At 38.9% G+C, this 72,089-nt stretch overlaps 1 protein-coding gene across 4 annotated transcripts; it reads left to right on the forward strand.

Annotated features, from left to right (window-relative positions):
* Window positions 1-1,746: 1,746 nt before the first annotated feature.
* On the forward strand, window positions 1,747-47,616 carry drd2a (dopamine receptor D2a). Of its 4 annotated transcripts, XM_039792530.1 has the most exons (10): window positions 1,747-2,121; window positions 2,234-2,329; window positions 4,760-4,905; window positions 30,223-30,533; window positions 38,634-38,743; window positions 42,037-42,173; window positions 44,121-44,329; window positions 45,248-45,334; window positions 45,629-46,019; window positions 46,605-47,616. In XM_039792530.1, the coding sequence occupies exons 3-10, from the start codon at window positions 4,896-4,898 to the stop codon at window positions 46,799-46,801; spliced, it is 1,452 nt and encodes a 483-aa protein (XP_039648464.1). In that variant the 5' UTR covers window positions 1,747-2,121; window positions 2,234-2,329; window positions 4,760-4,895; the 3' UTR covers window positions 46,802-47,616. The 4 variants fall into 4 exon arrangements, with proteins under 4 accessions (XP_039648464.1, XP_039648466.1, XP_039648463.1 ...); XM_039792532.1 differs by lacking the exon at window positions 4,760-4,905; XM_039792529.1 differs by lacking the exon at window positions 2,234-2,329.
* The last annotated feature ends 24,473 nt before the right edge of the window (window positions 47,617-72,089 follow it).

Below are 72,089 nucleotides of genomic sequence, written 5' to 3' on the forward strand. Positions count from 1 at the left end.
AGTAAAATCTATTAAATGGCATATTGAATGTTACATTGTTATCTACAAAGTAATGACAGCCATCAGATTACTGGAGCGGAGATAAACTGCACCTTTTCCCTTTTGTATGTAGTGGAGAACATGTATGGAATATACAATATAACATTCTCAAATAAAGTGCTTGAGTACAGTACTTGAGTAATGTATTTACTTTAGATTTCTGCCAGTAATCCTGGATGCATTAATATCATCAGCAATGTTTTTCCTACAGTGCCTACAGCCTTTGATCTCTATCTGAATACTGTAAAAAAAAAAAAAAATAACTGGCCAGCTAATCTCACTCAGAGGCCCTGAGTGATCACCCTCTTTTTGTCTTCTGGTAATGGTTGTATTGATTATACACTGTGTTGTGTTACCATATATTGGCCAGGTTGTGCATTAACAAAAAACCTTATTTAAGTCTCACCTGTGTGAAGGTGTACAGCGAGGCAATGGAAAACCACTGGACAATTTTAACAAATGTTGATCACACTGCCAGGAATTGATATCATAAAACCATCCATGCGTTCCTTGAAAATAATTACTTACACTCTACAGTATTACAGTTACACAACACAAATAACTTTAGCTCTAAAATAATGAGATTTGGAATGAGGATCATCACTGTAACCACACTGCTTTCCAGGAGGATGCAGACACAACCAACACCATGGGTTACAGAGAGAAAACCCAAACAACATGAGAAATGTGCGCAGCGCTTGAAAATGCCTTAGTGCTATTTCTGACATACTTCATACAAAAAACAATTTATGTGTCACATGTTGTTGTATCTGTTCCCAAACACCTGTGGTGTAGTCGAGAGCAATCATATTTATACTCACACTATCTATTTGAAGGCAACAAGGTCAGAAGTGGGTCCTAAGTTAGTAATCAAACTCCTGGTTTGTACTTGTCTTTATATGCACAGACTGGGGCAGTTTGTGTTGGATGCATCTCAAATCTACACATTGAAATAAATCTCAAGGATGTGATGAGGAATTTGTGTTACATTGTTTCTCAATGCTTATCCTCAGGGGACAGAATACTACTGGTTTTCTATCCTTCCAGCTAGTTAATTGTATTAACAAAGCAGTCCATGTGTAAACTGGCTTCTGTTTATGTGGCAGCAAGAATTAAAGCCAGCAGAGTTCTGAGATGTCAGTTATTGAATAACGACAGGGGGGTAATTCATGTTTAAAATACAGGATTTAAAAATGTTATTATTATTATTATTATTATTATTATTATTATCATCATCACTTTTCTAAGAAAGACAAATGTACAGACAGATTTGTGTTAATTAGTATTTAAGTGTATGGCTCCAAATGCAGTGTTCACCACAGTCCACTTATTTCTTTACTTTGCCACTTCACTACCATTTTCCACGACTTGCACCAATGCAAGTCTATCACATTAAATATGTGTGGTCGATCAACAGCAAACTATTTCTCTTTCGAATCCCGTCCACTCTGCCATCAGAGGATGAAATACTTTACATTCTCAGGTGTACCTTTTTCCTATCGCTTACTAATTCCTAAAAAACGTAGCTCGTGGGGATAAGTGAAGACTGCAGTTCGGAAAATATAATGCAAACTAACACAAGGTGATGTATACGATCTCCCCCATGCCGCTGACAGTAAAGGAAATATACGTACGTCCCAGGTTGTGAACAGATGTAACCCCGCCTTGATTTTGCACACTTCTTTACAGTCGCCGCGTCTCCTGCCTCCCTCAGTACCGAAGGTAACTCCGTGCGTAAAGCTCCTGGACACCAGACGGACATCGTACAATTTCAAGCTGTGCTTCACTTCTCTGAAGACCGAAACCGAATAAAATCATTCCTCGGCGTTTCAAGAAACAAACGGGAGCAGTTTTATTTTATTTTTTATAATATGTATTTTGTGGCTCTCACCAGTGCAGTTTTTCATAACAGCCTCTAGCCTACTAATGCCTCGCACCCAAGGCGCTGCACCGACTCGGTTCAATTATAAAGAGTAAACCATGTGCAAAGCAAATGAAGGAAACGAGTTAACTGTGGATGCTCTTGGATTTAACAGCTGGTGCCTGTAAAAACAAAGACTCAGTTAAACTTATGGCGTGAAGGTAAGGCAATTATTTTACTTGTGTGATTTGTACCGAACTTGGCAAAAACACAAAATAATCTATCTACGGTCAGTATAGCACTAAATAACGCCCTATTCGTGTTTTAATCCAGCAGGGATCAGTGGTCCAGTCCAGCCTACTTACTGAGAGCTTCTGGTTGATGCAAAGTGATTTATTGGCTGTGATTCCAGAGATATTAACTTTCAAGGTGAATTTGCTGTTGCCAGACAGCGCATTATTTGTTTATTTCCAAACGAACACTTTGAGTCCGTTTCTCACGGAGCGTTGTGTCGAGGACGCGCTGCCTCTGAAGAACCCAGCACTAATTACAAACTGTAACGCACAAACAGCGCTCCGTGGGTTGGAAAGGACACATTAACACAGGCACACTGCCACATTTGAAGAAATAAATTACAGCTCTCTTAGAACACTTTTTCTAGGATGGATTACAGCGGGGAGCAAATGTTTGCTTTCAGTTAAAGCCAATCCGGATCAATACTGTTTAACCGACCTGCTATACAATAAATCATCCCTATAATATAAAGCTGTGTGTGTGTGTCACACATAGGCCTACACTGTTCGTGCGCTTACGCGCTCACACTCACTCATTCAGAAAGGGCAGGTGACTGTTGTTATGGCTGCACAACCCGTCCTATATCCTATTAACCCTCGTTGAGCAGCTTTAACAAGTTAAAATTTATGAGGGGCGGTTATGTGCAGCTATCCTGTTAAACGTGTGTGGGCTAACAGTGTGGCTGTGATACTGAGTGTATACTGGCCTTTTTTTATGATTTATGTATTTGAATTGCTTGTATATAGCCTGATGTTGCTGTTTTTTTCCCCAGTTGAAATATGTAATTGGTCCCTCCACACTTTGCCCCAGATTTACGGTATTTTAGTTTTTTTTTCTTTGGGATCATTATGTTTAGTTTGCCATTTTCCAAATGCAGTAACATGTTGTGGCAGCGAATGGTGATCATGACAATGTTGATACTGACATCCAGTTATAGTCACGTTTTAATTAGTTAGCAATGACTGAAAAAAAAGGAAAAAGAAGGAAACAAAATATGGCTAAATATGACCAAACCCTTCATAATAACTGATAACTCAGGTATAAAATATAAACACTGCTTTGACATGTGGTCAGCAGCTGTGCTGTAAGTCGGCAGGTATGGATCTTTGGATAGCTGAACCCTGGTCATAACACCTGGTCTCCAAAATGGAACTATCAATTAAAAGGACACTGCCAGGTTTTATTGGACAGGGGAAAGTTGGTTATGTCAATTTGAATCCTTCTTGCTAGAGGAAAGTGAACAGCTCATTCCAAGGGAAAGCATCTTTAGTTAAATACCAAGATATCTGCTGAGACTGGATGTTGTGTGTATTCACTGTCTTTTCAGTGACAGTATGACACATTGTTCATCCATATGGATTCTACATCTTCCTGTCTCTGATCTGTCACACTTCATTGTGAGCAAAACAGCAGTGCTTGTGAAGTCCAGCTGTTTGACACAGACAGTTGCACTGAATTAAATCCCCTGGATGCTTCCAGATAACTGTCAATTTAAAAAGCGATATTTTTCTTAACACGATTTACTGGGATTAATAGAAGGAAAAGATAATACGTACAAAGACTCTGCTATTGCTTTACATTGTGAGAGATTGGCTTACATGAGGATATTTACATCAAGGTGGTTGACAGTCTTTAAGTAGATAAGGCACATTATTAACACAGTTAGGAGGTTTAAAGCCAAATCACTCGATGCAGCTGTTCAGTCAATAGTGACATTTAAATTCATCATACTGCTCCTAAGAGAGATGACATGCATTCAACAAAAAGCCAACACCATGCTGCACTTCAATTACAAACCCAAACAAATGTTGATTGTTTACAGGGTTCTTGTGCCCAAATCCAGTCAGTGAAATCACAACTTCATTTATTAAACAGACACTCTTCAGAAGAAAGCTATATATATATATATTCTTTTGGGGTGGCGGGGGGGGGGGGTAAACTCTAAAAGTTAAGTATAATTAAGTTCTACATGCCTTAATGCAAGTTAATACTTATAAATTATTGTCTTGATTACTTTGATACATAGAAGATTATTTGTGATGATTTCAGAAAAGTGAAACCATAGAACCGTCAAGGTCCACAAACACCTTCTAATCATGCATCGAGCATGGAAAACACAGTTCTTCCAGTTCCAGCAGACCCAGAATGTTAAAAAGCTGTAGATGTTTCCTGAGGTCATGTCAATGTAAGCAGTAGAAAGTAAAAAGAGGGAGCAGAGGGAACATTGTTTGGACCAGAATAAACAAAAAAGGCAAAGGAATGGACACGAGAGCCTCCGTGACCTTTGCATTTGGTTCTGTCTGAAACATAAGTGAGCTAAGATGAAATAGTTTACCTTTTCAGCAGAACCTAAAGCACTAACTGAAAATTAAAAATGGCAGTGTAAACATATTGTATATCTCAGTAATATTGCAGCTCCTCCTGTATGTCTTGCAATATGTGTGCGGCATACATGTGGCTCTGCAGCCCCATTGGGTTTTAACAGTAAATCATTTAATTGTATTGGATCTCTGTGAATGTATCTGACTGGCCTACATTCTCTCTCTCCTGAAACCCACTCCCCAGCATGTCAAATATGTCAACACTCTTGGGACCAGCACCATCACTGAAAGGATGGAGGAGCCAATTAGGTCTTAAAGCCAATGGGAGGTCCATCAGGATCTGATTAAGCTCCAGGTTACAGTTATATGCTGAGAAGGTTATGTCGGCAGGTTTGTCTCTCTGTACATTAATGGTGTGTCCATGATATATATTGATACATATGTACTGTATATAAACGGTATCGTGCATTATGTTTGAGTAATAAGTGTAACACTAAATGAGTATGTGGGCTCAGTATTTTATTGCAATGAGTTACAGAATAAACAAGACAATACTTAAACACACACAGACAAAACAAGCTTCTGGCAATTCAATAATCAGAAAATTTGAAATAGTCCATTACACTCCAGTGTCCCCAACACATTACAAATCATAATAAGGTCTGTTTCCTTCTATAAAAAAATAAATAACTGGCTGGAATGTTTGTGCTTTATAATCATATTGATTACATGTATGCAAAACATGGCCTGGATGGGTCTACTGCATAATGCTGGATTTGGGAATGGTTGTTAGAGACTCCATCTCTGTAACTACAAGGTTAATGGCCAAGAGCATATTTAATAATTGCCCGTGTGTGTATGAGAGCTAAGGGTGGGTGGTGGTGGTGCTGGAGTGGGTGTGAATGAGGGGCCCAATTTGGACAATTTTTGAAATTATTCCTGGCCTACATTCAACCACTAATCGCAATTCTAAATGTTTAACTAACTGGCTGTGAATGTCAACATATATAAAGTTGAATCATCCGCATACATTCATTCATCAGTCATTTGTGAAAATGGTGTACAGCAATGGCCCAAGACAGCTAACAGTTTTAACAACTGAGTAGCTTCTGTTGGAGCCATTTTATTGGCAACCAGCGTGTGACGCTGGGGGTGGAAAAAGTTTATTTAAATGTGGCCTAATTGGTTCAGCTGTGTTGCCCACAGCAAGGTCACAGTTTTTTGATCGTGGTTAGGTATGTGGTGAAAACGTGGTTAGGTGTATGGTGAGTAAGTGTATGATAACGTGGTAAGACTAAAAGAAGAACTATTATTTTGTTTGATTAGTTTTGTTTTTTATTTAAAATAAACAGATTTTCATATCCAACTTTAAGTTTGAACTCTTGGACAACAAGTTATTGATTGGCAATTGTTTGTTCAAAAACATGCATCTACACCGATGCCACACGTTAATTACGCTGGCAAGAACTGAGAGACGCGAAAGAGTGAAAGCGCTGGTGGAGCGGACCACGCATTGGAGAGTGTGGGCGGCTGGACACTTTGCGGACGGACATCGGGGGTCGGTGCCGGGCAGTGGACCACGCATTGCAGATGATGTATCTAAAGGAGTCCCAGTTCACAAACTTTTGAGCAAGACATGGTTGTCACATCCAGAATTCTTGTGGAAAGCAAAGGAAACATGGATGCACTGCAAGGTGGGGTCCGCTATTGATGAAGGTGATCCAAAAAGGAGGTCTCTGCAAATGCAATAAATTTACAGAAAAGCAGTGCAACCAGTCAGCTGATCGTGTATTACTCTTATTGGAAGAGACTGAAAACTGCAGTATCGTGGATATTGAAAATCAAGAAGGCTTTGCTAGAATTGAGTCGAAAAAGGAAGAAACTTCTGTTGGATACTCTCAATCAATTACATCAGTTACATTGATCTGGAAATGTCAAAAGCCAGTAACTTAATGGGACAAGATTTACTGATGACCTGTCAATGGCAGAAAATGCTATCATCCAATTCCGCAAAAGGAAAGATTTAACGATGAGATTTGTGCTTTGTTGTCTGTAAAATCTGTGAAAAAGAGTAGTCCCATCTACAAGCTCAACCCTGTTGTAGGAGACGGACTGCTGAGAGTTGGTGGAAGGCTGTCCAGGGCTGCTATGCCAGAAGAAAGCAAACACCCAATTATCCTGTCAAAAAATCGGCACATCTCCATGTTAATTCTCCGACATATCCATGAACAGATAAGGCATGGGGGGAGAAATCACATCCTCTCCAGGTTGGGGGGGAAATATTGGATCACACATGCTAATGCCACTGCGAGAAAAATCTTGTCAAGTTGTGCTTTTTGCATGGTCACAAAGGAAAAATGTTTGATCAAAAGATGGCTGAACTGCCCAAAGAGAGAACTAGTCCAGACTTACCTCCATTCACAAATGTCAGGGTGGATTACTTTGGGCCAATTGAGGTAAAGAAAGGCCGTACCAGTGTCACATGTCCACTCAGATAATGGCACAAACTTCACAGGAGCTAAAAAGAGCAATTGCAGAATTGAACAATGGGATGGTGAAGAGCTTCACATCATGGCGGTGCTTGGGAAAGCATGATCAGGCTGGTTAGAAAGGTGCTGATATCTGTTTAACACCAACAAACTTTAACTGATGAAGCCTTGGTCACTGTCTTATGTGAAGCTGAAGCAATCTTAAACAATCAACCCTTTACCGACCTGACGCCAAACCATCTTCTTACATTGAAAAAGAAACCAAGTTTGCCTCCGGGACTGTTTGATCAAAAGGACCAGTATGTAAGAAGACGATGGAAACAGGCACAGTACATTTCAGATTTATTCTGGAAAAGATGGGCAAAGGAGTATCTTGCTTCGCTACAGGAAAGGCAAAAGTGGAACAAAACAAAAGTAATATTAAAGTAAAAATAAAAGTAATAGTCTAAACTGAGGGAAATAAAAGATACAAAAGAGACAGACTTTCAAAAATCGTTAATAATATAGACAGCAGGAGCACTTAAAGAGATTTGAGTAGACATCAGATATTAAGATAGCTTTCTTATTGGATACCAACTTAAGAGACTCAAAGTACATGTCAAATTCAACCTCCAACACCTGCTTTTCGATGATGTTCACATCGCGTAATTACGTCACTTCATAACGTTCCCATGGCAACAGGGGAAAATGGCTGCTCTTGTGTGATGTACGCATAAAAATTAAAACTTTCTGCTAAGATATATGTGACTTTTGGTGCAACGAAAATCGCGGGGATTATGAAATCATGCAAGCACCGCATATTTTGCGTGGAAATCGGCAATTTATGCAGCGAAAGTGCGGCATATTTGAAAAAATGCGGCCCCTGCATGAATATGCAGACTTTGGCTGATTATGCATTGAATTATGCGATCACATAATCGCGTTTTTCTGGAGGGACTGATTTGTAGAAAATGAATTGTCAGCATAAAAAATTGACATGCTAAGGAGACTCTAAAAAAAAGGGAATTTTGTTTAAGGTAGCCTAATTTTGCAGTTTTGAAAATGTTTCATTTATGTTTTATATGGCTCCATGTGTGTGTGTGTGTGTGTGTGTGTGTGTGTGTGTGTGTGTGTGTGTGTGTTTAATTTTCTTGTATAGCCATATACAATTAGGGGCCAGTTGTGTTGGAGCCATTTCATTGGCAACCAGCGTGTGACGCTGGGGGTGGAAAAAGTTTATTTAAATGTGGCCTAATTGGTTCAGCTGTGTTGCGCACAGCAAGGTCACAGTTTTTTGACCGTGGTTAGGTGTATGGTGAAAACATGGTTAAGTGTATGATAACGTGATAAGACTAAAAGAACTATTATTTTGTTTGATTAGTTTTGTTTATTTAAAATGAACAGATTGTCATATCTAACTTTAAGTTTGAACTCTTGGACAACAAGTTATTGATTGATCGCATCTACACCAATGCCACGTGTTAAAGAAACAAATGTGTGCCAACCGCTTCCAATAAAACACATTTGGTTCTGTTAGTTAAATAATTGAGCAGAGCCATAACATTCTATTTTTTTCATTATTAACTTGTCATCAATGACATCAAATGCTGCTGTAAAATTAAGGCAGACAGCACCCACCTATTTTCTTTTCTTCAATTTTTTCTCTGCCAATCAGCAGTCATTTGGTGAGGTGTACATACTCTGTATTATTTGCCTTTACAGTGCAATTTGAATATCACTAACACCTTCGCAAATTCATCACACATTGCACATGCAAATATGCAAAGTTGCTAAAGTGACTGCCTTGCCATTAAAAGCAGACCAAAAATAACGTATGAACATCTAACGCTCTGCTAGATAGAGATGCATCATCACATAGGCAAGTTTTTATTTGAAAAATATCCCATTGCTCTTGGTCTCTTGAGAGATGAGCGAGCAACAGGCAGTCAAAATTCAGGGTGTGCAGAAAAAACAGGGAACCTTTCCATGACTCTCTATCTCACTGATCCGCTGTGGAGCTAGACACACACACAATATATCCCCTGAGAGGTGTGAAAGTGCTTTAGCTACAGTTAGGCTACCTTGTCAGAGGATAGCAGGCACCCTCTTGTACAACCACATATGTGTGCATGAATGCACATGCACATTCCATACAGACACACAATAAATGTTGTTGGACAAAGAATATCCTAATTGGTCGTGGCTCCTGTACAGCTTGATAACATACCACAGCTAAATGGCTTAAAAACTGCTTACAGTCCCACAGGGGATCTGGACCAACAGGGTGACACAATGTGCAGTGATTGACAGGGTGACTATTAGAACAAAGGGGAAGCAATGAGGATTAATAGCATAAGTAGAAAGAAAGAACAGGATTTCCTTTGGAGAAATGAAATATGTAGTGTAATGTGTTTGGTGTGAATACCCTGAAACAGGAATGTGTGGTCCATTCAAGTGTCTCCCTGTAGAATTTTAACTAGAAGCAGTAGTTCCAGATCATTCTAACTCCAGCAGATGGTGCCTGACACACAGACCCTCAAGGTGTGAAAAGAAAAATCATTTACACCGCTTACTTACAAGGTCTTCTTTTGGTTCTGAACCTCAGCCTTCAAAAGGCCAAAAATTAAAAAGTGAAAGTGAGATGAAGTGGGGTGATGTGTCAGATTCAATCCTGGCATGAGACGACTCACTTAGGCTACCATCTAACCAATTTTTTTCAAGTACGAAGCTGGGATTGTACTAAACAGCCTTTCAGTGCCAGCTTCCTTGAAATTTTCCTCAAGAGTCTGGGAGTCTTTTGTTTGGTGAACAAAACAAGCATGCATCCTCCAGTCTGTATGACATTTTGGTCTTAGCTTTGATACATTATTGTCCGAATACTTTATCAGCAACTGCTAATCTCTGAAAAAAACCCTGTGCCTCCCTTCTAGCCCTGCCCCTGCTTGATATGTTCCTCAAGAATATGTAAGCCGCAAAACAAGTGGTTGCAATACAAATGTTTTTACAGTATATCTTCTATTTTTGTTTGTGGTAGTTGCCAATTTTGTACTGATTAATTCATGGACATTTTTCTATCAACTTGTACGGAGCTCGGAGCAGCCAAGATGCAACAGCTTTTTCCCCTGGGCCATACGTTCACTGAACAAACAATAACCCTGTGCAATAATATCCATTTCCCACCCCAACCCATCTCCCATCCCATGATCAACCACACTACCTCTGGACATTATCTCATCTGTGAACTTTCCTCCTATGCTGAAACCTGCTGCTATCTTATACATATGTGTGCAGGAGGGTGTGTGTTGTCTGGGAGGGATGGGAGGGTGTCAGTCAATTGTCTGTATCCCAAAATACATGTGCTGTATATGTGGGTGGGTGAGTGTGTGTGGGAGCGAGAAAAGTGAAATGTGAAACGTATGTAGGGGATGGGGGGTGTTTGTTTGTTACATATTTTACATATTTTCATTAATTATTTATCTTTTTAAAAGCACTAATCTGGAGCAGCACCTTGATTTTCATTGTTTTAATACACTGTATTCATGCAATGACGTGACGAGTTTTGCGTCATCTGGCGGATCTCGGCAGACCTCCGTGCACTGCGGCCATGAAGGGAAGCTACACAACTTTCATCTAAACACACTGCCCACACTGCCATGACACAGAGCGGGATTTAAATCAGCAAAATATCTCTAACCCTCGAACCCTCTAAGGTGGCCAGTAACATGACTCTAATGGGATGCTCATGTTGCTCTGGGTCTGCAATAGGCAATTGTTTGCAAAATAAATGTTGTTATACTCAGTTGTGGACTCTTTACACTGCTACAGTATTTTTACATATAGGTCTGTATCAGCATAATGTGCCATGGACAGGTGAATAAAAAAATGGGAAATTAAATATACAGTATCTTGTTTTTCGCAGAAAGAAGTGTACTGGCAACCCTCTAATTAAGGGTTTTAGGGACAATCTCCTTCAGCAATTTAACGTGATTACAATTAGCTTATTCAATACCAATCACTTGAGCATTTTGTAGAAAGCTTCTACATAATAGGCCCTGCAAAACTACTACTTTTGAAAAGTACCTTGCTATTTAACTGGCAGCATTCATTGCTTACAATCCTTTACATGCAATCAACCACTCAAAAACAGCAAATGAATATTTCTTGCCTGAGAAATTGTGGATACAATTTCCTCTCTTGCACACCTCTTAGCGATCACACAGCAGCTTGAAAGTAAACAAGAACCCTTATTTCTTTCAAATTCCTGGTAAAAGTGACAACCACAAGACAACATTGCGGTTTCTGTTGTCACTAGCAATCCATCTGGCCATGTAACCTTTATGCAGACTCACTTGTTGCATCTCGTCCTTCTGTGGTGTTTCGGTTTTATTGTTGCAGAACTGGTGGAAGCAGCTGCTCAAAATATGATTTTAACAAGTTCCATCCTGCAAATCCCATTTTCAAATAGAAAAGGACTGACATGTTTTCGCAAGTCTTAGTAGCTTGTAGCATGCTATAACAGGCCCCTGCATTTGCATGTGCAATGTAGTGATACCGATGTAGATACTGATGAGAACTTTTGTTCATGGAAAGGAGAATATTGCAGGCTGCTATTTTTAATAACTCACTAATCACTGATATTAGTTTGGGTCATACTTCCCTTCCTTTCCCTTTAAATGCAGCCCCATATGGCCACAATTATGTAATTGAAGTAGTCAGCTTTGCTTCAAATATCTCAGCTGGCCACATTTTTCTTAAAGGACAAACAAAGCAACCAAATAATGCAACATTTTCACTTAGAGATTGTGGGGACTGAAGGCTGGGAAATTTGATCGTGTGACAGATAATCTCTAAACTCAGAAGAGGGAGAATGTGATAACAGAAAGACGCAGGTACAGGTATCACCAATGCGAAAGATCTACCTGCTACACTGCATCTCTGGTTGCACCATAGCCAACAGCACCATCCAGGTCAGTGTGGGGATATGCATGATTATAAACCGCCTGAGATGAAACAGCTCAGACATGGACCAGACAGGAAAAACCCAGTTTTTTTTTTTTACCTCGCTATTATTTTTATCAACAACATAATGTGTTGACTTTTCAACAACACAGTTGTTGCCGACAGGTACAGTGGGGGCCTACAGTAGCAATGGATTTACCAGATCATCTCTGACCTTTGTTGAGAAGGCAACGTGTGTCAGGTTGTGCAGGGACAATGTGTGGATGTTTGTGTGCAGCCTTTCCTATGTGTTATTTGGCTTGTAATGGAAAATCAGCCAGGGGTGTGTGTGTGTGGTATGTGTACTTGTGTGTGAAGTATTTGGCCTCACAAGAGACAAGACTGGTTGTTAGGTTGGAGCTTCCCTACGACCTAATGAGGTAAATGGAGGCTTGTTACCAACCTCCCTTTCCTCATCTCCTTCCAGTGGGCGAATGCTCCCCCATTTTTACCCTTATGGCTTGATTTGAGTAGGTAATGGCTGAAATCATCGCTACAATAACCTTTATGTCCAACTCTATCAATAACATTGATGCATAGGTGGAATTTGTACCCAGAGGGTTTTTGTCTTTGTGGATAATGCATTAGTGACTTTTATTCAGCCCTTTATATCCGTCTTCCTTTCTCTCAATGTGACTCGACTTGAGGCTTCCTGGATGGTCTCCAATATTTCATTTGTCCTCACCTCTTTCTGACAGCATATCCACGGTGAGAAGTCCCTTGTCAGTGGTAAAACTTGTACTCTGAATTTCCAGTGATACAGGTTATTGCATACGTCAGTCAAATAAATGACTGAGTGGTCCCTGTTGTACTTGTTTAGAAGTCAAGTCAGGAGGTTCAGCACCTTGGCACAACAAACTGCTGTCTTTTTTTTTTCTTCGTTTAAATATAGAGAAATGAATCGGATACACACTGCCTGAAAAGCTAGATGTGATTTATAATCATCGTTACAAACACTTTCTTTAAATTGTGACTCTTTTACTATTGTAGTTGTTTTATGAAGATACTAGTTTACCACTTAGAGCACAACTGATTTTGGCTGCAAGAGTGCCTTTTATGTTTATGAAATAGCAATATACAGTATATTTCTTTTGAATCATTCACCATCTTTCCATTGTTTTAATAATAATTATTTATTGCCATATCTCAGAAGGGGGCCAAATCAAACTGAGTGCACCTTTACATAAGAAGGATTTTACAACATTTCGTAATGGTAAGTGTAGAGAGAAAGGATACATAATTGGAACGCCAAGAAAATGACACTAATTGCTATACTCTGAATGAGCAGGTTTATTTTCAGCACGGTAAAAGTCATTGCAGCTACCACCTACACAGCCAGCCTGCAAAAAGCATCTTCCCAATTGTGATGAATTGCCTCTTCACTCATACAGCAGCAAAAGGGAGCTATTTTACAAAAAAGGGAATTCACAAGATAGTCATTGACTTTGCCAGCATCAATGACTTTGACCTGGCATCTAAGAGGGGCTGTAGCAGATAGGAAACTAATTAGGATGAAGGCTATCGCAGGGTAGAATCAAACACTTTGACAGTATTGAACAAGTGGTATCAACTTGAGGTTTTGCTTCCCCTTTGCATAGGCTGATACTAGGAATTAGGATACATTTTTATATTGCAAGAGCTGGAGAGCATTAGCAATACTAAATACCTTATTAGAACTGCATGTGCTCATTACCTTATTACACAAACACTTCTATGAGGAAAAACAAGGTGTAAATAGTTGACAAAATTAATTTAGAAAAGAAAATTACCCTGACATATTATCCACATAAATTTGATTATTGAATTAGTAGATACTTTCAGTTAGGATAATCGCTCTTTGAAACATATTTCACATTGTGCATTTCAAACAATGCCCAAGAACGTGAAAGGAACATTGAGAAAATAGGGCAAAACAACACTAAAGTGTATTGTAGAGCGGTAATGAAGGTACTGACGTAAATGGTGTGTTTCTGTTCTGTTGCATTCACATGCAGGATGTGTTGTTTGTGCATGTGTGTGTGTTTCTGTGTGTTTGAGGGGGTTTAACAATCAAATTTCAAGCCTCTAGAATAGCAGTGATTCAATACAAATTGATGATTAAATGGGGCTTATTGTAAGATTAACAGTGTGGTTTATAGCAAGGTTTAATAAAAATGATGACTGCATCGCTGCTGCATGATTGGATGAGATTAGCACTCAACAGCAACAAGGAACAGGCCTGATTATTATTTTTCTGCCTGATGCCAGTTCAGAGACCATTCAATATGTTATGGTAGATGTGATTGCAATTGCAAAACAGTTGCTGTGTATGAAGCAGCCTTAATAAGTTTACAGCAAAAATAATGCTGTAAAACTTTTCAACTTAAATAATGTGGGGTACAATAATAATATAGTTAAAGTAAAAGAACAATTTGTGTATTTGTGGGGGAATTATAAAGTAATTATGTTGACACTATTTTTTGATTAGGAGATGTTTACAATTACTGGGTAAAGTCATGCCTATTTTGCTCCCCCATAACTACATTATTGTACCTCCTATTTCTTCTCGGAATGAAATTCTTCACTACATCTGATCAAGAAAGAAAGTATAGCCAAACCCTATGGAAGACATGTAGTTACTGGGTACAAGACAAACACCCCCACTTTTGCTTTTTATCTGTTTTTGTTGGCCAGATGTCTGCAGAGAAAAGCCTTGTCACTACTGTGGAAGTCCTGGATAGCCCGATAATGCCTCCTGCTTTCATAGATCAGTGCTGGGGTCACCTGGGAATAAGAGGATGCGGTTGCATGTGAGACTAAGGAATTGTGGGTAGAAAGTGAGGTCAGGCTATTTAAGGATAACATCAAGGACTGGGTCAACTGCTCAAAAGTCAGAGGTCACCTATTTGGACTACGGTACTATTTAACCTGTTTGATGATGAGAGATTAATACACTGTAGTTGCCACTCTTAATCCAGCTATTTAGTAATATAAAGCCTTCACATGAATATGAAAATTCCTGCATGAACAGCTCTCAGCGTAATATCTCAGTATGCGTATTTATACCGGTTGTGCTGTGTATTTGAGAGTAACAAAAAGGCATTTTCAGTGGCCGGGTTGGATCAGTGGGTATAGCAGGCGCACGTGTACTTAGAGGTTTATGCCTTGACGCAGAGGTCCAGGGTTGGAATCCGACCTGTGACGATTTCCTGCTTGTCTTCCCCCTCTCTCTCTCCCCGTTCTCACTTAGCTGTCCTGTCAAACAAAAAAAATATACAAAAAATAAAAATAAAAAAGGGCATTTTCAAAGTTATAGAGCTTCCAGTGCACACACATTGATTAAACTCACACCAAATTCCCAAATCCTTGCCTCTATAATTGTCACATCCAGTTCCTGCTCTTAGTTTGTGTCCTGTTTTATTTTGTTAACCACTGTCTGTTTCTGTTTCATAACGTTCCCATGGCAACAGGGGGAAATGGCTACTCTTGTGTGAAGTAAACGCAACATTTTTCAACTTTCTGCTAAAATATATGTGACTTTTTTGCAACGGAAATGCGGGGATTATGAAATCATGCAAGCCCCGCATATTTTGCTCGGAAATCGGCAATTTATGCGGCGAAAGTGCGGCGTATTAGAAAAAATGCGGCCCCCGCATAAATATGCGGAATTTGGCTGATTATGCATTGATTTATGCGATCGCATAATCGCGTTTTTCTGGAGGGACTGCCTAATGTGTGTTACCTGTGTGTAATCGCCTTCCCCTGTCCCAGTGTATATATACTCACCTTGTTTCATTCATCAGTTGCCAGATTGTTGTAGTACCTTGTGTGTCTCACTCTCCAGCAGGTTTCCTAGTGTTTGTTTCCCAGTGTTTTTTGTAGACCTCTAGCTTGTATTTTTGACCACGTCTTCCAGCTGCCGATTTTGTACCTTTGCCTGGATTGTTCTCTGAACTAAAGCTCCATTACCTTTTTACTCTCTGCTCTGAGTCGTGCTTCTGGGTCTGCTGTTGTACCATGACAATAATACGGGTGTGAATACATAGATGCATTGTGATCCATCAGTTAAAGGATCAGCTGTGCCCAGTGCAGCCTCTTAACGATTTTATCCTAAAGCTTTGTGTTCGTTTCAACTTCAATCATTTTGAAGTTATCGTTGCTATGCCCAGCAAGCTTCCATTCTGGGATAGGACATATGCGGTTGTCACAATGTCCACCTCAGTTGTGTATGTTCCTGCTCATTCTGCCTCTCAGGTGCTTTTTTTCTGCCACATTTCCACTTTCCCAGACCCCTTTAGCATTATTCTTTAACTATCCACCAGATACACTCAGACTATTATCTTTTCATCCCAGATCCTCCCACTCCCATCTGCCCTGCAATCACCTGATTCCCTTCATCTAAGCTCTCCAAGTGGTGCTCACTGCGGAGCCTAAATGGGCGGGACATGCAGTACTTGTTCCAGCGTTTTTTCTCCAGTCAGTGCCATTTAGAGGAACCTATGGGTATGCTACTTTGGTTGGCACTTACTTGGTCTATTTGTTAGTTGGAAGTTTGAAGACTGAGCAGTAAGTTTGCTTTGTCTGGCTGTAGCCCTTGTGTTTGGCACTTGTGATGAGCTCTTGTGTGAGTTCATTTTGAGATCAACATTTTGATGTGTACTTGGGTCACCGTCTCAGAGGCTGTCAACCTCAGCAGCCAGTTGACAGGGAGGGTGGTTAGCTTGATTAAGATCACCTTGGCCTTCCAGGCTATCAAAAACTAGTCCGTGTTTTCTTTCTGTCTCTCCTATCCTACAGCTGGAGAGCAGGACACAGCCACTAATCACCTAATCTCTGATATAGTAGCATCTGAGACCAGTCTTTCACACACTAGATGTTCCAGCCCCAAACTCTTTGTACTGTGATTCCAAATAATAATTTAATTGGCTAATAATATGCTTTTTTCAGTGATTCTTGGTTATTACTGGAGATAGGAAGTTTGTTAGCTGGGCATTGCTAACAAGCTGCAGCCATACCTGTCAAGTATCCCGTTTTGGCCGGGAAAGTCCCGTATTTTACCCTTCTTTCCCGCCGTCCTCCCGTATTAGTATTTTCCCGTAAATCTCCCGTATTTTAACCTGCGTTATTAAAAAATAATACCCTGGGTCCGAGCGGAGTAAAAAAAAAAAAACATTCCCAATCTGAGCTCTGTCACTAGCCTCGCAATAACTGCCACCTGCAGTAGCCTACTACAGGTACTGTAGGTGGCAGTTGTCGCGAGTTTAGTGTGTGAGGTCAGATGATGAGGACGGATGATGGACGCTTCGACAGAGACGGTGCGCTGCCAAAACTTATGAAGGCTTTTACTATGCATTCCCCATAGCAATGCAAGTTCAGAAAGGGTGTTTAGCATGGTAACGAAGATTGTTACAGAGAATAGGAGGACGTTAGACAACAGAACTGTTTGCGCTCTACTCATCTGTAAACCACTCTGTAAACCACTCTGGCCCAGCCCACAAATACACTCCTTCCAAAACAATCTTAAAGAATGCAAAGTCTGCAACAAATTTATACAATAACTCACTAAAAGAGTAAAGAAAAGTTATGTGAAATGAAAAGAAAAACTGTAAAAGAAAAGCAATATGAAATGAAAAGAATGTGTGGAATGAAAATAAAATGTAAAGACAAGCAATGTTATAAATTGTAAATGTTTTCAGCATTCTGCATCAAGTGGTGATTTTAGCTTTCTTGTACACCTGTCTTAAAATGTAAGGGATACTGGAGCTTGGTTGGGGTGGTGGGACTGCTTGCGGTGGGCGCCGGAAAACTTTCCCTTATTTTCAAATCCAAAACTTGACAGGTATGGCTGCAGCTTCTGTTAGAGCAGACAAACTCAGTTTAATCCATTCTTTCACTTAAAGGGATATGCCACTGTTTGTTGAAATAGGGCTTATCACGGTCTCCCCTAGCTGTAGATAGGTGGGCCAACGCATTTTTTGTGCATGCATTGTTTTAGTCCGGTGCAACACCGGCAGCGCCACCGCTAGTTAGCATAGCGTAGTGAATGGAATCCTATGTTGCCAGTTAGCATGTTGTGAGTAAAAGTGAACCAACAAAAGACAAAAAGACAACCTAATTACTTGCACTGAGACAAAAAATGCGTTGGCCCCCCTATCTACAGCCAGGGTAGACCGTGAAAAGCCCTATTTCAACAAACTGTGGCGTATTCCTTTAAGGTCCTCATATTTATTTGTTCTGGAGATTTGGATTTTGTTCAGTTGTCATGTTCATAGCAGTTTACAGTATTATAGCCTACATCTTTCTAAGTGTATCCATAAGTCTATATAATGTGTTGACTTTATCATTTACCCTGCTTCCAGTCTCTGAGCAGAACTAAGCAAAACATGCCTCGGATCTACGAATCGCCATACTGCACTGTAAAAATTGATTGATCTTTTCATCTTACAGCGAGTAAGACAGCAAACAAACATTTCTAAAAACATCTAAGTGTTCCTGTAACAGCCACCAAAGCATTTAGAACATTTTGTAATTAGACCTACCCACAGTGTACTTTCCAAGCTATAATGCATAACTCAATTGTGTGCTTGTAGTTTAGATTGCCCTTTTTTTGAGAATACAAACTTAGCAAGTCCATTATCCTAAAAATTGTCATGATGTTTTTCTTTGCTATGCTGCAGTCTTGATCTTTCTGAGTGAATCAGCCACATCTGTGCAACCTTTCCATCAGTCTGTTAATTAGACCAAGAACAAAAAACAATAGATACAACTGTGGCATTGAAATTGGATTTGAAGTGGATGTTGAAGTAAAATGTAAACACATTATGTAGCACACTGCTCACACAGATACAAACATTAGTTGTATCATGGTTAGTCAGTGCATGTATTTGTGTGCTTTTCTACGTGCTCTTAAAGCTTTAGTGTGTAACTTTTTTATATTAATGAATGGTCGTTACATTCAATTAATTAAGAGTATCAGCTTCACAAAACTCTCTGTATTTCTCAGTATGGCTATGTTTAGAACATGGTGTCGTCCGGCGACTTTCGCGAGCAGAAACTCAAGTGAAGATAATTACCTCTTTTGATGAGTCCATATTTTTTTAATCCTCCATGTCCTCCTTGGCTACAAGTAACTTTGTGGATGAGGGGTGGGGGCGTGCATGCGATTACAGAAGGTTTGTGTCATGTGGATGCAACAACAGCGGTGTTCTCATTACTTAGAATTCCTCATGGGGGCGACAGAAACTACATACTATAGCTTTAACATTTGTACATGTATGTTGGTGAGCATAAAGTTAAACTGTTATTTAAGCTGATACATTTCATTATATTTTATATACACTACTGGTCAAAAGTTTTAGAACACCCCAGTTTTTCCAGGTTTTTATTGAAATTAATGCAGTTCAATGTCTTATTGTACTTTGAAATGAAAGAATAGAACAAATAAATTGAGCGTCAGCGTCAGTTCTGGCAGGCCAGGTAGTCAAGACGCTGCTAACGCTATTGGCCATCAACACGGTCTCATCAGCTGATCTGCTCCAGCTGAGCTGCATCAGCTGATCTGGATTAGCGCATCAGCTGGTCAACACCCCTTGCTGCTCAATGGCTATACTCAAACAGGGCGCCCTATTGAAAGCAGATTCAGTTTGCTCCTACCTGCTTGCTGCTCGCTTCTCTGCCGCCCGCCACCTCCCCAGCTCCTCCTTGTGTATAACGTGGCATTTGCTTCTATGTCATCGTTGCTGCTCTGTTCATGTGGGGGAATAGTTCAGCTCACACAGTCCTAAACTGTGTGAGCGTTCCCTAATGCTGCTGCTGTCCTCTGACTCTCTGCTATTTCATGGTGCTCATGAAAGGTCAGAGGACTCCCTGAACAGAGCCATACCGCCAAAATTTAATTCAGAATTTATTAGCTGAAATGCAATTATTCAATAAAAATTTCCTAAATAATTTTTATTGTCATGTGTGTTCTTGACTTTATGGACCTGACAGAAATAATTTAAGTTAAAAAAGAAATCATGGAATCAATTTATAAACCAAAATGTATTCTACATTTTTGACTCATCAAAGTAGCCCCCTTTGGCAGATATAACAGCTGAACACACTCGTGGCATTCTTTCTACAATGGAAATCAAATATTCTTCAGAAAGTTCTTCCCAACTCTGTTGCAGAAGTTCCCATAAATGTGTGGCACTTGTAGGTTGCTTTGCTTTCACTTTTCTGTCCAGTTCATCCCAAACCAGCTCAATGGGGTTTAAGTCTGGTGACTGTGCTGGCCACTCCATGTTTTTAAGCTTACCATCTTGTTCTTTTTTGCTAAGGTAGTTCTGGCATAGCTTGGACTTATGTTTTGGGTCATTATCTTGCTGTAGGATGAACCCCTGACCAACCAGGTGCAGAGGGTACTGCATGGCGCTGCAAAATGCTGTGGTAGCCGTTTTGGTTCAGGGTGCCTTTCACTCTGTACAAATCACCGACCCTGGATCCAGCAAAACAGCCCCAGACCATCATGCTTCCTCCTTCATGTTTGACAGTTGATGTCACACACTGAGGAACCATCCTTTCGCCTACTCGTCGGCGTACAAAAATCCTGCGTGATGAACAAACTTGATGAGATTTCAAATTTTGATTCATCAGTCCATAGCACCTTCTTCCAGTCTTCAGTAGTCCATTGATGATGTTTCTTGGCCCAGGCAAGCTGAGGCAACTTGAGGTCTGCCAGACCTCTTCCTGTCAGAGTTTCCCCCAGTTTCTAAGTGCCTTTTGATGGTGAAGAATACTGTACTGACTGACCAACATTCTTAAGTGTTATGATGGTCTGTCTCTCTTCCATTGTTAACTGCCTTTTTCCTGCCATTTTTATAGCAACACACTACTTTCTGCAGTACAATAGTGTTCAAATAATGCTCACGAGGGTATGGTACCACAGTGTGTTCCAACAATACTTTTATACAAACAGAGGGGGTTGTAAGTAATCCAGACAAGTTGGAACACCTATGGGAATTGGTAGCAACAACTTTCAAAGCTTGATCAACCTCCATTGCTGCAGAACAGCTTTACGTTGTTAACCCATTTCTTGTTCCCTGAAAAAGGCCTTTTTGTAAAATACTGAAATGTACATTATTGTTTTGGGTAACCTTACTTTTTTTTAACCTTTACTTTTTTTTAACCTCAGGCAGTTCACCACTTACCTTTGTACTATTTCAAGCTATTCATTAGACTTGAACTGCTAAAATTTCAATAAAAAAAAAATAAATTGGGGTTTTCTAAAACTTTTGACCAGTAGTGTATATGTATGTAAAATATGTATATATTTGTATTATATGTCAGACTGTGTTAGACATTTTATGACTATAGTTCTCCAGTTTACTGGCAGCGCTGATCTCCCACACACCCCTGAAAAAAGTCCAACAGTTGAAGCCAAAGAAATAAAGCACACACTCACAATTGTATTACACATCAAATAACTGATGCAACTGGTGCAACCATTTTCACACAATTTCAGCCATATTAGTCAATTTGCTACATTTTTAGAATTGCTTTCACACTTTGTATACTTTGCTGCCTGGCAGTTTTGTTTATTAGGACATGGATGACACCCACTGTGCTACTTCAGTTTCTATCTGTGATTGTAAACTCCTCTTTAGAGTTAAAGCTCCCAATTACATCCTGGTCATTTCATTTATTGAAGCTACCTAGCAGAATTTCCAGAGCAGGGCCACACCTCAATCGCGCCTCTTCCAGCATTCCTATAAATACCCACCTAACCTTCTCTCCCTCCCACCCTGTTTCTTCCTTCCTCTCCTTTCTCCTCTCCATAAGCTGCTAAGGGGGTCTGTCGCGCCCAGGTGCTACAGCGGATTCCCTACTAAAGCTTCAGCACAATGCAGTCAGCAAACGGATAACTACAAGCCACTTCACCCCTCGCACACCAATCAGCTTTCATTAATAAATTATTCAAAGGTATCTGGTTGATGGAGTAGTCTTTGCTGATGAAACCGAGTTTGTATGTCAGATTTTTCCTACCAGTAGCTTATTGACTTCTGTTCCTATTTAGACTACGCACAACACACATCAGTTTCTGAGCTGAGAATAGTGGATGTTTTCAACAGCACTGACAGGTGTCTGGCGCTGCATACTGTGGCCCCAAATAGTCACAACTAAAACAATAGACACAAATTTAAGAGTCACATTATGACAAAAGCAGCGAGAATGATAGTTAATTACTGGGGAGCTTGAAAGAATAATACACCATAATGGATTACCATAATAATGTGTTGCCTGTTTTTAGCCCCATCTTTTTTATTTGAGAATTGCAAAGTGCATACGTTTGTTCGAAAGCAGAGAGCAGAGAGTGAAAGGTTTTCAAAGCAGGAAATCGCAGCACCTCGATAAATAATTAGAGATACTGGTATTGATCAGCAACACATAAACCTTTGCAGCTATGGAAGACCAATTTGTGCTGTGAGAGAGTAAACCTAATTATTACACCTTATTTTAGTAAAATGATTACATTCATCATGGTCATTTTACTTTCTAATTTGTGTAATAATAATAATAATAATCTAATTTACATTTTTACTGTGCAAAAAGGGCAGGATGAAATCTGTAAATTACCTTAGAAGAAACACATTCATTTTTTTCTCAACAAATGCATTATTCTAATGTTAAATATCAACCAGATAAATTAATTATGAAATGTTGCCATACACTGAAGTAAAATATGTATCACTTTATTTGGGAAAGTTGCCAGAGTTTGCTTTCAAGACCTGTAATTACATGAGGCAGTTTATTTCGCTCCATTGCACTGGTATACACAAAAAAAAATACTCTGCCTGGTCTAATAAGGTTCTGGTTTGCTTCCCTAGCTCTGGCATTCTACCTGTAAAATGTCTCCACCCTCTTAAAGTAGTTGGAAAAGTAGCTAAAGATTTTCTGTGCGTGAACATATCTGATATTAAATGGGACCCATTGAGGCTGTGTGCTGTATTTTTATATCTAATCAGTTGTGCTACTTGATGTTTCTGTTTCCCGCCTTTAGTGTTGGCTCACCGCCATGAACTAATCACACAGACAAAGACTGACACCAGACTGGGCAGAAGGCCAATTGCTCAGACATCCCCTCTCTAATAATTTAGCTTTTCTGGCCCGGTATCTATTTCAAGCATTTTCTTTGCTTAAAATCTTCAAAACTAAGCTCTCTAAGCTAAGCTGTCTCTCTGAAATCTTAATATCCAGATCAATATTCTCACATAGCCTGGTCTTAGCCAGCTGGTCTTTAAATAAAGATAGGCACTGTCCTACCTAAGTGTGTTAGGAATCATTGTAACTGAAGGATGCATCAGCTTTGTCCTAGGCAACATACTTTGATTAGTCCACCTTGTGGTACTCTATAGACCATCTGGCCCTTATTCCAAGTTTTCAAAATAATTTGGATTTATCTTAGACCTTGTTACTCATTCTGATGAGATTTTAATTATTGATGATTTCAATATTTGTGCAAAAAACTTCTCACTGCAGAGGTTAACAGCCTCAACTTGATTCTGTCCCGTGGGATAGAGGTTTCTGCTCCATCTGTCTCTTGTGTCACATTATACCATCCTGTGCTCTCTGCTTTCAGAATACAGGGTTCCTGTCTGTCCCCAGAGTTTAAAAGAAGTCAATAGGCTGCAGGGCCTTTTAAATCCAAACTTAAAACTCTACTTCTCAACTTTTCACGCTTTCAGTTATTTGCTTATTCTTTGATGACTTTAGGGCTTGTACCTAGGGCTGGGCAATATATTATTTTGATATAGATGTATGAGGCTAGACATTGTCTTACATTTTGGATATCATAATATCGTAATATGACACAAGTGTTGTCTTTTCCTGTTTTAAGAAAAGTGATGTTATTTTCAGAACTTTTCAGACTGTTCTAGCTGTACTCACTTAGTCATTATATCCACATTACTAATGATTATCAAAAATCTCATTATGTAAATAATTTGTGAAAGCATCAATAGTCAATCCTACAATATCGCTTCAATATTGATATATTTGGTCAAAAATATCATGCTATTTGATTTTCTCCATATCTCCCAGCTCTACTTGTACCTGTTCAGGCGGGTCGTTCTTAGTTTCTATTCTATTCTATTAACCCTAATACCTATAGTCCTTGTTATCCTACAGATGATTTTTAAGTCCCTTGAGATAAATTTGTGATTTGTGATTTTGGGCTGTATAAATAATCTTGACTTGACTTGAATCAGTTCCATGTCATTTTCACTAAAGTTGTGGTAGTAGTTTCAAGAAGGAACTAGGTTGGTGGTTTGTTGTGTGGATCTGAGGTATCATCTTGTTTGTAGTATGTTTATAATGAGTACATTTTGAAGAAATTCTTTCAAGTGCACACTGTCAATTCTGTTTCAGTGTTCTGGTTTGAGAGTTGTTTTTTTCAGTCAGTCAATTTACAACAACCTTGATACAGTAGCTTTGTAGACTGTCACCATGTTGCTTTTGGATTCTGGCTCTGAAACAGTTTGGTGATATTCTCAACTGTTATCCCAATTACAAAGAAGCTAGTCTCGCATTGCCAGACCTTCCTCCACAGCGCTGTAGGGGAGGGTCTGGTTAGTCCACACACAGACTGATCTCATGAAGTGGCGTATGTATGACACGCCAATTCGTATGCCGTTTTTGCGTGTTATCAAGACGCATAATCGCTTTTTAACGTGTTTATCAACCCCATTTCGGCCGCCATTGACCTACATTATGTGTGACGTTTCGCAGTAGCGAGTAGTATAAAAGGACGTAACTCTGTGGAGGCTAGTTGGTTGGGGTGGATAAGTAAAACACAGGGCTTTTACCCAGGATAGCCGGGATCGCGTCCCTTGTGTGGAGTTTGTCAACCGTTTTTCTTTTCTTTTTTTTTTGTTAATTTTTCTTTTTTTATAAGCCTTCCCCAATGTTTCTTTCCTAAACCCAACCGTTTATTGTTTTCCTAAGCGTGTGACGTTGGTCACCGTCGTGTTTTTGTCGTTTTTTGTGTTACTAAAGCCTTTCCCAATGTTCTTTTCCTAAACCCAAACTTTTTTTTTATTTTACACGCGTGACGTTGTTCTCGCGATAGTACGGCACGTTCTCGCGATAAGACGCCACGTGGTGTGTATGTTTACATCCACTGTATACAGCGTAGACATACACGTGGAAAGCTCAAAATGCGTACAGATAACCGGCATTTGGCTTTAGGAAAGTGGCGTGTACAGTATGTTTATGCAAAGTCATGATGCCATGTTGCCACACAGCATTCCGGGATGGGAGAAAAAACGTGCACTGGTTTATTGGCATTTCTTTAAACCAATCACAATCGTCTTGGGCGGTAGGCACCAGACGGAGCAACGGTTCCTCTGCAAAATAGCCTCGGGAAGGAACTTGTTTTGGTGGAACCTTCAAAAGTTGTTTTAGTCGTGCAAAAACTCAAATTGGACAGATAGTCTAGCTAGCTGTCTGGATTTACCCTGCAGAGATCTGAGAAAAGGTTAACCATAGTCTTCATAAATCGACCGGAATTTAAAATGGCAACACAAAGAAAGTGGAAAGTGACTGACATCTGGCCGAAATGAGGGACATCTGGCAGAATCTTTGGCAGCACCTGAACAATCCAGGAAGTGAAACGTTGTTGATATAGACTACAAAGAAGCTGACTGCCTCAGCTATTTCTCCAACCAGTAAAATGGCCATTTATGACTGTAACATTAGACCTTTGAATGAATACTTTAGATGTTCTAGCTGTTCTTTTATTTGCCTTTACCCACTCATTATATCCACATTACTAATGATTATACTGTATATCAATCTCATTGTGTAAATATTGTGTGAAAGCATCAATAGGCAACCCTACAATGTTACCTCAATATCGATATTGATGTATTTGGTGAAAAATATCGTGATATTTGATTTTCTCCATAACGCTCTAGTGGGAAGGCAATAAGGGATTAGCATTAGCAGCTGCTACTGGATGGTAAATGCATGTGCAAAGGTGGGAGGGATCTGGGTTAGTGTTAGTCCCTAAGTACACACACAAATTCTGAATCTGCTCAAAGATGTGGTTGTTGCCTAGAAGATCGCTTTAGTGACACTGCATTTAAACAAGGGACAGTGGTTCTTGTTTTAACATTCTGCAGGTATCCACTATATTTAAGATTCCTTGTGCAAGACACTAAATCAGTTTTGGGTTCTTTTGTTTAACCTCTGACTTACCTGTGGAGAAGGACATGATTATTATCATAATCAGGTAGCCTTCAGGTCACAGAGGAGTCATTTAAAGAATAGAAAAGATTGGAGGCAGCAGGGAAGGAGCCAAGGTTTTTGTTTATAAGCAAGCACCAGCTATCCGGCCAGCAGTGAGAATAGTTTCACATACTGTAAGTAAAGAAGTAGAGCGGACAAATAAATGAGATTAGACAGCACAGGGCATCTGCAGGGTACACACACAGACTGGTGCCCCAGAGCAATGCTTACACATCCTAACAGGAACACTCTTCCCTCACTCACCCCTTTCTTTCTTCTCTATAAATCTTTCTTCTTTCCTTCACTGAGGCTTTCCTCTGCCCTCCTCTGGTAACTGTTGTTATTCATTTAGCTGTCTCTTGGGCTCAAGAATGCTAGATGTCTTTCATGTTGCAGTGTACAGTATGTATTTAGTTGTGTCCATCCTTCTGTTATCTGGTCACTTTTGCATGTCTATGCTCTGTATTGACAAGCTGATCTTAAAACAGCAGAGAGAGAAAATAATTATTTTTTAAGGTCTTAACATTCACAGTCAAGGTTAAAGCAACAAGTGGACACACCTTTTTGAAAGTCTAATCTAATCAAGTGCAGTGTCATTCAGATGTATTGTAGGTTATACATTTCTGGACCCTATAAACTAATTGCTAAAAGGGTATGTCCTTCACAAGTAAAACGTGTTCTGATAATCCTTGAGGTTCTTCAAAAACAACAGAGATTTTCATGGTCCTCTGAATAAGAACACTCCATGCTCATATAGGGTGCAAAAGAGCACAAAATAAATTGGCCTTCATAAGTCAATGATTACTGCAAGAAGATGAATGTAACAAATGAAAAAAAGCATCTGCATTGCTGCAACACTTAGTTCAAGAGTTCCAGTTAAGCTTGAGGAGGTGAAAGAAAGCTGTGGTGCAGAGTGTTTTTTAGACTACAATAAATAATTGAAACCCCACATGAAGATAACCACTGACTGGAAAATCTTAAACCAAAACATTGCTTCACGTGTCACATTTGCTAAAAAATAACCTGGATGTATTGCATTTGGTCATGTAAATCTGTACATGTAGACATAAGAAAATATTGCAATTATTTATCTAGCACATTTCATTACATGTAAACTCAAAGTGCTTAAGAGAAAAGAATCATGCTTTATAGAAAGAAAACCATTCATAGCAACAACAGGAATTTAAGGATATGTAAAAAAAAAAAGATAAAAGTCCAACTTTATACATATGTATACATATATACATATGTATATATTATATATTTACAGTGAAGCTGTTATTTCTGCTTCCATAATTCTCCCTCCTCTCCATAATGGCTGTAAAGAGATTGAGGACCAAAACCAGCCATTGCTTTAAAACTGTAAAATTGGATTCTGCAGTTTACTGTAAAGCTAATATGAGGATTTGTCAGTCTGTTAGCCATATAATGAGGATATTTTCCAAAGTTACAACCCTTGTAGTACAAACTCCCCTCTGTTTTCATAGACACTACTGTTTCCTGACTGAGGTGAGGGATATTAACACATAGAAAATCGAGAATGTTGTACTAAAAGACTGTCTTTGGAAGATATCCTCTTGATTTCTCTAAGTCTGCTCAAAATTAGCTTCGGCTGAACTAAGGAGTTTTACCAAGAACTTGATTTTGTCTCCCATCTTTTAAATTAGAATTTCATAAGGAAGACATATCTTCATTGCCTGTATGGAGAGGAGGAATTATTATAGCAGCTATAAGCTGTTTTAATGTCCATATCAGTGTGTGAGTGCTGTTTTAAGACAGACTTGAAAAAAAATCTTTGATCATGAAGCATGATGCATCCTGGATTGTGCCTTTTCTGCTTCCCCTACAACCACTTGGGGATCGATAAATATGGAATTAAATCAGAACATTTTAACATGCCAGTGTTAGGATCATTTGTTTGTGTTTTGAAAGTTTGTCTGGTCAAATATCATAAAACTGACTCAAAACAGAAGTAGGTCTACAACAGAGGGGCCTTAACTAAAGACAATTTGCAATTTGGAACTGCAAAGTCAGAGTCCTTTTCGTGAGCCTAATGTCACTGTGTCACCTGAAGATCACCTGAGATACAATTATAAAATATATTGATGTACTGAAAGTGTTCGCCTAATCAAAGCAGGACTTTGAAGTTGTTCATGTCACCTTCTGTGCAAATACTTTATTGCCTGACATATTTCAGACACAGAATGCATTAAAAAACACTTACTCCATATCATTCATTCCCTCTTTAACTTTTTTCAACCAGATTTCTACAGTCATGCCCTTGCAAGAGGCAACAGTGACAGATAACAGTCATAACAACTACAACAAGGTAGAATCAAGAAGACAAAAACATTCTATAAAAACAATTACAAGTGTAAGAAAATAATTGTTGGATTGTGGAAATGGAATTAGGTGCAGCAATAAAAAGAGCTAAATGTAGATGAGGATGTTAAGTAGATTTAAGTCAGCGGGAGCAGCAGCCTGAAATGCTGGAGAACCAATTACGGTGTGAGTTAGCGGGAATGAGGGAGTGAAAATGGAGCTGGGAAAACGGAGGATGACATAAACATTAATCTAGACAGGTAGGAGGGAACTGCACTGCTAAGGGTTTGGTAAAATAGGATGTGTCTGTGTGTTTTTCACGTTATTCTAAAAAGATGAGACAGCTTCATAAAAGAGCAGGATGATATGTAGTGTCAAATCTACTCAGTGATGTACATTAAAACTTAAGATTAGTGTCATTGTAAGCAAACAAAGAAATGACACCAACTATAGTCATCACCCAGGAATATCCAGGCTGTAACGATATGCCTTATGCTTACAGTATATATGGTGTTTTAAGCAAAATGCACACTGTAAACTCAGATTTAGTTGTAATTAAACCTTTTTAGTGGTCACTACTTATTCTTCTGTTAAAAAACATATTCATTATACTAAACAACATTAATTGTTTGTAATAATCAGTTTAAGTATGCAGTGCACAGATCTTAATCTAAGGATGTTAAGTTTTTGTAGGGGAGGGCTAGCCTCGTGAGACCGTCCTGATCTCGCGAGCTCCAGTTTTCCACTCGCAGATCAGTCTGGCATCTTGAGATAGAGAAAATTTGGAGCCGTTAGCCAAACGACCGGGTCAATCAGCGTTGGTTTTGAGGTGGGTTAGGTGGTGATAGACAGATGGTTTATCCAATCAGCTAACCAGTATTTTCAGACAGCGGTAGCCCTAATTCTGCTGTTGCCTGCTCTTGTGATAAACCCAGTGAATACTAAAGAAGACCATGGTCTTTCTGTGAACTGATTATTTTTGTAGACATCTGTTGCGTGTTGAACAATTGTGTGAGCGTGAGGGAATTAAAATAAATTGGTTAGGAAGTCAGAGTTGTGACGTTTTGTTAATAAATAATTATTTAATAATTATTTGCCCTTCACTTGAGCCCCTGCCCTCCAAAATGTCTGTGCACGCCCCTGCCCCACAGATTACCTTTTTATGTTGTGTTACAATTGTTTTAGTAGTTGTAAAAGAAAGAATGTTCTGCACTGGGGGAAATGCATAACTTTAATATCACAATATGTTTTGGTGAATGTAGACTTTGTAGGTTATGTAGGTTTTTGAGTAGTTTTATGCCAGTTATTCTGCCAGTTCCCTAAATGAACTTCTTATAGTCTTGATTATTCCCTTTAAATTCATTCCAGGGTTTTATTAGCTATAGTTGTATTAGATGGAACTATGGTAAATGCCTTCAACATCATTTTATACACATTTGGAATCTCCCCAATAATTTAAAATAAAGATGCTCCCATTACTCGGTGCACAGGGTTTAAAAGATTACTATAAAAGACAAATTGCTTCTGCATAGCAATTATTGCATGAATACAGATTATACCAAAACGTCACAGTTTTAGTTTTCTTCATAAAACTGTTACTACACACATTTACATTCACATGAATACAACTACATACAAATGCTGTTTTCTCTCTGTGTGTCTGCGTGTTTTGCAGGGCCCGTTCTTGGCCTTCGTCACTCACAGCTAATGGATGTCTTTACCCAGTATGCCTACAATGACAGTTTCAATGATAATGGAACATGGAGCTTCAACGAAACAGATCAAGAGCACAAGCACCCTTACAACTACTATGCCATGCTGCTTACTCTGCTCATCTTTGTCATCGTCTTCGGCAACGTGCTGGTGTGCATAGCTGTGTCCAGAGAGAAGGCCCTGCAGACCACCACCAACTACCTGATCGTCAGCCTGGCTGTTGCTGACCTTCTGGTGGCCACACTGGTTATGCCATGGGTCGTCTACTTAGAGGTAGGACAGCAGAGATACACACACACCCACAAAACATTTTCACACATGTATACTCTTTGCACATACTGGAAGACAAATAAATAACCTCATATGCCCTGCAGCTCTCCTTATCTGTAGACCTACAGTATACCTCTTTTTCATCTTGTGTCATTGAAAACAAAAGAAAGTGATTTGCAGACTTGCAGTATATTATTCAGCCTTCAACAACTATATTATATACAATAGATAAGAGATAGAGAATTCACTTTGGCATCAAGAGGTTAAAAAATAACTAAGCATATTAAACATACAGCAGGGCTTAATATGAAACGTGGTGCCAGCAAATTACTGGGGAAAAGGGTTTGAGCCAAGCAAGCCGGCCGGAGCTAACAGTAGATCAAAGGCTCAAGGTGAAACAAGATCAGCATTGTAAAGATCAGGCCTATAGTGGTAAGGGCCGTAATGTAGCAACACTATGTGACAACATCAAAATGTTAGGCCGGTCTATTCAGTCAGAGGTCGGATGTTTATGAATAATTCTTCCTAATTCTTGGATATATCATTTTGCATTCGCTGCTGTGTGGGAAAATGCAGACCTGTGTTTTTAAAGCAACACGTCGATGCCTGCTAACCAGTGCAACCTAAAACAGAACAACATAAAATCATCTCCAATCTACTAAATCAATAGAAAACAGGATGTGGGCTATCTTTCAGAAAAGTCTCTCTCTCTTCTGATCGTTGCTCATTTCTTCGGTCTATCTTCCCATCCCCGGGTTTATTTCTGATCATCAGGCTTTAGGTCACGCTGTCTGATGTAGAGAAAGGCAATCTAAGACTACAGGCACTCTAATCCTCCTGTACCTCTCAGTGAGTCATGAAGATTATCCCTCAGATCAGAGTGTATAAATCTATAGGATGTCATGGTCTTTGCCTGTCTCCATGTATGTTTGTTTGTACATACAGCACAGTGGGGACTGGCAATGGGTCACTGCAACAGTAATCTTACAGGGATATGAATATTTTTTATAAGTGGTGAGTGTAATAGATTACTATTCTGTTACCAATAAACAAGAAAACTTGTTTGTGATCGTCATTGGCACCAATTATCAGACTAAAGCTTGTTTATCCATATAGTATGCAACCTGCATACTGTTTGTTTTTATTAGAATTGTTTACTTGCTCTCTCTGTCGATGTGGGCAGCTGGGTCCACACGGCGGGAGCCCACATCAAAGTATTATGGAAAAGTTGGAAGTGTTATCACGTAACGTTCTCAATAAAATATTGATTTTAATATAATGGCAGAAAAGATCTCCATTGGTGTAAAGTGTTTGATTTGCACAGGTGGACAACACATTTGGAGTGTGGTAAGCGCTGCAACTGCTCTGAAACTTTCATCGAATATAAGTAACAGCATGTTTTTGGACACAAATTAGACAGTTAGGCTTCCTTTGTATTGGTGGAGACAAACACAGCATTAGGTTACAAGAGCACTGATTGAGTCATTAGCTGCGCTCTAGTTTTTGCTGGCTTCCCCTGCTTTTTTGTGTTTATCTTTGGAGAAACCCCCTATTGTCACTTTCTTCCAAATGAGGACATGAGCAAGCACCAAACATTGTGGATTAAAGGGGTATTCCAGTGATTTGGTATTGCAATTCCATAAAGGTAGGGGACTCACAAGAGTTGGATTTCAAAAAGGAATCAAAATCAAAGTTACAGATTCTGAGATATTTTGTAGTGTAGTCCCTCGTATGAGTCAAGCGCCACAGTCCTACATGTCCCATTACGCAAATTAATAACATTTCATTTCATCCTCCCTCCCTAGTAAATACTCACTTTTTTCAAACTCTGTGCCCTCAGTTTGTAACACAGGCTTTCTGTTAATGTAAATGTTTAGTCTACTCCAGACCCAAACTGAGATGACATCACTATGACATCCTCAGGGTTTAGAGAGCTTTAGAGAGCTTCCACCAGAGTCACAGATGACATTATACAACTGTTTTCACAGGCTGAGTAGAACTCCTAATGACGAGTAAACTGTCAGCGTGGTGTAATCTGTGGAGTGCCCCTTTAAGAGCAGCATGTGCAATTTTTGAATTCATCCTTTGACATAATTTGTCATTAAACTTTTTTCTAATCTGTTCTGTTGCAAAATCCTTAAGATTATTTAAACTGGATACTTATGAGGTCTGTTGCACGTAGGATCAATCAGGGTGGATCTACAATATGGGGTTGTTGGTATTTTTATTGACTTATTTATTTGATGGGTAAATTTAGACACATTTAAATTACAAATTGTGTCACCAAATTATGTATGTGAGCTGAAGGATTTCAAATCTAGATCAGAGACTGCCATGATTATTATTTCATTGGGAGGAGGGGGCTGCAGTGTTTATTGATTGTGTGAAGATGAAATGGAAAACTGTTCAGTTCAGTTTCTTACATAGACAAGACTCCATATGTCATACAGCCCTTTTCCCAATTCCCTGCATCTGCTGTCCATTGTTTTGTCATACGCTGCAATTTATGTTCTCTCTCTACCGTGTTCATGGCCACTTCTATATAATTACTTTGAGTTCAACTCACAACGTGGCAAAATGTGATAAGAATGTACGGGGGTCGTACATTATTATTTGCTGTACACACACACACACACACACACACACACATATGCCTATATATTTATAATAGCCTATACAGTATGGCTATAGCCTATAAATTTTTTTTTGTGTAAAACACTACAAATGTTTGTATGAAAAGAACTATACAAATATAAAGGCTAGGTCTATATTATATACACACAAACAGAAACGCTATCTATTATTAATGCGTGGATCGGCTTTTTATCCGAATCAGCCTGTGAGCTTAACGTCTTCCACTTCCACCTTCCACCCACATGAATTAGTTATTTTCTCCGATTTAGAAACCCGCACGGACGTTTAACTGGCCCTCGGCAGTCCCTGCAGGCTTCGTTGCTTTTTAAATGATGTAGGCTATATTGATCTAACCTGATGAGTGTTTTCTATAAAGATTTAGCTTACTTTAATGATTAGAGATGCTGCTTGTAAACGTTTCCATGCTAATTTGTATGATCTGACCGGCCCGATCCCTACCGTTAAAAGTGTCAAAGTCAAAATGGATTATCCAGAATATGTTAGGTGTGTTGTGTCTGCCTCCTGCTAATGTGAAGTAGGATAAACTGAGACAGTAGCAATTGGACTGGTATAAATCCTTGCAAATAAATTATTTAGCAGAAGTGGAAATGTGGATATTTAAACATTTTCTGAGAATCCAGTTTATAATCTTATCCTCTAGATTTGAATTGTGAAAGGGAAGGTGACCTTAAATATGCTGATGGACGCTCACAACAGCTTTATCATGGAGGTTTTTATTTATTCATTTCGCGTTCTTCAGGAAATGCTCCTGCAATCAGAGACACAACCTAAAATCATGTGCATCTTCAGAGAATAACAACAAACACTTGTCAGTATTTGTTCAGTGTTTGGTAGCAATATTTTGGTTTTGTTCATCTCTTCTTTATTACACATAACTACCTCCAATCCCACCACATACACATCCTTTTTCTTCTTTATCTATGTACAGACATTTTATTTTCTTAATTCCAGTCTCGCTGACCATGACCGTGAAGTTTCTTGTGTTAATTATGTATCAGCATGAACTTTTGTGAGAGCTTAGTCACAGAGTGTGGGCAGGGCATTCAACTTGCCCTTTATTATTAAATGCTGAATTAGCATTCATTACCACAGTTTTCACTTTTTGTAAAGTGTGACTGATTTAGTGAGCATATGGAGAGAACTTTATGCATGGCTTGAGGTTCAGAGCTTGTTTAAAATCAAGGTGAATTAAAATACACCTTTTTTATAGTTGAATTTCACCTTTTGGACAGGCTTCAGAACTGTCTTTTCAAGACTAGCAAATTAATAAAAAAACATGAGGAATGCCATTAATAATCATTGTATTCAAAATATTATTTCTGCATGTATTATGCTCATGCAGTAATTTTAAGTATTTTAAGGTAGTCTCATTGAGATAAAGAGAGACCTGAGAAGAAACATTTATACTCAAACAACGGCAAAACCTGCATACAAGAACAACACATATAACAACACATAAAAAGCCAGACAACCAACAATCAGGCTCTAAAAGAGAATTAATTAAATTAATTTCAAGAGTTAAAAAGATTAGTGCGTATCTGTGGTTTGGAGATAAATATCATGATATCATTATTCCTTCTTGTCAGTAAAGATGTCCATCCAACATTGTGGCGCGTAGATTAATGCTGAGTAGTATTTTTCATTAGACATGTAATATGTTCAAATAATGTATGCTATGTGCTTTTTAACAGCTGTTTGAGTTGTCTTTGTAATTCTTCTCTATTAGTTTTTATGCATGCACCTCAGCATTTCTGCTATGAATGAACATATATCTATAAAGTTTGTTGTTTATTATTATTATTATTATGAATGCCATTAAGACAGACAAGTTTTAGATGAAAAAGTCAGTTTCATTTCACCTTGATTTTAAGTTACGTCTCAATTGCACTTTATAACAACTTTCTCCATTCCCCAGCCTCCATTACTGCATTTTCAATTTCCCAACACCTTACCTTTGCATTTTAAATCAGAATGCTGATACATTCTGAAGGATGATTTGCTATGCACATATGCACAGTGGGAAGTTATAAATTAAGTTTGAGAAGTGTGTTTGGGGGGTGAAATAGCAAGAACTAAATTGAGAATGCCTATATCCCACAGTCAACGTTTCATAATAATTATACTATTTTAGCATATATTTGTTTTGATTTTATTGCCTGAGACAAGCAGATTAATATCCACTTAATATGTTTCTCCACATTGATACAAATAGATCTGTGTTGCAGCCAATGGTTTTCAGCTCTTAAATGAGGCTCTTAAATTTGGGCAAGAGGAGAGGAGAGATTGTGCGCTCATTAGGCTGTCAGATCATTCTGCAATCACTGCAACTGTTGTAGACACCAGCAACAACATACAGCCATTTACTTTTATGAAGACATGACCTAGGACAAAGGTTAATCTGTCACGGAGAGGTAGGAGTTGCCCCCCAACAACACAGTCATCTCTTGCGCCCTTTTCAGAGCCGTTGAGGAAGCAGGTAGGTATGTAATGTCAGGTGAGGTGGGTGGCATCGGATGGCTCAAACCTGTCAGAGCATCACTAATAATAATAATAATAATAATAATAATAATAATAATAATAAAAAATTGAATTTATATAGCGCTTTTCACAAACTCAAAGTCGCTTTACAGGGTATAGATAATAAAGACAAACAAACAAAACAAAACAAGATTCAGGCACAGATGAAAAGGGGAGGGGCGTGGGGCTAGGGATAGGCAGTGGTGAAGAGATCACTGATGATGTTAGTTTCATCTTGGGGTTTGACCATGTAACAGAGAGCAACCGAGGTATGAATACAAATAGGTTTTGATCATGTCTTTGATTGGAAGCCACATGGGGCTGCAGACCAGGATACATGTTCAAGGATAATTATCTCACTAACACTGATGGTGCCTCTTGCTATATAGTATTTAATTCCTACTGTGGTCAGTGAAAAGATGTCATGTAGTCACGGAACTATCAAATTAAATAATATGTCACTTTACACTATGTCAGGTGTAACATTACTTTGATAACATGAATATAACAGACCATTTGGATTACTAATATAGGCCTATAAATACAGTGCCTTGCGAAAGTATTTGGCCCCCTTGAACTTTTCGACCTTTTGCCACATTTCAGGCCTCAAACATAAAGATATAAAACTGTAATTTTTTGTGAAGAATCAACAACAAGTGGGACACAATCATGAAGTGGAACGAAATTTATTGGATATTTCAAACCTTTTAAACAAATAAAAGACTGAAATATTGGGCGTGCAAAATTATTCAGCCCCCTTAAGTTAATACTTTGTAGCGCCACCTTTGCTGCGATTATAGCTGTAAGTCGCTTGGGGTATGTCTCTATCAGTTTTGCACATCGGAGACTGACATTTTGCGCATTCCTCCCTTTGCAAAAAACGCTCGAGCTCAGTGAGGTTGGATGGAGAGCGTTTGGTAAAGCGCAGTTTTCAGTTCTTTCCACAGATTCTCGATTGGATTCAGGTCTGGACTTTGACTTGGCCGTTCTAACACCTGGATATGTTTATTTGTGAACCATTCCATTGTAGATTTTGCTTTATGTTTTGGATCATTGTCTTGTTGGAAGACAATAAATCCCCAGTCATCTCAGGTCTTTTGCAGACTCCATCAGGTTTTCTTCCAGAATGGTCCTGTATTTGGCTCCATCCATCTTCCCATCAATTTTAACCATCTTCCCTGTCCCTGCTGAAGAAAAGCAGGCCCAAACCATGATGCTGCCACCACCATGTTTGACAGTGGGGATGGTGTGTTCAGGGTGATGAGCTGTGTTGCTTTTACGCCAAACATAACGTTTTGCATTGTTGCCAAACAGTTCGATTTTGGTTTCATCTGACCACAGCACCTTCTTCCACATGTTTGGTGTGTCTCCCAGGTGGCTTTTGGCAAACATTAAACGACACTTTTTATGGATATCTTTAAGAAATGGCTTTCTTCTTGCCACTCTTCCATAAAGGCCAGATTTGTGCAGTATACGACTGATTGTTGTCCTATGGACAGAGTCTCCCACCTCAGCTGTAGATCTCTGCAGTTCATCCAGAGTGATCATGGGCCTCTTGGCTGCATCTCTGATCAGTCTTCTCCTTGTATGAGCTGAAGGTTTAGAGGGATGGCCGGGTCTTCGTAGATTTGTAGTGGTCTGATACTCCTTCCATTTCAATATTATCGCTTGCACAGTGCTCCTTGGGATGTTTAAAGCTTCGAAATCTTTTGTATCAAATCCGGCTTTAAACTTCTCCACAACAGTATCTCCGGACCTGCCTGGTGTGTTCCTTGTTCTTCATGATGCTCTCTGCGCTTTACACGGACCTCTGAGACTATCACAGAGCAGGTGCATTTATACGGAGACTTGATTACACACAGCTGGATTCTATTTATCATCATTAGTCATTTAGGTCAACATTGGATCATTCAGAGATCCTCACTGAACTTCTGGAGAGAGTTTGCTGCACTGAAAGTAAAGGGGCTGAATAATTTTGCGCCGCCCACTTTTTCAGTTTTTATTTGTTAAAAAGTTTGAAATAGCCAATGAATTTCGTTCCACTTCATAATTGGGACCCACTTGTTGTTGATTCTTCACAAAAATTACAGTTTTATATCTTTATGTTTGAGGCCTGAAATGTGGCAAAAGGTCGAAACGTTCAAAGGGGCCGAATACTTTCGCAAGGCACTGTATATACTGTATATATATATATATATATATATATATATATATATATATATATATATATATATATATATACATACTCAGCAAAAAAAGAAACGTCCTCTCACTTTCAGCTGCTTTTATTTTCAGCCAACTTAACATGCTTAAAACTTTGTATGAACATAAAAAAATTCAACTACTAAGAAATAAACTGAACAATGTTTCAAAAAATAAAATGTTACCTGGTCTGATGAGTCTCAATTTCTGTTGAGACATTCAAATGGTAGAGTCAGAATTTGGTGTAAACAGAATGACAACATGGATCTGTCATGCCTTGTTACCACTGGGCAGGCTGGTGGTGGTGGTGCAATGGTGTGAGGGATCCCTTTCGCCTTCAGAACTGCCTTAATTCTTTGTGTCATTGATTCAAGAAATTGATTTAGATTTAGATTTAGAAATGTTGGCCCATATTGATAGGATAGGGTCAAACACGGTATTAGTATGGTGTTCCTAATAATCCTTTAAGTGAGTGTGTATATATATATATTCACTTCATTCATTTACCCTAATTTATAATTTTCTCCTACTCAGTTCTGCTCTCTATTCACTCTCTCTTTCTGTCACCGGTGTGGAAATAATATGAAATGTAATAAATGTAGGAGGCTTGATTTTCAAGGTCGCTTTTTGTTGCAGAAGTAAACACACATAATTTCTGACTAGGTGCAGTGGCTTTGTTCTGTTCACTGTTGCTGTAAACTGACATTTGTTGATGTTTTTCTCTTCTAGGTAGTGGGAGAGTGGCGCTTTAGCAAAATCCACTGTGACATCTTTGTCACTCTGGATGTGATGATGTGTACAGCCAGCATCCTCAATCTCTGTGCCATCAGCATTGATCGGTGAGTGCACAGATTGTTTAGGCCTGCCTGTTATGCTTTCTGCATGGACTTTCAATGGAAATCTTTAAGTGCATGACCATAAAAGCCCACATAAATTTTTAGCCCACCTAAATGCCTTTTACAAACATGGATTTTACACTATACACAACACCTTTATTTCACGTAAATTGGTATGGGAGTGCATACCCGTCCTTATTACTTGCCGCTAGATGTTACAGAGTTATAAATGTGAATTTGTCAAATTGCAGCAATTTCTACTAAGTGTGCATAACCTGTGGTTGGGGACTCCTGCATACAGTCAGCACCAACTTTAATAAAGAAGTAGTGCCGGGTATAACATAAACAATACTGTACAATAAAGCAGTATCTTTAGCTACAGACTTCAAACAATCAATCAATCACAAAAGTGGGAAAATCACAGGACCACCTAAAATGATAACACACCCAGTAATTAATGTAAATGCATACATAAAACAGAAATACATACCACAGAGGAAAACGTTCACAAAATGAAACACATAAGCAGCCAAATAATAAATTACATCGTGCTAACAAAGGAAAAAGGCTCCACAAACAACATACGCAGTAGTAATAGCATAATCATAAAATATGATGATATGATAAATGGCACAATAAATTACTTAAAGGGTGGTAAACATTCTTTAAAAAGACATCTAATTTCCATATGACTTTTAGCTCATCCGCTTGTGATGAATTGTATTTGGAAACGTACCACATCTGTAGAAAAAGCATCAGTGGGTACAGTTGTACAGTTTTTTTATATTAGAGCTTTCCCCCTGAAAACAGATTCCTACTGCATCTGAAAATGACTCTATGAGAGTGGTGAGACTGAAACCAAAACAATAATGTTGCTGTAAAAACAAAACAATGACCTTGTATCTACACATATTTGATGTAACTATTGATTATAACAGTTATAGATAAATACACAGAAAAATAAAATGCTTTTAAAAATACCAGTCTATGACAGCACCTGTTATGTCACAAGACCTCCTTCACCTGGAATAATTAATGACTTAATAAATCCACTTATTTAGTTGGTTAACTGGAATGATGACTTATTGATTCATTCATTGAGAATATGTAAAGCTCGAGCTTTCAATAAAGAACTGTAATCATGTAATGTTGACAACTAGAACATGTATTAAAAGTGGGAGAGCTTGGTTTGCTCTACGTGACGTCTGAAGAATACCAAGGACATAACATTTCCCAGGTTTTCATTTTTATGGAGTTCTGTTAACTTTAATTTTACATGATTTTCTGCTTGGCTGCATTACCCAAAATAAATATTCACCATGGTCACACACGGAGACAATATCAACTCTTACTAAATTGAATGAATTAGAATGCAAAAGTCTCTCACATGTGGAGAGAAGCTTAATAAAAGCTACTCTGAATAATCTCACGGTAGATCATTGTTTGCATGTGTTTGAAATGAATTTTACAAGCAGAGAGGAATAGCATCTAAATTAACATTTATATTATTTATCTGACTTGTGCCTGCTTGCTGTGTAGGCTACTTGTGAATGCTAATTGCTAGAAGGATGAGTGTGACAGTAGCACATGTTGCTTTCCCTGGCTGTATAATGCTGATTTTGTAGTTAGTTCAGATAAGAGTCGCAGACAAATGTGTTTCCTTTTATCACTTCAGCTGCTCCAGGCAGCACCGTAATGCATACATCAAAGGATTGGTTCTTTTGCTACAAATTTTGTTTTCATTAACCAAAGTGAACATGTTGGAAACTTAATTTTGGCATTTTGTGAACGCAGAGCAGAAAATAGGATTGTTAGTTAATCTATTGTTAAAAAAATAAAAAATAAAGACAACAACAGCAGTTGGAGTTGGCCATTCCAGTCAGCAACTCACATCCTCTTTATAAGCCGACGACTAATAGGCATAAGACAAAACTGCTTTTGTGTAGGAGGTGATATGAATATAAACATGCCAAATGTTTTTTTAACAGAATTGTTAAAAAAGCACACTTGCCAATAAGCACACTTTCCTATCAGCGCGCGATCAGTGAGTCATAATGTGCACTAAAATATTTTACAAGACAATTTTGTTAGAGCAGTTACACTTTAGTGACTTGTGGCAAGGCAAAAATATGTTCTGTAGTTTTTGTTAATGCAGTTAGTCATACAAACACTACTCCAAATAGCATGAAAAACTGTTTAACATGTTAACATAAACTCTCAGCTGTCAATAATAATCCCTTCTATGTAAAATGTGAAAAAGATCATCTAAAAACAGCTATAATAAAATAACAGGTATAAAATCCAAGAATAAAAGTTACAGTGCAGTGTAAAAATGTTAAAAAAAAATTTAAAAGCAGCATGTAACAACACATTATGTAATAACAACCCAATATGTAATAACAATGCAATATGCTATAACGCATTATGTAATAAAACATCAAAATGTAAAAAAACGTCAAAATGTTAAAATGTAATAAAACGTCAAAATGTAATACATTTTCACTTCATTATGGAATAACACCCGCATTATACAATAAAAAATTGGGATTCAGGAGCAGGTAGACAAAAAAATGTATCGGCCCGTCAGAAATACGCATTTCTTAAGGCCTTGCCCCAGCACTAGGCATTATTACTTTTGGGCCAATTGGAGAGGCTTATTTTACCCAAGCCCTTAGTACAGTGTGTTGCACAATCCATGACAACATACATGATGTAATAAAATTACCTTAGATATCCTGACTTGCCTTGTATGTTTGCATAAAGAAACCCAAAGTCTCCTAAAAGCTTTACCCATCATCATTTATGTCCAAAGTCTTTCAAACCAAATTGCACAGAAATCAATGCATGAGACACTGTAAAAAGCTATGCATTTCCTGGTGATAACAGCAAGCTCACTAATAAGGTCAACCAATGTAACAAGGTTAAATGATAAAGCATTTCCTGGGAGAAAAACACTACCTCTTCTTGTAAACTGCAGCCCATAGCACATATCTGTTTCCAAAACGCCGGTCAAACATCAAAAAGGATCCGATCAAAGATGACAGGCAACATTTCTTGGTTTTACCACTTGTAGGCTTCATGTTCCCTGTCATCTTTTGAGCTAAAATCCATTGATGAAGAAAGAGAACTATCAACAGAAAGGGGATACATTAAGCCTTAGTTCATCAAATTGAACATGAATAAATTCAAACCATGCGTTGCACTATTTTATACAAAGATTCTTTTTCATGCTTTCTGTGTTGTCTTGTAGAAATACATTCAAATTAAAGTACCAATTTTTTCTTCACCCCTTACAGCTACACAGCAGTTGCAATGCCAATGCTGTACAACACTCGCTACAGCTCCAGGAGAAGGGTCACAGTAATGATCTCGGTGGTGTGGGTACTGTCTTTCGCCATATCATGTCCCCTATTGTTTGGCCTAAATAACACAGGTGAGATATATATATAATAAACATATCTTCATGGTGTGAGACTAAATTGGTGGAGCAATAGTGGTGCAGTACTGAATTATTCATGAGTACATCCACTGCACAGTACAGTACAGCATACATTGTAGACACATATACATTGTGAAGATAGCTGATGTATCTTTTAAATGCTTGCCCATATTTGCAATTATACTAAAGCAGAATCTCAATGTAAGCGCCCATGTGCAGCATTGCACACAGTACAGAATTGTGTTGCAGAAGTACATATAAGCTACCCATGCAATTAAAATTTTACTGTACTTCATACTGATACAACTACTTTAAGCGAGCCATAGCCCTTTAGATTATTCTACAGAACAGAGGTTTTTTTTTTACAGAGGATTACAGTTAAAGGGCTTCTCAGACATGTTGCTGATCAGCTCCTATGGCTCGATTCCTGTCTCTTTGAAGCTCCACTCATCCCTTTGAGTGCCTTGATGTAACGACATTTCTGCCGGAACTCAGATGTGTGGATTTGTGAGCCTCACAACCGCTTTCAAGTGAGTAGTGGCTGCAGAGACCACCAGCAGGAACCACTGAAACGGAAGCAATTAATATTTGTTTTTAAGCTTTCGCAATCTATGTTTAAAATATTTTTATTAATATTTTTTTTAACTGTGGATGGAAAGCAAGTATGTCTGACGTGCGGACTGCCTTGTACAATATATTGTGCTTTTACCCAAAGTGCTTTACAAAGGGCCTCTCATTCACCCACACGCAAAAATGCAACAAACTCTCACACACACAGTTGCAAGTTTGTGTGCGTGCCATCTGAAGCATTTGGGGTTCGGGGACAGTTCAACATGTCGACAGGTGTTTAAAATTAAAGAGGTATTTAGTATGTTTCTTCCATAAAAGGGATGGCTTGGGAGAAACCGATAAAAGAAATAATGATCAAATTTGAAGCAGCACAGGCCAAGATATGCTGACGGCTCAAGCTCCAATAACACTGTATCCTCGATTTCCAGTAATTTCCGTGTCTTTCAAACTGAACAGGGTTATTTACTGTAAAAGGAATATTATTTCCTGCCAGAGATACAGAAGATAAACTGTTCTGAGTACGAGTCCTCCTCACAAGTTAACAGAATTTCATTTGTGAAATCGGACTGCTCCTTTAATAGACAGCCACAGCCACCCTGAAGTGTGAAGATAACAAGTTGTTACTGTGGCATGAACTACACAATTACTATGACATCTACAGTATCTATGCCGACTCTGGTGTTATCTAAATCTGTGTAGCAACAATTGTCTAATCTTAAATTAATGGCTCTGTGTGTGTGTGTGTGTGTGTGTGTGTGTGTGTGTGTGTGTGTGTGTGTGTGTGTGTGTGTGTGTGTGTGTGTGTGTGTGTGTGTGTGTGTGTGTGTGTGTGTGTGTGTTTTTGTGTTCTGGTGAGAAGGGAGCCAGTGATGTATCTCAGGGCAAATTTGGCTGGCTTTAAAAGTAAATCAGTGAAATCTAAAATTAACAAGCAACCAGTGCAGGGAATCTCAAATTGGGGTGATATGATCTCCACATTTGGCACCAGATAGAAGCCCTGTGGCAGCCTCCTGGATCAGCTATAAGGCAGTTCTGAGTGAGGTTGGTTGGAATTACAGTAAAAGGATTGCAATGGTCTAAGCCAATAAGAAGGAGCAGGCGAAAGAAAAAACAGTGAATGACCTCCAGGTGGGGGGGGGGGGTACAGGAGTTGTTACATTTTTGGATGAATTTTTCAAATCAATTAAAATCAAAAAGCAACCTTTGGTTTTTAGATGCAAGTTTAATCGAAAAAAAGTTCCCCATTTTATTGTAGAACGTTTTCCAAGAGGCACAGCAACAACAAAAAAACTACATAAAAAAACGATTTTAGTTGGAACATAAAATGCAGTCTGAGGCCTTTATTCATTCACCCTGTGCTTATCTCCACAGCTACTCGTGATGATACTCTCTGTGTGATCGCCAATCCGGCCTTTGTGGTATACTCCTCCATCGTGTCCTTCTATGTTCCCTTCATCATCACTCTGCTGGTTTATGTGCAAATTTATGTGGTCCTGAGGAAGCGCAGAAAACGTGTAAACACCAAACCGAAGCAGCGCGTCTGTCAGGATCCTGACCCTGATGTGGCCACATCGCTGAAGGTGAGCTTGCAATATGGCTGCTGTTTACTACTAATGCTTTTCAGCTTGAAACTGAGATTGACTTACAACTTTAATTATACCATATATCATAGCTCTGTTTCTGAACATTTTAGAATCATGTCTTTTTCAATAAGTTTGAAAAAAAAACAGTGTGCCCTTTGAGTTCATCTATTTCTTTATGAAACTGCAATCAATAATTTTCTCAACTAAATGGTTTTATGGATGGTCTTTGCATTACATAACCTAACATAAAGGGAAAAACCAAGACAAGAAGAGAATTGATTTTTCTTTGGAAAAACAGTGGACAACATTCAAGGCAAGAGATTTAAAGGGCAAGGCTCAGTTACACCTAAGGCATTTTAAGTGCCCCCCCCCCCCACCTGTATGTAAATTAAATACTCTGTAACTGGTTCCATCCAGGAGACCAATTTTAATCCCACTGTAATGTTACATTTACTGGCACGTTTCACTATTGCTTTATATATGTGTGTGTGTGCGTGTGTGTGTGTGTGTGAGGGTGCATGGGAGGTTACAGGGAATAATATAGACTCCACATTACTATATAATTTAATGATCTGCGAAGTCGTTATATGGCAGCATATTGAAGGATTATGTACGTAATCTTTATGGAGGAAAAGAACATAATTTGTATAAAGTTCCACTTATACTGTATTATTGGATGAGTTTGCATCATCTTGGTAAAATAACCAACAATGTCTTACACTGTCAGGTAAATGGACCTGCAGCTGCAGTTGAAGCTGCAGATCAGATTCTTGCTAAACAGCCTTTCTGTACCAGAGCTCGGTGTGAGCTCATTTAACCCGGGAGGCTGTGGGACCTGTGCTTAGACAGCCCTTTTGTCAGTTATGCTTTGACATTGTACCCTCTCCTTGCCTGACATAGCTGTTTTCATTTCAGGATAAGTGCACTCATCCAGAGGATGTGAGGTTGTGCACCATGATTGTTAAATCTAATGGGAGTTTTCCTGTCAACAAGAAGAAAGTGGTGTGTGCACTTTTTTTGTTCCACTTTCTTTCTAAAAAGTTTAATTGTTGGAAAAATATTTGTTTTGCCTGCAAAAGATTTAGCAATGTGTCACCTTGAAGTTTTTCTCCATACCAAATATAGCTTGAAAAGGCACCTTTCTGCTTCTGTGAGCACAGCAAAACTAAATTAAAGACTGAAAGTGTGATCTTTTCTTATTTGTTTATTGCCTGTTATTTTAAATGTCACCTATTGCCTAACTAAAAAAAGGCCATCTGAATCCATGTTTTTTTTGCTCATCCTGACCTTGCTTAGGTATTCATCAAAGATGTAGTCAATGAGGGGGAAGATCTGGAGCTGGATGAGCTGAACAATAGTGGCAGCAGCCAGAAACAGAAGCAGCAACCACAGTGTGCTCTTGGAGACACTCCGGCCACCAGCCACCAGCTTTTGATGCCTAACAAGGCCAACGCTAGCCCCTGCACTTCCACACCTCCCACACCCCCTCAGGAGCACCAGAAAGCAGAAAAGAACGGCAATCCTACCAAGGAGGCCCCGAGGGATACAGCACCCGTTGTGGCCAAAGCCTTCCAGACGCAGGCCTTACCTAATGGCAAAACTCAGACCTCTGTGAAAACCATGAGCAAGAGAAAGATCTCCCAGCAGAAGGAGAAAAAGGCCACTCAGATGTTAGCCATCGTCCTTGGTAAGTTGGTTTAATTGTAATAGATTTTTTTCATTTCACATTTGGTATAAATAATTTACAATCAGTAGCATTAAAGTTTAACGAAATGCTATTTAATCTAATATGCACATCGAAGTGGAACTGACCCTGTGTGAAATTAAGCATTTCCACAACCAAATAACCATGTTTTTGTTATAAACTTCACACATGCAAAACCATGCAGTGATTACAACATGAAACCAGCGGGGGTACTGTTCAAACTCATCAAGACTAAATATTTGTTTCTCTTCTAATTTAACACAAGCTAATCATGTAATGTACAATTTAGAAAGCAGTTTTTCTTTTGCACAAGCCCCCCGCCCTCTCTGGTTCTTGGCCGACTCCGCATGTGTTGTTATTTCCATTTCAGTGTTTTTTGGTAAGATCTAAAACAAAGCTTGAAGACAAGACGGGGAATGATGCAACGAAAAGAAATCGTTCTGATACTTGCATTTTAGAGTCCAACTCCATTTTTACCCATACCTGGGTGTTGAATAAGAGACGGCTTCTTCTTCACTCTTCTGACGCTCTTTTTCTAATATTCCCATTTTTCTTGTATCTCCTCAGGTGTATTCATCATATGCTGGCTGCCGTTTTTCATTACACATATCTTGAACACCCACTGCACAAAATGCAAGGTTCCTGCTGAGATGTATAATGCTTTCACTTGGCTGGGCTACGTGAATAGTGCTGTAAATCCCATTATATACACCACCTTTAATGTCGAGTTCAGAAAGGCATTCATTAAGATCTTGCACTGCTAAACTGCATCATGACTTGTCTGATCAGACTGAGGGAAGAGCGATAAATAAAAGCATCTCTTCTGGCGAATACCTCATCCTCAAGGAAAAGGCACCTTGCAAACTGCGATCTGCTTTTTAAAGTTATGGAGCTGAGTGACTGAAAAATTGAAGTGTCTTATTGAAAGGCATGTTGGCTCTACAGTACATGTGAATTGTTTGTGGAGTCCTGTTCTCCAAATCACTGAATGTAAAACAAGAAATGTCTGTAACAATGACCTGTTTCATGGAGAAAAGGCAAATGTAACATTGTTCTCTAAAATCATTGTATTTGTCACATAAGGAGCCATCTGTGTATACCACACACATACAAGTTGCAAACTGCTATTTATTGTGTGTGTGCTGTGTTTTCATGGTGGAAATTTTCTACAAATCTTATAGATATCAAGTCAGTGTTCATTGCAGTGTTAAAACTGATATGTGAGCTCTTAATCTTAAAACCTATTACTGATTAGAATGTGTTAAAGACAAGAGACAATTTACTTGCTGTATGATGTGGCTATGCCAATATCCACATATTTGCAATTTTATAAATTGAAAAATCACATATTATTATTATTATTATTATTATTATTATTATTATTATTATTATTATTGTGATTATTATTGTGATTATTATTTGCTGTACATAGTTTTCTTAAAACATTAACTGTGATTATACGCCTGCAAGGAAATGTGATGCATGCTACACTGCTCCTCTACTTGACTTCTCATGAAATGTACGTATGTTTAACATAAAATTACAAAAGATTTCCAATAAATGAAGTTCTGAGACACTGTTAAGTCCCACATGAATATCAGTGTTTGCCGTGTGTATACAGATACACTCATAAATGTATTGACATTACTCAGCAGCCTCTCTCTTTTTTTCCCAGGTATGGTTTTCAGTTTGAGTAATGTTTACTGGAAGTAACTCTGAGCACTGCTGCCGTGTTGTTCCGTGGCAAACTAATGACCGGTATGTGGACTTTGCAGCTTCGAGGTATAATCATGTGAATGTGTGCAACCCCTGAAGCAGCTCCCCGGGGCCTTTGCTGAGTAAGAATGAGGTGAACTTGGCAAAACTGAAATAATCCATCCATCAGATACAGCAATTACATCTGTGTGTTGTTTTGGCCGACAAATCCTGCATTTCATTTCAGTTTAACAATAAACACATAATCAACAAAGATATGTTAATGTTTTGATGAATATCAGCCAGAGAGCACTATAGCTTAAGTGAAATCACAAAACTCTGTAATTGTCAGGCGCTGTAGTCCAATTTAGACAAGAAAATAAAGTCTGCAAAAAAAGTGTGTGGGAATCTGTGTAAAACACATCTTTCTTGTCCAGATGCTGGGTCCAAAAAGTGTATGGTGATTTCTGCTTTCCAAAGACTCGCAACAATGTGGAATTCATAAAAAAAAAAAAAAAACTTTTACTTTATTACATTTCGAAAAAGTACAACATTTTGAGGCCAAATTGGCTCTTCCATCAGGTACAGAGGTATCAAACTGACTCAGGTGTGTGTCATTAAATAGTCCCAGGCCCTCCCATGAGAAGTGGGATGCATGCTGGTGAGTTACACCTTGGAAGCTCATGCTGTCTAAATCACCCTTAATTGAATTGATATTTCTGTTTGACTTTTTTCCTTTGATTGTTCCTTTAGTGATTTACTTTGTAATTTTGTATATATTTGTGTAATTATTTGAATTAATTCCTTAATAATATTTTGTATTGCTGATTTTGTGATAAATTACCTATATGTACACTATGTTATGTTAGCTTACATAGCACTTGTCCTGGGACTGTAGCCATACCCATGGGAGGAACTGAGACTATTTCTTCAGTGACACACACCTGAGTCAGTTTGATACATCTGTGACTGATGAAGACCCAATTTAGGCTCAAAACTTTGTACTTTTTTCTTAATGTAATAAAGTTAAAAATTATTTTAATGGAAGTATTCAACAGTGTTGCAAGTTGTATGGAAACACAATATTGGAAAAAGATAATGTTGTAATGGAGAAAAAAAATCTAAATTGACACAAGGAAATAAACATATATAAATAAAACCTTATAGTCTATGTTGCATGCCTGCATGTAGACTAGCGGCGTCAGAATACAGTTGATGGATATCCCCATGTTTTGGACAGGGAGGGATGGTGTAATGTGAATTTCAGTCTTTCATGAGTTTACCTCACTGATACTTTATCACTCAAGTGTAACATCAGTCTTTGTGATGACCAAAGTCAGACCAAAGACATCTTAGCATTGCATCATTTTCAGAAAAGAAAACCCATCATTACAACAAGCTAACATGAAGGGCAAGAGCCAGCAGCAACAAGAACATGATATAGAAGTCCCTTTAATGCTGTTAGCAATCACTGATTTCAACCCCAGTGACAAAGGTAACAGAATGAAATTTTTTTTTTTAAAAAGCAATGATCACTCATGGCGAGTGCTGCTGCTGCTGGCAGAGGACTCTCAGGAAATGCAGAGTTCACCTCTTTCTGTTGGGATGCTGTGTTTGAATCAAAAGAAGCTAAATTGTTTTACATTGATGAATGGATGTTTAAAGTCTAGCTCAGAAGCAGTTGCATTTTCTGTACTTGTGTACCATACCCGCCAGTAACAACGTAAATGGAATTAAAGCAGTTGTAAATTCCTGATTGCAGCAAGTTTAAAATCTCTTTTAATCTGCTTTTTTCTTACTCTAACAACAGCAGAATCAGAAGAGAGGATATGTTTTCCCTTCAGGCAGCGGCTGACTAATGTGATGTACTTGGTTGACACAGTTTAATGGACTTGCGCCATCTACTAAAACATTTGGATTCTATTTTGCCCCCTGGCAAACATTAGAGCAAAGTTGGTACAGAGGAGCCAGGATACACACTTTTTGATGACAAAGAATAAAACAATAATTTATATTAACACAGACAATGAAAGGCAATGCTGTGCCTCATATTTTGCTATAGGTGTTCCCACTGGGACACCAGGAGGTTTACGGATTGGTTTTAAGTGTCTGCTTTACTGGCACAGATCCATATATGCTCCATATGTATTCTCTCTGCTATATATGGATCACGCCTAGACCATACACGTGGTATTCCCATATAGAAATCCCTAGGGGGAATTTCCCACACCAATGTACTGGACCAGCACCAATCATGTCTGGCACATCCTTGGCACTTTTCCTATACTTATACAGTGATGGCTACTGAATCATTTTAATTAGCAGCTGTACTGTTTAACAATTGGTAAGTACTATTATTTATGAATATATTGGTTTGTCAGTTAGCCTAAATCAATCATACAGTACATCCACAAAGCAATACAGCCTTAAAGCACTCAATGTCATTATTTCTTTTTTAATCAATGAATTAGTTATGAATAAGTAATAATTTACACAGTAAATGCAAGAATCACACACTGTAATGAACAGGCAAGAAGACAAAGACACATGGTCACAAATATAGAAAACTGTTAAGTGGTTATTCGTCTTTAAACTGCTGTGGTTTTGATCCCTCTTTTATCATTTTTGCTGCGGGGCATCTCCATGTTTTGGATTTAAACAATTTTATTACGTCAGGGAAAATCTCCTTCTGCAGCACCACAGGGCTCCAATTCAAGCATCACTGATATACTGAAGCTCTGTTCCATTTTGGTGTTACCCACAACACAGGCACACACTCTGAGACCAACATATCCACACAAACTTTCAAGGCCCTTCAAGACTCTGGCTTGTCTTTTAATACTGCATCTGAAATGACAGGTGTCCAGGCAGTGGTACTCATCAGTGATTTATAATGTTACACACTATATAATTTATTTTTGCTGTAAGGAATACCAAAGGTGATGTCGATAACAAAAAAAGCAGTCAGTTGTGCATGAAGGGAGTTGCTGCAGCATGAAACACAGGGTCTCTGAAGAGAGACTTCCTTATGTCTGTCTTCCCCTTCTCTTCCCCCTTCAGTCTCCAGTGGATGTTTTCCCTCATCAACTCTGTATGGTCCTGGCTATGTGGAGCTCAGTGACAGCCAGGCTTGTCAAATAGTCCAGTGGTTGGAGAAGGAGAGTTTAAACAGAGGTGGGACACCTAGAGTCACACGCAATTGTGATTCGGCCGAATCACAATTGCGTGTGACTCTACTGCAAACAAAATCTACCTTCGGGTATAAATAAAGTAACTTGAACTTGAACTTGAACTTGAACAAGGAGACTATTAATGAACTGAATCACGATAAGTGTGATTACTGCTGGATCATCAACCAGCAGCATTCTCCGTCCAGGCCCTGCAGGCAATGTGCTAAGTGAGACAAAGTGGCACAATATGGTAATATTTTTGGAAAAAGTCAAAAGAGTTGGGAACTCCATTATTCTGTCTGCACAAGAGATACAAAGAGGAAATGGAAGGGTTACTTAATTGTCTGCCTCATTTTGAGCCATGGCTAACTTAATGATACATCTTGTTTGTGTTGCATGCTGCTGAGCTGTTCAGTTTAATTAATTGATTCAATCTGAAAAATGGCAAACAAAGGGAACTGTCAGGATTTTTTTTTATGTTAGTATTATGAAAGGAAAATGACAGTGGGTTTTCCTGTTTTCATCGTAAAGGGGGTAATCTTCTAAATAAGAAAATCAAGAATCAAGTCTTATAGTCCTATGTTTTGTGGATTTTTGTGTTTCTTCACTTTGTAAGTGTGCAGTAAGTTATGAAAGCTGAGAAGCCATTCCCCTCGTGGGAGCACACATTGCACAAAGAGAAAACTGTCAGATTTTAATGATTTCTGAAGGGAATTACTGTTGAAGACAGATACTGACCTTGACTGTTGGGTTCACCTGTGATGACAGATGACCTGTCGCCTGTGTTAGAAGCACATACAGTATGCATTGTAAGACCTCACAGAAATATCCTGACTTTTAGGCTAAGCATTGTAATCATAACTGGTTTTCTGCTTGTGTTGTTTTTTTTGGTAATATAATCAAGTAGGCCTACAATGATTTATTTTTAACATGCATCACTGCACCACCTATGAGCTTTTGACTTTGCATCTAAGGCACAGTTCGCACATACATGGATATTTTTCTTATTTCATGGTTTGTAGAAAAATAAATCTCATTCAGCGTAAAAAAAAAACATAACCATGAGGGGATGATATACATCAGGCCGGCACCTACAGGTACTTCGCCAAACGTCAAGGCCGCACCCCCTTTTGGGGGATAGAAAAGAGACGATCCCATGGAAGCCAATGCAATTTGACGTGCGTTTGGATCATAATCTTGACAAATGTGTACGGATTTATTTCTTGTTAAACAAATGTTTGTTTTATACACATGTCTAATGTTAATTGTGTGATCTTGCCTGAACATTATTGTTCAAGATACCTTAATAAATTAAGGTTGATTGCGTCATGTCCCCTCAGTCTTGGCGCATCGATAGTTTCGTAAAATCTTTGGACAACTCTGTTCCTCAATATAGTGGAGAAGTAACTGTACATTTATGTGTAAACATGTAAATAGTCCTGTTAACAAGATTAGAACCAGCACTATTTTGGCCATGTCTGCCACTGCACGAAATGTTGCCTTATTTGTGACGCCTCACAAAGAAGATAATGTCACACACTCTGACGTTAAAAGCCCAAAACTCTGTTTTCCCTGTCTATACAACAACACTGAAAACAGAGTATTTGAAAATCTTTACCCTGGCAGGAGTTTATTCAAAAGATCTGTTTTTAATAACCTAAAACACAGTTTGTAAATAGACAAAAGGCTGAAACACATAGAAAAAGCAGTTTTTAAAAACCTGTGTACGTGTCGACTTTAGTCAGATACTACCATTGCTATGACTGCTACATCTATGAGAACCACTAGAAGTGTGAAGTCATTAGTGTTGCTGGGGGAGCTTTAGCTGCAGGACTATTTGTGTTCACCAAACTTGAAAGGATAATTGGATAACATATTTGGAGCACCTATTGCCTTCATTTACATTAACTAACTCAGTATTACAATTGTTGCAGTATGATTTATCTTTTTATACTGTGTTGCTATTAGTAAAGCACTCGGTTGGTCTGCCTACAATAATTATCAGGGAACTGAAATGGCATTTGAAGAAGCCCCTTTTGAAGAGCGGCAGACCCTGTACTTTTCTCATCATTCAGGCGCCAATGAGACACTCAAACCCCTCTGAACAGCTCTTATTGTGACCTTTTTGAAAAATGTGTTTCGTGCAGTAGCTATCCAACAGCTTGAACAACTCTCCAGTATTTGCAATTATTAGATAATTTGCATTCATTTGGATGTTGAATGAAATGCCTGTTAAAAGTGATTATGCTCAACTTGTCACAACTCTTGAGTACGCAATTATTGCTTGAATCCCATGATTCTCACACATATTTTTGTTTTACTTTCTCCACTAAACGATGATGGATATAACAGAGTTTAAATGATAACAGAGATGAAAGAACTAATAGGCAGAGGGAGCTTGGGACAGTCCCTTATTGCAATGTTTTAATTTGACTTTATTGTGCTTCAGTGAATGTTGTTTTCTAGCAATAATGGCTGAGATGAGATATGAATAAATAAAAGAAATAATAAAGGGAGAAGAACATGAAATTAAATGTGAATTATCTTGATCCAAATGTATTACCAAGTTTAAATATGTACCACCTTAATTAAAATGAATTTCTTAACGGATTTATGTCTGCATTGAAGATTGCCTGGTCGATGTACTTTCCAAATTCTTCACTAAAAGTGTTTGTCAAGATGAATGGTAATTGTGATTTGCCTGTTTATCTGCATTCACACTGAGATGCAATTAGGGAGGAAACAGTCCCTCTTCCACAGTGGCACCAGCAAATCAACTGCATGCTAAAGGCAAGTTAAAAGTGTCAAACAAGAACACAATGAAGCTTCAAAAGTGGAAGTCGTTTCATCTCAAAGAAAATGAGAAACTGTGAGACAAGAACATTATTGTAATGGGTATCATTGGATCAATTGGATACGCCTCACGACTGGTTTCTTCTTTAATTCTGCAAACTTGGCTTGATATGCAAGACAGTATAATGTTGAAAGCAGATGTCCAAAGTGAAGTGCAGCGTGCTGAGCTTTTCAACTCAGACCCCTTCCACTTCGCCCCTCTTTCTAACCAGCTCATTCCACCTGGCTCTTGTCCACTGTGGAGGTTTGTGAAGATGGGTCCAAGTCATTAGTAATCATTTATCCCCCTAGGCAGAGCATCAATCTAAATCTTAACACAATCTATCAAATCAGAAGCCTGGGATTGGTATACGAGCAGTGGGCTGTGTTGATAATTGTGCTGGGGGTGAACGTGAGAGATTGGAGAGCTCTCTTGGTGCGGTCATAATCACATCCTTGGCAAGATGAGTCCTTCTCTCTTTCTCTCTCTCTCTCTCTCTCTCTCTCTCTCTCTCTCTCTCTCTCTCTCTCTATCTATCTCCACTTTGGCCTTGTTTAATGTGTTCCACTTTCTGCTTTTGCACACCGCTCCCCCATGCCCCCAATCCAGTCCTCTTTTCACTCCCCTCAACATCAGAGACAGGAGAACCATTTGAGTGGTGCACCTGACCCACGAAAGTAGAAAGACATCCGTTTTTTAAAATAAGAAGCCCTACAAAAAATCAGGTGATCGGATAAACCATCTGTCTATCACGTTCGCCCATTGTTGTTTTGAACGAACAGAATTTTCGTGTGATATGTGATCCTGCGATTCTCAAGCAATCTCGTGATATCGTGAAAATCCAGCTGCCGTGCAAGGTAAAATATTTTGTGCAATTAGAAGAATTTCAACATAGTAACCAAATAAAAATAACAGCAATTAACAACGTTGGGGTTATAATCCTCTTTTTAACTTCCCTGCCAGCATCTTATGCACACTGTGGGTGCTTTAAGGGGCTTTAGTATGAGGTTCGAGAGCCTCCGCTCTACAGTATGTCAGCTATCGACCCAAGAGACCACATCACATCCTTGCAACTGAGATACAGCTTGACAGTCATTAAGAGTGAGTGATTTGCCATGACATAACTGTCACTTAGTAATGTGTGGAAGTGACAACCTGATTCAAAAGAAAAGAGAGAGATAAATATCTACACTGTGTCTAATTAAAGGTTTTAGCATTTTTCCAATAGCATAATAACACCAGTCTCACTTTAATCTGCACTATTAAATCCATTGAATAATTTTCTCTGATCCTGGCTTTACAACTGCTGTGGAGTAGTCTGTAAGGGTTATAACAGATAACCTATTCTATATGTATTCCATTATAGTTTCTACCTTGCTGCAAAGAATATCAAGGGGATTTCAGTGGTGCTTTTAAAGGCGCTTTGGCCCGATTTTAATGGAAATTTCAAAAGGATAACACATGCCCTATTTGGGATTATAAATGAAGATAAAATAGGAGGCCACAGTGTTATCAACACAGCTAAAAAAAGCCATTATGTGCTATTATGGGTTTAATTTTATTAGAAAGTTTAATTTTTTTGCAGTGTATAACATTTTGCCATGGGGGATGATTGGTAAAACCCACACCAGTTATTGCATTCTGCAGTGTGATACCTTATATTTGCATATATTTATATGTATTTAAGGTTTGAATATATGTTCAGCCTGAAAACATTTCTTATCAAAATCTTAAACTCAGCTAAATCATGCTGTGTCATCATCATTTATATCTTTCAAATGCTGTCTCATCTCGTGCAGTGCAGTAAATCTGCGTGCCTGCGTGCATGCTGTTTGACATGCCTGCATGCCATTCCTTACTCAATAATGCATACAGTAAGTGACTGAGGAGCCTGTTAAGAGTGACAGGAAGTGTGCAGCAGCAGCAGCAGTAGCAGCAGCAGCAGCAGCATTGACTGATGCTTTGAGGTTTGTCGATGAGAGGCTTGTGATGAAAACAACTGTCCTTCATCTGCAAAGGTTCAACGTAATCTTTCCTGAAGCCTGAAGGACAAGAGGTGGAGGCATGAGGAAATGAAACAGATACACATCTGAGTGGTGTTTGATTCACCATTGGTTCAGTCCTTCTGATGACACACAATATTAATTTCTTTGTACCTTACCGAAAAGCTACAAACAATATGTCTTTGAAATCTCACTGCTGTGATTAAATATAATCATACAATTTCGCAGTCATTGAAACTTAGTGCACAAGGCTGTGTTGTACAATTGCCCCTTAAAAAACAACATATCAATATATAAGAAAACATCTTGACAGTAAATTAAGTAAATTTTCTTTGATGTAATTTTGTTTGATAACTGAAGACTATAGACCACAAGCCTAACACATGCAAGTGCATCAGTGTTGCAGAGACTCTTATTTTAGTTGCAATGCCCAAAGGCTTAAGGCCAAATAACAAACAAATAAGTTATAGAGAGAAAACATGTTTTATATTAATATATTAATTTTTTTTCCATTTCTCTGTAACCTCTTTTTACAACCAATTCATTACATTTTGATTACAGCTTTGGACACAGAACACAAACAACGCATGCATTACCAACCCATTCTCAATCCCAACTTGTAAAATATGCTTTGTCAGTGTGAGATACCGACGCAAAAATCACCCTTTAGGTTCTCAATGGAACGCACCGGACATAGCCGTAGCTCGACCGCGGTGCTGTAAAATGCAACGGTATAGCGAGTAGTATGACAGAAAGTGTGGAAATCCACTTAAGGAGGTTGGTAGGGGTGGTGGTTGGTTCAACCAACACAGGACTTTCACCCAGGAGACCAGGGTTCATGTCCCGTTCTTGTACTGTGTGTCATAGAAATGTTGATTTTGTAACCCGACCCATGATCTTTTCCTAAACCTAACATCTAATTCCCACCAGGCGGGTCTGTGTTGCGTTCCGAGCACGTGCCCCGTGAGCAATCGCCCCGTGAGCAATCACGGCCATTCAAGTACATTTTTGATAGTCCACCAGCTGCGCCACAGCGCCAGAGACTTTTTGCGTCAGTAACAAACACCAAAGGCACCTGACCAAGCATCACTTTTTGACACGCTGAGAGCACTACAGTAAAAGCAGCCATCAATTATTTAGCTTTGTCTGGCAAGAACAAAAACACACAATTGCAAACCATTACAAAACAGCCAAACAATTGCTACTTTTAATTCGCAAATTACACTTTTAAAAATCACTCAAAAGACTGCTCAGGATTATGGCTGCTAATGGAGTGCTAGCGCAACAGCTGTATTATATTATATAAATGTAGCACCCTGCTAAATTTGTTTATATATTGTTCTTGTATATGCTTTTCTTTTAACAAAATATATGGGCTAGTTCAATTTTGCCTGCCAGGCAAAATTGAACCGGGTGTGGGGCTCTCTGTGTCCCGTTGGAGCTCCGACTGCAGGTTGAGGTCGGCAGCGAAGATTTCTGGCAATAGCAATGTTGCTACGCTGGCCGATCCCCACTGATGACTCATGATCAGCTCACCGCCAGTGTTTCAGTTTGACTGTTAAAAAGTGTTAAGATAATTAAAAGGTATTTATTTAGAAGCAGGCTGGTTGGTTAGTTAGCTAACGCTAGCTTGCTATTCCACCAAGCTTCCATGCTACATAGCTAAATAAGCCGGACAGAGTTGTCCATCTGGCGATAGAAACCCAGCTTTCCCCGTTCTGTTCAAGCCCCCAGGAAGAGCGCCGTGTCTATATGCCAACATGGGCTTAGCGGATAACGGTGGTACTGCACCCCATGGCCCAGAAAGACTTTTCACATAGACATTACATGGCGAAAGAAACGTCTATATTTCAGCGGATAATTTGTTTCGGGGTATATCAACTTACCAGTTTCCCAAACTGGCGGGGCTATCGGCTAGCTAGCTAGTTGCTAACATCAGGGTTAGCTAGCATGGCTGTATTAAGATCATGCCTACATAACGTTACTACAGACATAGTGATTACATGGCCTTGGTTCTCTCTTATGATCCATCCGAGGGCTGTATGCTGTAAAGCTTGTAACGTGGATGAGAGATGAAGCCATGGATGAGCTCTGTTCACAAAACAGCAGGCGAACTGCAAGCGTAGTAGCTAGCTAGCTAGTAGCACGACATAATGATTAAATCTCCTTGGTTGTCTAGCTAAATACATCTATCGTTTATTTAGCTAAGCATGTAAACGATCAGGAACAACGAAAACACAATGTTTAACGTTAGTGAATATTTTAGACAATGAAAACGGCGAGTTCATGAATTCACCACTTGTAAGAGCCACGAGAGATAACCTCATGAACGAGCATGTTGCTACCGGTTGCTAAGACAACACAAACATTTTTTTTTTTTTTTTATTGCAATGCTAGGAAAACATGAAAACAGTGCCAGGGGTAAATACAATTAAAAGCACAGTTACAGGTTATAAAGACAGGAGAATATCAAACAAATGACATAGTGAGATAGTTTTAAGGGCTTTAGAGTTGCTGGATGTATTGAGAGTGTCCAGGTAAGATTTGAGTTCCTTCCAAAAAATAAAAAAGTAGGGCTTAGTATCTTGAAATTTACATTTGTGTAAAAAAAACTTTGCTAGAAAAATAAATAGGTTTATCAAAAAATATTGGTCCTTTAAGTCTTTATCAAAGTTGTGCTGACCAAATAAAACATCTTTGTATAAAAAAGAAAATCTCTGTGATGAGAATGAGCGTACAAAGATACAGAAATCCTTCCAGAACAGACTTGCATATGTGCATTCCCAGAAGAGATGAGAGACAGATTCTTCCTCAGCACCACAAAAAGAACATAAAGTGTCAATATCAGTGAACATCTTTTTTAAATAAAGCTTCACCAAATAAAAAAGATGAAGTAATTTGTAAGACACATCCTTGACCTTATTGGTTATTAAATATTTAGAAGACAAAGACCACACTTTCTTCCATGAAATATTAACAAATTGGCCATTCCAGTATGGCACAATGTATGGGAGAGAAACAATCTCATTTTGAAATAGCTGTCTAATTCTTCTGTTCCGACCATTAGAGTTAGATAAAAAACAAACATTTCCAATATTGGTATCAAAAGGATGAGCTACTGACATAGAAATCTGGGATCTAGCTGAGTCTCTGAGAAGAGTTAATGCTCCATAAGGGATGGCATCCATTATAATAGCAAACTCTCGAGGAGTGACAGGTATATTGTACTTACTCAAAAACTCTGAATACGAGTACAAATATCCATCAGTATTAATTAATTGAGAAACCAGAATCAAATTATTTCTAACCCAATTTGGGAAAAACAGCGACTTATTTTTATAAATAATATCGCAGTTATTCCAAATAAAGTACCGGTGAGGACTAAAATTGTGTTTATAGATTAGGTGCCAGGCCAAAAGTGCTTGTTTATGAAAATTTGACAATTTAAGGGGCAATTTGGTGATGTTGTAATTACATAACAATAAGAAAGGGAGACCTCCCACCTTAGAGAAAACAAGATTAGGAAGAGTATTCCAGAAATAAGTACTGTTTTAACCAATTTATCTTGAAAGTGTTATTTAAAGAGGTAAAATCTAAAAAGTTTAGACCACCACACTCATAATTATTAAAAACCACAGACTTTTTAATGTAATGCCTCTTATGCTTCCACAGAAAATCAAATAGCATTCTATCAATATCTGCACATGCAGCTTTATCTACACATAAGGAGAGAGCAGGGTAAGTAATTCTTGAGATACCCTCGGCTTTAGTAATAAGAGTTCGTCCTCTTAGGGATAAATCTCTCTGTAACCATGAATTGAATTTCCTTTTAGCTTTCTCAACAACTGGGTCAAAGTTCAGTCTGCATCTAACTTTATCATCATACATATGGATATACCCAGATAGGTCACCTGTGATTTAACTGGAATACCATAAAGAGAGAGAGAAGGGCAGGTTTTAACAGCTAACAGCTCACATTTATTAAGATTTAATTTTAAACCAGAAGCTTTAGAGAAAAAATGTATGTGTTGGATTGCAATTGGAATCTGTAATTCATCTTTTAAAAACAGGGTAGTGTCATCAGCTAGCTGACTAATAAGTATATTTCTGTTGCCAATAGTAATACCTTGCAGAAGGCTACTCGAAAGAAAGGAAGAAAGAAGTTAAAGAAGAGTTAATAAATAAATAAGGGGATATAGGGCAACCCTGACGAACTCCTCTTGACAGTTGAAATCTAGGTGAAGTACCTGAATTAAGGTTGATGGAACAGTTGGCATTATTATAAAGAGTTCTTATAAACTTGCAGAATGGATCACCAAACCCAAGCTTTTGGAGAGCTAGAAAAATAAACTTGTGTTCAAGAGAGTCAAAAGCTTTGTAAAAATCTACGAAAAGAATAAAACTGTCATCCTCAACTAATTCGCTATAGTCTAATAAGTCTAGAACAAGTCGGATATTGTTTGCTATATGTCTTTTTGGCATAAATCCTGATTGAGTCTCATCAATAACTGAACTCAAAACATACTTAATTCTTTTTGCCAAAGCACAAGCTAATATTTTATAATCGTTGTTAAGGAGACAAATAGGCCGCCAATTATCTATTGAAGTTGTATCTTTTTTAGGTTTAGGTATCAGAGTTAAAAGCCCTTGTGTTAAACTAGAAGGCAAAGTTTCTGATTGAATACTCTCCAAAAACATCTCTAGCAGGAATGGTGCTAATTCTTCAGCAAAGCATTTATAGAACTCGGCCGTTAGGCCATCGGTTCCAGGAGATTTGTTATTTTTAAGGCCATCAATCCCCTCAATTACTTCAGTAAGAGTTATAGTTTTGTAACGGGCAAGCTGCTCATCTTTAGATATTGATTTAATGTCCTTTAATGACTGAAAGAAAAGGGCAGCTGAGTCCTTACAGTAGTTAGATTTATATAATTCTGAATAAAATTTACTACAAAAAGAGGCAATTTCCTTAGAGTTATCTGTCAAAGTGCCATTAATTAGCAGCGAACTAATGGAAAGATTCCTAGAGTTGTGTTTTTCCATTCTAAAAAAGTAAGCAGAACTCTGTTCTCCTTGTTCTAACCATTTCCTCCTAGAACGAACATAAGAGCCTTCAGCTTTATATTTATAAATATTGTCTAATTTAGATTGGAGCTCTGCAAGTACTGTTAAATCAGATTCCAATAAGCTTCCCTGGATTTTGCTTTGAAGTGTTAAGATCTTTGATATAACCTTCTCCTCTTCATTCCTCCTCTACTTCATATTTTAACAACTCCCAATTTAGGCTAAATTTTTTATCAAAAGAGGCTTTCACCCAGTAGTGTTGAATCAGAAAGGAAATTCTTTTTTTTAGGTCATCATTCTTAAGTAGAGATGAATTCATTTTCCAATAAGAGGATCTAGAATTTATATTTGAGTGTCCTGTGGATAGAGGAGTAGAAAGAAGAATAGTGTGGTGATCAGTTAATGGAGAAGGAAGAATACTAACTGAAACATTATAATCTTTGAAAGAGTATGGTACAAGCCAATAATCTAAATGAGAAAGTCTTGAGCGATTCTTGTTACCCCATGTATAAGATTTAGTATTTGGAAACTTCTCCCTCCAAATATCAACTAAATCCAACTCCTCCATGAACATTTTCAATATTAGATTAGGAGAGGTAGACTGCCTAGGCGGAAATCTATCAAGATTGTTATCAGGGGTGATATTAAAATCTCCACCAATACAAATTACAGCATCAGGAAATGTGTTAAGCCATAATACAGTTTTGTCTCCTATCTCTTCAAGTAACAAGTCATTTTCTCTAGAGGTATTATACCCATAAATGTTAATCAACAAAACATATATATTATTAATACAAATTATCAATATAAGAAAGTGCCCCTTAGGATCTATATAACTCTGTAACACTGAACCTGTGAACTGGTTTTTCACTATCATAACACCAGCAGAATGTTCTGAACCGTGAGCCATCCAAACCTCATTGCCCCATTGGTTTTTCCAAAAATTAATGTCATCGACAACAGAGTGAGACTCCTGAAAAAAACAAAAGTCAGTTTTAAAAGACCTGGCATACAAAAACAATACTTTACGCTTTACATTATCACGTAACCCCCTGGCATTGAGAGAAACAATTGAAATAGACATTCAAAAGAGCAGAACAAGAGATAATAGAACAAAAATATCAGTAGTAAAAGTTAGAACCCTCAAGGGAAAAAAAAGTGCATCGGTAGCTGGCTGACTAACAGAGTCAGGTAAAGCCAAACTTCGGCATAAACTCAGTCAATCAAATTAGTGATTTTTCTTAAAAGTAAGTTAAAATGCACCCACTAAAATTAAACTGGTTACCATGCTTAAGGTGGATAAATTTCAGACCCATCAACAAAGGCACAACCTGCAATGAAGTGAGCTTTCTTTCCATCCTTTCGAGCCTTATCTACAGCAGGCCAAAGCAGCTGTCTTCTCTCCCGATCAGCCGCGATGAGATCCTCAGTGAAGCGAAGTTGATTGGCGCGAAGAAACTCCGACGTCCTCGCTTCTTTCCACACTCCGTCTCTTGTAACTCGTGAGGAAAATTTAATAATGATTGGCCGCGGTCGTGAACTATTCTGGAGTTTCTTTCCAACGCGGTGAACTGTGTCGATTTTGTCTGCTAGGCTTCTTTTTCCTCCCTCAGGTAAAGTGGCTTCACAGATACGGATGGATTCCGCTCTTACATCCTCTCTTTCTTTCTCAGTGACACCGTGCAAACGTAAATTCCAGCGACGGGAGTATCTTTCCAAGTCCGTGAGACGTTGTTCACAGAATCCCATCTTCTTCTCTTCAGTGCTTAATCTTTTCTCAACGTGACTGACTTGGCCTTTGATGTCGTTTAGTTCAGCACATACGAAATCCACAGTTTTTTTTTAAACCTTCAATTTTTAGGGCATTTTCACTCACCATTTTCTCTATGGTGTCAGAGCGAGTGTTAATCAGATTAGAGAGCGTCGAAACAGCAGAGGATATATCGTCTCTGCCTTGCCTTTCTTGAGTGGAGGTTTAGCTGGGCTATCTGGAAGTGGAGTTGTACTGGCCCCGGGCAGAGTTTCTTCCACAGCCACATAGTTGTGAAAGTCCATCTTGTCAGATTGCCGCGAAACACGCGACAAATCTCTCTTTTTGTCAGCTGTTGACTTCATATTTCGGATCTCAAAGACAGCAGAAAGATAGATGTGGGCGATTTAGCTAAAAAAATAACTTCAAAGAGTGATATTTATGCCATTATTAAAGTTTGTCAGCAGAGCTTGTGGAAAGTAGAGTTAGCAGGAAGCCATCTTGGCAAACCCCCCCGTTAAGGCCGTTATATACTCACAACACAAACAAATTGTTGCTAGTGCGCGTGTCCACCGTGACGTCATGGGCCAAGAATGCGGAAAAGCCGAGCTCCATGTTTGCATAATGCGCTTTTGAGCACTCTCATTGGAACGTACGGGGCTTCCCGCCGAACACTGTATCCAGTTCTCTTAATACATCCATGGTTCTGTTGGCTCAGAGCTCCACAGCCTAAGTCCACAGGTACAAATCATAGACAGGATATAATGGACCAACAGAGCCCGTCGCTCTGGACGGAGACCAGTGAAGGCTATTAGAAGCACTTTTCCGGTGATGGCCAGCTTTACTGCACAGCCTCCAACTGAGAGAGACAACGTTAATGTGACGTAAGCAACGTGTCTGAAAGTTGTAAGTCTTCTGGTAGCTGTGCTAAGAGAAATCTCAATCATTCCCAATCTTACAGAGACGGAGAGTGTAGGTATATGTAAGGAGATAACATGGCCACAGGCTAATTATTGCTAACTAAAATGCTAGTTAACATTAGCAATTAAACCTAAACAGCTCATGTAAGTCGAAACTGCCTGCAAGCTTATCCTGTACTATACGGTAATTCCTCTACTGTGCGACACAATCGTTAGCCTATTTTTACAAAAACGTCTGCTACGGAGCCATAACGTGAGATACAAGGTAATGGAGCCTTTTATACATTGTCATGTTTCTTTAGAACTAAACAATGGACAAATAGATTATTTAAACGCTTCAGATAAACTCAGTAAAGTTATTCACTGTCAAGTGACATCAAAATGAATGCTAGTCAGTGGAATGCTAACGGGAGGTGATGGCCAGGTAGCATCAAAATGGCGCCATAGGAGGTTCGAGTTCTGAAGTGAAGCTTACCCCCTTGCAGTGTTGGTCATCTTACTTTAAAAAAGTAATTAGTTACAGTTACAAATTACTTCTCCCAAAAAGTAATTGAGTTAGTAACTCAGTTACCACATTGTAAAAGTAATTAGTTGCTCAGCAAAGTAACTGACATTATTTTTTATGTTCTATAACGCTATTACGTTCTATAACATCTTTAACATCAAAGATGTTGCTGACCCGAAAAATCGAGCGTTGCTTGTTTTAACAGAGTGGCTCCGTCTCCTTCGCTGGAGCTCACGCTAGCTGCATTTGGGCTTGGGCTTGGGTTAGCAGCAGCAACAAGTGTCGTGTTAGCATGTGTTGATGTGAGGTGCTTCATAAGATTCAAGTTGCTTGAGGCAGATGTGGAAAAAGTTTTTTTTTCTGGGCATAGCGAGCATGTTACATAAACATTCTTGCCTTTAATTTCAATGAGCAAGAAGTAGTGCCGGTACTTCCAGTCCGAGAACGATACCTTTGAATTTCCCTGGCTTGTCGCCATTGTCGCTGTCTTGTGTTTAGTGGTAGTCAGAGCGTGCAGTGAGACAGCGTGAGCAGGGCATCCGCCCACCCAGCCAATCATCATAATATTTGTAACGGTGTTATCCAACCCAGTCTCACGGCAGTTCATGTAAATGTCAACGTTATTCTTAATCTATTGATACGTGTTCACGGAGACGTTTTTCTCGTTTTTTACGTGTAAATCTCATGTTATTTTCTCGGGGAAAGGATGCCGGGAGGCGGCCGAAAAGGAAGCTCCATAAGCCGGGAGGCTGGGCCTGCGGAAGTGACCTGCTTGGACGCTGGCCAATAGCGAAGTGACCTGCCGGGCGGCCCGCTAGGGACGCGCCACAATAATGGGATGGTGGAGGTTGGGTTTAGGAAAAACCTTACGGGGAAAGGGCGCCTCCCTACGCGGATTTCGGCTTTTTAAATTACTCCCTACCATTTTCGTGCTGTGGCCACAAAATGCTTCCCACTGAAATGCATTACTTCACATTTTCGTGTTGTCCGCCATGTAAAAACCGACAAAAACGTCTCCGTGAACACGTATCAACAGATTAAAATAACGTCACATTTACACGAACTGCCATGAGACCGGGCTGTGTCATCATTCTCTCTCCAGACAGCTGGTGTGCAGCCAAAGTAACGCACATAAATGTTGCATTACAAGTTTGCAGCTGTCATTGTGTTCATGCAAATATCAATCTACACATTTGTGAATATTTTTTCTGCGACTTCACATTCAGAATACAGGTGTATGAATATTTTCTACAAGTGTAAATTTCAATTTACAAGTTCAGATTTTTTTTACAAGCTCTCTGTTTTTTTTTCTTTTTGTGACTTCAAATTCAGATCACGTGTGTAAATTTTAGTTTTACAAGTGCAAATTTTAGTTTTACAAGTGCAAATTTTAACATACACGTTCAGATTTTTTGTTCTGCAAGTTCTCACATCGTATTCTACAAGCTCTCACATTTTGCACCATATTTACCTTCATACCGTTAGCACGGTAACGTTAGCACGGCCGAGTAACATTAGAGCGACGGGCAACAACAGTGGCTAAATTATGTCCGATTTTTTTTTAGAAACAAAAAACTTGACGGCTCCTCTCTTGAGCATACGTTGTTCTGGTGTATCTCCGGTCTTTCTTCATCCTCTAACTTTCTTCTCTGTTCTTGAATGTGCAGTAGCGACCAGAACCTCTCCCAGCTTAACAGACTGTTATGCTACCTGGCTAGCTAGCAGCTATAATGTTACCCAACATGTAAATGTAAAATTATTAGTGTTAGAAACTGTTTAAGTCACAAATTGTTATGTGCTATGGTGTTTAATCCTTTTAAAGAAAGTTAGTTGTGGGTTATTAATTGTTGTGTTATAAAGTTACTACCATGAGTGAGAAGGGTACGCAGTTAACAGCGGTCCCAGTGTGGCCACGGAGGGAAAAAAAAGAAAAACTGGATCGGCCCGTGGATCTGTTAATTTTTCCGATCCCCGATCCAGTTATTTTGTTAATATCGGGACCGATATCCGATCTTAATATTGGATCGGTGCACCCCTAGTATAGCTATATAATAAGCTAACTAGGCCTCTCTGCACCCAAATTAGAGTCATATGCCCAATTTTGTTGGCTACTGTAGACACATCCTGATTTTACATTTTAGTGCCCCTCACCAATTCATCTCCCATGCAATGAATCTATCAGATTTAAAGGGGCACATGCTAATCCTGTAACCAATAGAGCTGGGCAATATATCGATATTATATCGCTATTGTGATATGAGACTAGATATCGTCTTAGATTTTGGATATCGTAGTATCGTAATATGGCATAAGTGGTATTTTTTTAGGGTTTTAAAGACTGCATTACAGTAAAGTGATGTCATTTTCTGAACTTACCAGACTGTTCTAGCTGTTCTATTATTTTCCTTTACCCACTTAGTCATTATATCAACATTACTGATGATTATTTATAAAAAATCTCATTGTGTAAATATTTTGTGAAAGCACCAAAAGTCAACACTACAATATCGTTGAGGTATCGATATCGAGGTATTTGGTCAAAAATATTTTATATATATATATATATATATATATATATATATACAGTACAGGCCAAAAGTTTGGACACACCTTCTCATTCAATGTGTTTCCTTTTTATTTTACTATTTACATTGTAGATTCACACTGAAGGCATCAAAACTATGAATGAATACATATGGAATTATGTACTTAACAATATACATACTTATATATATATATATATATATATATATATATATATATATATAATAATTTTAATTTCTCTGTATCGCCCAGCCCTAGTAACCAATTAGAATTGAGTGAGTGGGCTACATAAATAGTTAAAAATTGCTTTTCACTTCAATTAATCCAGGGAATTTACATTCTTTGAACTACAAATAATTTTGAAGAAGGAAAAAGCCAAATCCATGCCTTTGGATTTATTATGGATCACTTATTACACTTATTATATCTAAATAAGGGAGCATGATGCATGACATAACCACATATAGACTTGATTTCTCTTAAATAGTGTCTAAGTAGAGATGGAACATACAATCCTCCCAAGTGTGCTGCTAAGCTATGCAAAGTGCATTCACGGTATATGGTATTCAAATAGTGTAACGTGTTGGGGGTTTCTGCTCTGTGCTAGGGAGATAGGAGTGAGATCCGCCATTAATCATTTTACAGGAACATGACAACACCAAGGAAAGGGAGCTGAGGGGATAAGAATACACTGAAGAAAACAAGGCCATTCAATGCATACAGTAGGTCAATAGCTTTGAGACTCTGCAGTGTAGGAATAGATAATGATTTTTTAAATCATCCAGAAAATACTTTAGAATCATCTTTTTAAAGCCAAAGTGTGATCTTTCTTTCTTTGCATAGGCTTCAAAGTGTGTATGTGATGAGAAAGTAAATGCTTCCACTCAGTAACCTCAACAGAGGTGAAAAGGAGCACTTGTCACATGCAGCAAGCAACAACCTTGGGGAATTAGAGAGACCGACCTGTGTTTTGTTTTTTTTCCACTGTCATATTGCAGAGTGAGAGGTTGCTAAGAGATGACAAGGGCAAAAAATGTTTTCCATATCATCACTCTGGAAAAAAGCATAATCTCTTAGGAGAGATAATAGATCACTCAATCAATTACTGTGGCAAGGACCAGAGACGCCTGCCTAGATGCCTGCTTGGCCCTGCTGAGGAGGCACATCTGGATCAAAAGACACAGCTGCACCAGTCATGATTGTAGCTGCTTAACACCACAGGGCACAGCTCAATGGTGAGTTTAACCCTGCCAGTTAAGAGGGGCTCTGGAGGAAGTGTGTAATGGCTCTCCCCTGAGAAGCTAAATAAACCCATAAGTAGTCAGATTATGTCCTATCATTAAGATAAGAGCTGTGAGTGTCAGACAGACCTTTTCTAAAGGTAACTTCCATTTTATTCAACATTAACCCTATTTTCACATGTTGTTTTGTGTAAGTGACTGATAGGAACAACAATCTTTAAAATATGTCCAGTATTAAGCGTGAACGCTGTAACCAGCAGCCACCGACAGGGCTGCAATGTAACCCTATGGGGTAAATGTGCATTGTCAATTTGGTCCTCTAAAAGGGCTTTATTTTGCCACTGAAAGGCTTAGATTATTACAAGTGTCTGACAACATTATGGCAAGGATCCCTACAGAGGTGGGCCTTTTTAAGATCTTTCAGTTTAACCAGAAACATCTCTGAGGTCGCTAGCGCTAAACACACCTGACTACATAAAAAATAAATAAAAATACTTTTAGTATAGAGACAACATATTTTCACATGTATATCGGTAAACTGTGTTTATTTCAACCAGAACTAGACTTGTGATGGTTGAAAAAGTGGAAAGACAATCCAAAATGGCTTTTCATAGTTTTAATTTGTTTGTCGACTTTGAATGAGGTGTATTTTACGATGCTAAAATTATGAATTAGAATTACTCTTCTATAGTAATGACATATACAGTACAGTCTGTTACATAAGCACAGTTATTTCAAGAAAAAGAAACATTTCAGCCCTCTACTTTCTTTCCTTCCATAGCTCTTGGTGTTTGTTGTACTCAGAATTTACATGACATTGTCTTCTTCCTGCTTTTCACTTCTTTGAATGAGGTGTATTTTACGATGCTAAAATTACTGTTTATTTACATGGAGGCTGGTGGCTTTAGTGAACGCAATTTCGCGGATGTTTTTATGTTTAAAAAAAGGATCTTACTCTTTAACAGAAAGGTCGAACTCCTTAGAAATCCTTTCCATAATGTTGTCAGACACTTAGAATATTCATCTGAGCCTGTCGGTGGCAAAAAGAGCACTTTTGTGAAGGTAAATACAAGCTGCACAATTGCCCTGTTAACTTAAATTGTTGCTTGTTTCGCCTCTGCCAGCTGCAGCGATCTTGCTTAATACTGGACCAATGTCACTGATTGTTGTTCCCATCAGGTTGAAAAAAACAGTAGTTACCCTTTAACAGCAAAACAAAATATCTTAAAATCCTAATGCAAACATAACATCTGTACTCTTAAACAGGCTGAAGAGGGGTTTAGGGTAACATCAGACGGCTCATGTATAGCAGGCCCATATCTAAATTATCTTATTGTGTAAGTTGTTGAAACTACTATTATGTATGCAAACTGCTTGAGATGAGTTTTAGAGCCTTTGTATGCAGCAACACGTCTGTAATTTGTGTATGGGGAAATACACTATGGTGAGCTGTATTCCGTAGTCATTTTCAACCCATTAAGTTAAAGCAATTGGAAGTTTCTGTTTCATTTAAAACAATTCTACAAGTTTGTATAATTGCATTGCGCAAAACATGAGCACAAGGTGGACAAAACATATTTTAAGTATAGTTTTAGAAATAGTTTCATTAAAGCTTAATTGCGTAACTTTTCATAGTAATGACCGTCCGTTAACTTACATTCAAGCCATTGCCAAATGATTTCATACAAAGCTAATTAAGACTATCAGCTCCACACAACTCTCTCTGCATTTCTCAGTATGGCGATGTTCAGAAGATTGTGTCGTCCAGTGACTTTCCTGCGCTGAAGCTCGAGTGAAGATAGTTACCTCTTCTGAAGAGTCCGTCATGTTTTTTTAATCTTGTCCTCCTTGACTACTAGCAACTGCGTGGAGGAGGGTTGGGGGCGCGTGTGCGATCACGTGAGGCTTTATCATGTGGATGCGTCAACAGTTTTGTTGTCATTACTTAGTATTCCTCATGGGAGCAGCAGAAACTACACACTTTGGCCCTCATTTATCAACCTAACGTAGAAACCAGCGCAGATATGAGCGCAGAAATCATCTTACGACAGGCTTCACGTGGGATTCATGAAAAGTTCGTATCACACCAATCCGAGCGTAAGAACGGTCGTACATTGATAAATGCGGCGGCTGGAAACGATCGTAATTAAAATGTCACGCCCCAATATATTCACGGATTAGAAGCCTCGCCCCTAGAATTTACGACATGGGTAAGCGACATCCGGCAAAGAAAAGGAACTTCTCTGAGGCAGAAATAGAGACGCTCACGTCTCAGGTGGAGGCAAACTGCTTAGTTTTATTTGGAAGCTTAAAATCAGGTATCAAAGGATCAAGAAAAAATGCGGTGTGGACCGAGGTTACTGCTGCAGTCAACAGCGTTTCTACAGTAAATCGGACTCCTGCATACTGAATATTTAAGTTATTTATCCAATAAGTAATAAATTATTTTCTACACTTAAATCATTAAATATAACTTGTAGTACTCTGATTTCCAATAAGGTAAAGAAAAAATGGTCCGACATCAAACTGGCCAGAAAAAAAACGTGTTGCTTTGATGAGGCGCAGCCAAAATCAGACGGGAGGAGGCCAGTCAGACCCCGAACTGACATTAACGCCAGCTGAGGAGCAGGTGGCCACACTCATCGGGTCTCCCTCCGTTAGTGGCATTCGTGGTGGGGGAGACACTGATGCACCTGAGTCCGAGCAGGCAAATGGGGAGAGAAATAGCCACAGTACAAACACTGATTTGTTGCCTGCCTTAAATAATCACACAAATGAAGTGCATTGAATCTTTTATTTTCTCTTTTTAAAGATCAGTCCGAACCAAGCACCAGTGCTCAAAGTTCCGCAGAGCAGTGTCCACACAGACCGGCGGAAGAGGAGAGCTTTTCTACGCCCCGTTCTGGTCCACCACCGCGGGCCTCTGTACTAACGGCTGAAGTCCTGGAGAGGCAGGCAGAAATTTGCAGATGGATGGGTGAAATAAATAGTTCACTTCTGGCCATTAATGACACATTAAAAGAGATAAATGAGAACCTGAAGTGCATTTCCAATAAATAAATGAATTATTCTCACTAAACGTTCCACATTGTATTTTTTGAGGTATTCTTACCCAAAGATAGCACGTACTATATTAGAAGTTCTGAATTAGATCCTGTCTCCTTCGTAGAGCCCCCAATGGTGGCTGATGTGGCCATAGATCTCCATGCATAAGGTCATCTGGCTGTAGGCCTACTTCATCGAATGGCACCCCGTTCTCCAGCGCAATATTATGAAGAACCCCGCATGCCATAATTATGTTGCAGACCTTCTCTGGGGTGTATAGCAGAGTCCCCCCCGCTGACCCAAGACAGAGCCACCTGCCCTCAAGCAAACCTATGCACCTCTCCACTGTGGTTCGTGTGCGTGTGTGCACACTGTTGAACCTGCGAGGAATCACATCAAATCGTTTCACCGATTGTTCATTAACTTTTGTAATTGTACGCAGGCATAACTCACCGAGAAGATGACTCTGGCCATGCAGTGCGCCCTCCTGTAGCTTTGTTCCAACGCTGCTGTTTTGAAAAATAAAAGAGTCGTGCGTCCCCCCAGGCCACCGGGCTACCATATTCAGAACAGACATCTTGGCATCACATATGATCTGAACGGCTTCAGACGCACATGAGTACAATCAATCGCCCCAGTCACATTTGGAAACCCAGCAATCTCATGAAATTGTCTTTTAATCACAGTTTGCTGAGCATCATCATATGGAAATTGAATATACCTAGCAGCAAGGGACTTGATAGCCGCCAAAACTGCTGGCATACTTCTACTAATTGTTGGCTGTGATATACCAGACCTGTCCCCGATCTCCCGCTGAAAGGTCCCAGTGGCCAAAAACCCCAACGTAGAGAGCAACTGCACTGACACAGGTATGGCATTGGACCGGTGAGTCTCTCTTTTTAACCGAGGCTCTAAATCGTGGCATAGCTGCAGAAGGACATGCCTCGGGAGACGAAAACGACTCATTAGCCACTGGTCACTCTCCATAAAGAAATCAGCACGGTCCCGAAAACCCCTCTCGCGTCTTAAGCGAGCATTAAGGTCCTCTAACAGAGACATATCTGCCATTGCTTCGACTTCAGGACTGCCAATGCGCTCGTTTAAATAGGTGACTGAATAAACATTTCACCACAATTCACTGAACCGGGTGGTTATACCATGAACCACCGCTAGTCACACTGGAAAACTTGCGTACACGAGTTCAGACCAGACGTGAGATTTGATCGCAGCCTACGCTCACGTCCAAATTGATAAATGCCGAGCTTTGCGTAGGAATCGGCGTATG

The sequence above is a fragment of the Perca fluviatilis genome, chromosome 2 (genome assembly GCF_010015445.1).
Source record: "Perca fluviatilis chromosome 2, GENO_Pfluv_1.0, whole genome shotgun sequence".
NCBI lineage: Eukaryota > Metazoa > Chordata > Actinopteri > Perciformes > Percidae > Perca > Perca fluviatilis.

What these genes read in the sequence shown, in the direction of transcription:
- drd2a (XM_039792530.1), top strand. An exon ending in GTTTGGCCTAAATAACACAG is followed by an intron (nt 42,174 to 44,120) that starts GTGAGATATATA and finishes TTATCTCCACAG; the next exon opens with CTACTCGTGATGATACTCTC. An exon ending in ATGTGGCCACATCGCTGAAG is followed by an intron (nt 44,330 to 45,247) that starts GTGAGCTTGCAA and finishes TTTTCATTTCAG; the next exon opens with GATAAGTGCACTCATCCAGA.